Source organism: Chlamydotis macqueenii, chromosome 1 (genome assembly GCF_036417535.1).
Source record: "Chlamydotis macqueenii isolate bChlMac1 chromosome 1, bChlMac1.mat, whole genome shotgun sequence".
NCBI lineage: Eukaryota > Metazoa > Chordata > Aves > Otidiformes > Otididae > Chlamydotis > Chlamydotis macqueenii.
Window position 1 is genome coordinate 113,719,448 of NC_141556.1, and position 72,089 is coordinate 113,791,536.

A 72,089-nucleotide genomic window follows, 5' to 3' on the forward strand; every position below is an offset into this window, starting at 1 on the left:
GGTAAAAGGTCACAGCCAACGGGGAAAGGGAAAGACAAGCAAGCTTCAGATAACTCTGCATTGGAATTATGCCTAGGGAAAGATAATAATATTTATAAATACAGTCCCTAAAAATAATGGTAAAGCTTTTCTAAAAGCTTCACCATGTTGTCAAATAGGAAATACAAGAATTATTCTGTGTCAAGACCAGAAAGGCTTACTCATAGAAGCAGAGTTTTGGTACTAGCAAAGAACAGGAACATTTTATTTTCAAATTCATAAAGCAAACTTTGATCATCATACACCAGACTTAAGAAATCCTGCCACTGACCTCTGTGGTAGAGTAAAACGAAGAGAGAACAGGAAATAACTCATCAATTTTTTTAATTACTATTATGCCAAGACTTTTATAAGGGTTTGAATCTCAAAGGTGCATTCTAAGAAAGGAAAACATTTTCTTTCATTGAACAGCCCTGGGAGGTGGCTGGTTTTCTCCCTCCTGTGCCCCTCCCTGAGAGGTTTTTTTTTCTTTTTTCTTGCACATATGTGTAAAGATACAAAGTCATTAGTAAGAAGTTCACTTAATTCCTCACTCTCAGCTCACATTTGTTACAGATTTTGTTTGGCTTCCAGTTTGCCAGAAGGGAAGGGAAGAGTGTGCTCAAGCCAGGGAATGCTGCTGTCCACTGAAAAATGTGTTTGGATGGAGGAGCTCTTTTTCATGGACGGATTGTGGCTTTTGGCAGCAGAGGTGGCAGGAAGCAGTTGCCATAACTACTATACCATTAAAAAAAAAAAAGCCCTTAGAGTAAAGAGACATTTTTGAAATTATGCTTTTATTAACACTCCTGGTAGAATCAATCAGTTCAATATGATGGGTGACAGGATGCTGAATGTGGTCTCTTGGGTGTATGCTAGGGATACACTTTTAGGCTATATTCAGGCATTGGCTTGTAAGGTACATAGGGGAGGAAAATATGTAGACAGCCAGAGGAGTGAACATAATCTGCCTTGCGTGGGATTTCAGGGCTTGGCTAGAATCATACTACAGTGTTAAATAGCAGACTGAAAAAAAAAAAAAATATATATATATATATATATGTTTTTCAAAACCTTTATGGATAGGATTTACGAATTCACTGAAATGATTTAGAAACATGAGCTACATTTTAAGCCAACACTAAGGACTCTGCTTTAAGTGTAGACATAATTTAATATTTATCTGTATTCAAGTGACAGATGCTACTCAGACAAAAAGCCAAGATACAGTTGGTTAACACTGAATATTACTGGAGTAGACCCAGGGATGGTTTATACTGGGTCAAACCCAGCCAAAGGTTTTTCATCCTCAACATTACACCACACATTATTGTCACTGGCAAATTGCTTTGGCACTTTTTTTTTTGTGTGCACTGTTGGAATCAGAAGACATTTCACATTGCTAAAATAACCTCTGTCTATTGCCATATGGATACCAACATAGTTTTTTGTGGTCCTCTAGCTACTTTTCTGCAGTGCTTTGAGACATGTTCCAAATGACCAACCTATTTATTTACTCGCGGGACTTTTACTGAACTAGTCAGGTGAATTGCACTCATAGCCCTGCTTAAACATTGGTTCCCAGGCAGGCTTTATCCTTTCATTCTCACAAGTTTCTGGGGCTAGCACCCAGGAGATTGTCCCTCAACGAGCCTTTGCAACCCATGGCCATGGTGCATTGTCAGCCAGGACTCTTACTCTGGTCCCATGGAGAGGAGAAGTGCTCTTGTTCCTCTTTTGTCCAGCCATTTGCTTTCTCTTGCGTAATGACACCAATAGCCCTGGGGGTATTTGTTAATCAAGCTCAAGTCTAAATCCCTTGTCTGTGAGGCGCGTTTCCTATGGTACATCTTCCTGACCTGAGCACGTGTATCGAAGAAACTTTCCAGTCTACCTACTAACTCTTCGCTTTAAAAGCAAGGGTTATGTTAGGAAGTACATTAGGAATGACTGATTCACTCCCACCTCTTTGTGAGTTGTAATGGATATTGTAGCTACAATTGCTTCCATGCAAGAGTAGGAACCTGCTGGCATATCTAATTAAGTAAATCAACTAAGACTTTATTTCAAGCTTTAAAAAAGGTTAAAATGGTAAACCCATGTGGGCTACAATGTTCAGTTTTTTTAGTAAACAATATCCACATTCTTATAAATAATTGGGCTATGGAAGTCTTCAGCTACTGGTTCTAATGGAAATCTGTATTTATCCTTATAGAATAAAAAAGATTTGTTCCTTACATTTATCTGATAAGTTTAATCTTGTATGAAGTTATCCTAAACTGTCCAAGCTCCCTTCTTATTACTTCTTGTTCCTCGCTGTATTTAACTGAAAAGGAAGGCATTTTTTTTTACTCTATTGCTACTCCATTCTCTCATTTTGGCTGATCTGCTTTATATTTTAAAGTTTACCCCAATCTATTTCTATGAGATCCAAATTAATTCCAAAGTTTTTGGATGCTGCCTGGTTATGGCTTACATCCAGATTCAAAATAGAAGAGATACTGTTCATAGATACTGTTCCTTCTTGGAGCTTTACCTCCCCCTCTTTTTCTTTTCTAGTTGTAAATGAGAAGTAACTACGTGTCCTAATTTTTTTTTTGCCAATGTCTTTTTTTTTTCCTGATCTACTAGGTCATTATCATCCTCTTTTACATATTTCTAGAAATTCTAGCTCTGAAAAAAAAAACAGGTTATGATTTAAAGAAATATTATGATTGCGGCCAAAGGAGACGCCTCCTCGGGTAGAAGGTGCAGGCTCTGGGGAAGAGGAGCCCAAGACTGGAGTCATACTGGAAAGGGCTTCAGCAGGCTGAGGCAGGCAGAGACCTTTTGGAGGCAAAGTTGTTCCACAGTAACCTCACAACTTGTCTTAGGTTCTGGCTCTGCCTCTGATTTGCCTTAAGAAACTATTTTTGGGAAAAAAAAATAGCCAAAAATACACAATGAACTCATCCCAAAATAATAATTACTTTGATGGAGAGGGAAGTAAAACATCCTTTCTTTCTTTCTCCTCTCCTCTGAAGGAGAAGCTCTTCATATATAATACTTCAGTTTACTGTTTCATTTTAACCGGATGAAGGGCTAGCGTTTTGATGGTGATTTCCTGCATACATGAAGAGGCTGAGGTTCACACAGAGAAGTCCTGCCACTTCCCTGCTCCCTTTGAAGCGAAGCTGAAGAGCGTTACAGCGTGCCTGTACCGCCAAGAGCCTGAGTGTGTGTTTTGGCATCAGAATGCCAGACTGGTTGGTAATTTCCCCTTAAATCCTTTCATAGCTCAAATTCCTGTCAAAAGAGTCTGTATCTCCGTGGCCGCTGGTTTACCATATGGAGTCTGTCTCTGCTATCTGTGGCCACTTTGCCATTTGGATTACCCCTCAGAAGCAATGCTGTTTCATGTGCTTTTATTTGGTTGTGTGCAGCATATATTTAAAGTGAAATATTGGCGGAAACCCCTCTGGATGGCTGTCAGATCTTAGCATGCCACATAAATATCAGTGTGAAAACATTCCTCCCAGCCCACACAGAATGCATCTAACACTGTTTTTTCTGGACAAAACCAGCCCTAAGTACAGCGAGGCCTTCAGCAAAGGACCACTTCCAGTGGGCAGGGCCCTGTCTTAAATTGACCACTTTAAAGTGCTCTGAAAAGTTTCCAGTATAATTTTCGTTACCCTTTAGTTACAGACCACCTTTACTAGGTAGCTAAGCTCGTTTGCCAACCCATTGGGTAGCTGCCATGTAAGCAATTGCCCAGGTGGCCTGTCGCCAGCTTTCAACTATTTCAAGATGTGCGTTACCTGATGCTCCCAGGCACTGCAGGACCGTTGCGACGTTTGCTGTGCCGGTGACTTCCTGCTTACCAAGCAGATCTTTCCCTGTGGTACCTTCACAGCTTTATGGCTGCATGGAGTCGGTTTCCAGTGGGCCTCTGCTGGATTGCCAGTCAAGGGCAATTTGCACATTTTTTTTGCAAGATGTGCACTTTATGTGCACTAACACATGCGTACAGCCCTTCTGTGGTTACCAGCATGGCTAGGGCAGGATTTACATCAGCAAACCTCACCAGGGCCTATGGACTTCAATCATTACAGCAGATAAGCAAAATTTTCAACAGGCACGAGAACACCCAACCCTCATCAGCAGAGGGCCTAGGCACAACACCTGCCACCGCAGCAGCTCAAAGCTTAAAAAGAGTAAATGTCTCGGTGCCTCCAGAGCAAAAAATGTAAAAGCCATTTTGACTGCACTGTCTCAAAATAACACCACAAAGGTGTAAGGGAGAAAAAAGGCAACTAGCAAAGCCAGCGCTATAAAAATAATTAATTTCTGGTGCACACCTGCGTGAAGTGCTCAGATGAGCTAGAGACAGGCATGTCCTTGCTCATACGCAGGATCTGAAAGCTCAGCTGGCTTCAGCACGTGAGACAGTCTGAGAGACGATGCCAGCAGGGCTCCCACGCTGCGCTGCCGGGCTCACCCCCTGCTCTCCTCTTCTCCTGGCAGTTGCAAGGGCAAGCGACGCCTTTAGGTAAAGTTTTACTGAGACAGAGGAATAGGTGGAAGAAATAAAGTAAAGACACACCAGTGAACCAAATTACAGGTAGGCAAAAATACACGCTTATGAGCTTCCTGTGGCAAAATGCATTAAAGCTGCCAAAGATTACAGAAAGTAACACTTCTTAGCCCTCTTAGCCACCTTCTGAGGCACCCCTCTCTCTCCTATACCTCGATGCACATGCGTTCTCCAGAATTTCATCCAACTGGCCTGTCTTACTATAGTTGTTTAGCAACACTTGGAGTAGTGAGACTACAGTGGCAATGGCCACAATGGCCATTTTAAGAAACTCATCCTTAGGTTGCACGATTGCTACAAAATTTTCTTGAGCAGCTGCTAAGAAAATGTCTGTGTGCTTTCACTTAGACATACTTTTCCCAGAATAATCAAGGGAAATAAAAGAGATTGCTGCCCTGGTCCTCCAAGTATGGAAAATAATAATTTTGCCTTGGATTTTGTTAAATGATTTTTCCCACACATTTTCTCTTCGACTGTATCCTTGGGTCAAGCTTAGAATGCCGAGTGGTCAAAGTATGATTAATGTACTACTTGAAACTTCACAAAACACAGCATAAGGAGAATGAGATAACCGTGTAAGCAATGCGGAAAGACTTGAACATTTTCTAGTCTAATTATTGGATATATTTTGAGGTTTCCAAAACTTAATGTTTTTTTAAAAAAGCATCAATTTGGCTAGAGGACTGAACTTGGATCAAATCCATCTTACATCCCCACCTAAAAATGAGATTTGGGTGTACAAGTTCAGAGTCTTGGGAATAGAAGTCTCCCTCCTCACATGTAATTACGTATAGTTTCTGAAGAGGTGAAATGTCACATTATGAAGAGATGGAAAATACATTAAGAGAGAATGAGTTCATCTTCCTGATACAGAACAGTCCCTGCACAGTAATGGGATTATGACAGCACTGGACATTTGAGAAAGTCTATACTGCTGTCTCTGCTCTACTTGATTTGTATACAGATGGATTTCCATTCCCAGTAATGTCTTTCTCTGAGCTACTGCAAACTGTAAGATGGGAAATAAAAATGGAATTTTGGGAAGATGGGACCTGCCATAATTACTCGGTGACACTGCAGCTTGCTACGCAAACAAAAATACAGAGGAGGTGCTGAAGTGTCTCTGAGGTGGTAACACTTGTGGAGTTCTCTGAGACACAAAGAAGTATCTACAAGTAGAGGACAAAGTTGTGGCATAGTTCGCCTATCTGCTATTTCTACCTGCAGGTGGGCAGAGAGAGAGAAGGACTTGGTGGAGGTTTTGCTCTTCGCGTATCCTGACTGAGGATGGGATGAAAACCTGTTAGTCAATTTTTACAGAAGAGTGTAGCAGGCAACACAGTCTCCCTAAACCCTTTAGGCAGGATAAACAGTAAAACTGCCATCTAGCACAGGTTTTTCACTGCACCCTTCACTGATGTTGACCATCGTATTCCTTCTGACGGGCAGCGACCAGTCTTACAACCATCTAGCGTAAATGTATAAGCAAGGTTTCCTGAAACATCTTTATATACATATAGAATATGTAATAGTAATACTACAAATATGTAATATAGTGCATATAGGTAGACATATCCTGTACCAAGCAGTAGCAGGACAGGTCTCTTGTAATGCGATTCAAGCAGATTTTTATGTAGTGTAACAGATTATTAGACCTTGGGCTTCTCTATAGCTACAGGCAGCTCTGTAAAGCTTCCCTGCCGTTATTTGAACAAACTAGGAAGAAGAGCTATTCCTAGGCATATATAAATTGTTTCTGTAAATAAGAATCAATTTCATTTACAATTTGTAAAACAAAATAAAGCAAAAACTCCAAATTAAAAAAAAGGAGAATCCAATATTCATAAAATGCTAGAAATCAACAGATTAGACACGCACATGGGGTAAGATTTAGACAGGGTGAGTTTGCTTTCATTTTTGAAAAGAAAGCACCGTTTTCAGGACAAGAAAAACTCCAGCTTAGTGTTGTGGAATGAGAAAGGATAAGCAAGAAATAAGCATGAAAACTGAATTATAAGGCATAATAATGTGGTTCTATTACAAATGTAAATCTTGGTAATAACACATCCTAAGAGCCACACTTCAACTGGAGCGTGTATACAGCACTGTCTCACCAGCCCAGTCCCCTAATTGCTGCTTTTATCTTTCTGCACACATCACACACTGATTTAGCCGTTCTGGTAGGTTTTTTCTACTCTTAGATTGGTTTGTATGGCTCATAATGAATCTCACTCTGACTATCTAATCTGCTAATTCTGCAGGACGTTGCTTTTGGACAGATGCCATGGATTTCATGGGGGCTTTGAGGAGGCTTAGGAGATCACTGGTATATGCCATCTTTCTCGACTGTGGCAAATAGGAACTTTGTCTAAGGTTCTGGAGAGGCACCAAACTTCTGCACTTTCCTGTTTTATTTAATGACTGACAAGAACACTTTGACAGAACTCTACCCCACCGCAACTAAAGTGCAATGTTTACATATAGACAGCATATTTATGCCTTAATGTAGGGATCAGCTCAATCTCTTTTTGCTAGTCTGTCTCCAGCGGGGCACAAATGGCAAATGGTAGCCCAGAAATATACCATATAGAACAAGTATTTTGGACCTATGATAACAGTTTGTATTTATTACTTTTACTGAAATCACAGAATCAAATGTTTTAAGATTACAACTGGTAAATTATACATATGTAATAGTTTACAAAACAAAATATTGGCCTTCAATGTGTCATAGTACAGTGTAGACCTTGTACAATTCAGTTCAAATGAATCTATATTTTGCATAACATATTATTTATGATGTAAACTGGCGGACATAGTAGTGCTCTAAAAATGTTAACTCTCTTCGATTAGACACATACTAGGATGAAAAAAAGTTTTGTGATACATCTTGGTTTTTCAAAGGGTACTCTTATTTCAGCCAAGTTATCTGCAACCCACAAAGTGACACTTCCCAGAATATGCGGACATCAATCGAGTGTATAAAGAGGCACATGACATAAACTCGGCAAAACCAAGCGTTGTGCTTTCCCGTTAGTCTTCCCTACAATACCTCTCTTGTTTTATCTTATCTGATGTTAGGCAGACGACCTGGCAATAGAAATTAAATGGATTTATTGCTATACAGGAGTATTAAGCCATCTCCAACTTACTTGAATTCAGTATATTATTTCGTGTATCTGATGGGATTTTAACAATGCATATATGCTTGACTGTCAATTAGTATGTTTCATACCATAAACTACCTGAAAATTTCACAGTTCATATGACAAATTGTGTAAACCTGTTCCTATAAATTAAAAGACAAATTGTGCTGTCACTTAAAGTGGTATATGTCTGAAGCAGCTCCTGCAAAGCCAAATGTAATGTAATGAAGTTACTCTGAATTTACATAGGTATAACTAAAACCAGTGTAACTATATTGCCCTGTGAATGGGAGTAATGGAGACTCAAATACTCATTTGTTTATATATGTACATGTATGTGCTTATATATACACAAGTATACACATGTACACACACAAAAAAAATATGCATTTGCATTTAGCCACAGTTAAGTTCTACATAGGCCCGCGTCTGTGTTTCAACATGGCCTGTGCAAGGCTGATGGACGTGGAAATGATTTTAGCATCCTTACAGTGACTGTGAGCCTCTACAGGCAACTTTCAGGGCAAATGACATTGTGAATTTTGTTTTAGAGCTGTAACTTTGCATTTCTCAAGGCAGCAGGACAGTATCAAGACGTCTGGTACAGCGTGTCTGGAGATAAGTTCTTACACCACTCACCTGGAAGACTAAGAGTATGTTTGGGGCATTTTAAATTTTGTATGCTATCACTGAAAATTTGCACTTCTAATAAAATCTTGTAAACCCCAAAGCTACATTTTGTGGTGCCAACTGAGGACTTGACAATTTCTCTCATGTTAACAGTCATTACCGGTACACGTGATAAACCAGAAAACGTTACTCAAAACAAGAATGTTGAACTAGCTTTACTATACAAGCTAGCACCAGTGTACTAAAAAACTCTCTTGAAAATGTTACCAATGACAAGTACGAATGCAATGATGCATTCTGGCAACTCTCTAAAAACTAACCACTTAACAAAAAAAAAGGAATGAACCCTTCCAAACCAGCAACTTTTTTTTTCCTGAAAATTGCAGCCCATGCTCAGAGAATGTAACTTGGGCTCTTGCTATAGGCTCCATCTTCCTCAGTCACAAAGAACAGCTCAGCATGCATTACCAGCAGGAGAAACACACTCCTAAACATATTGCTGAAAAACCACAATTATGAATGTTCCATCCTTACAAATCCTGTTTAAAGCCTGCCCTAAAGATCATCAAAGTAAGTCAAGTAATTCCCTGGCATTTTGGAGTGGACTTTAAGTGAGGAATCATCACCCACTGGCCATCAAAAATTCATGTAAAGCCTTGTGCTGGCTCTGGGTCTTTGATAGTGCTTGGACCGCAGCAGACACTGGGCAGAGAAGCTGAGCTGGAATGCAACTTGTGTGAACGTTGGCACTGATAAGCAAGATAACTGTCACCAGTTTGAAATAGATTATTTGCTGTTTCTAGTACTGCCCTTACTGTGAAGTGGCTACAGAAGTCATTTGTAGGGTTAAAAAAAATGACTGAAGAAAAGTTGTAGGTTTGTCTATATTGCATTTTTTTCCTTACACTGGACCCAATACAAGTTCCCTTGAGTACGCCGGTAGTTGGACTGGACAAGTGGAAGAAAACAGATATTGTTATTTTCAAGGAAATACTGGGAACACACGCTTTGCTGGCTTTTTTTTTGCGTTTACCTTTGCATGATGTGGTGTAAAGAGCTGGAATACAATGAAGTAAAACATGGCAAAGCTTTGACTATTTTAGCCATATATACATATTTATAAATGTATATAAACGGTGGAAAGACTGAAAAACTAGCTTTTTTAATGGTTCAGTCTTCATAAACCAAATCAAACATTGTTTCAGCTATATTTTTAAGAGGCACATAGGAGTTTCTCTGTAGTGTTTCAACTCAAACATAAGAAGCTGCATGAGAGAAGACTCACTTGCCACCCTGACAACTCAGAGAAACTTCATTCACATGTAGCGGACTCTCATTTACCACAAGCCTGAACTTGCTCCCATTGAAGCAAAGGGTAGAGTCCTACCAGCTCTTACCAGCTGGTAAATCACTGAAGCATGCAGCATGAACTGCATCCATCTGTGCAATGCGAATCTGTTGTCTGACTTCTTTAGGAGCTAGTATGGGGTTGGGTTTTGTTTTTTGGTCCACAGACCTTTCTGACTTGCTAGTTGAGAGATTTTCAAAGTGAAGTGTAACAAGGAGCTTTGAGCATGAGGTGTCACAAAATTAAAAAATCTACAACTTCTCTAAGAAAAAGATGGTAGCAGAAAAAGAATATACATCTATACAGTGTGCACACATGTATACACATACACTCCTGTTCCATGCAGAAAGCTTTCTAAATTAAAACATATTAAAAAAAAAACAGTGCCATACATCATGTAAACTCACAAGGCGTACTTTCAACATAAATCTGAAGCATAAATTAAAAGAGAGTGAGAAAGAGAGAGACAGAGACGATAGCAAAACATTTTAAATATAGAATTCGCACAATTGATATTTTTGTTAAATAAGAATAAATAAATTCATTACATCCGTTCACATACCAGTTGTAAAAACAATAAATTATTTTATTTTTTTCAGTGCTGTGTTGCTTTTTTTTTTTTTTTACAATTGTGATTAATCCACAAGATTATTCCCTCTCCCCCTTGTGATAAAACTGTTTCCACAGGAGGGCAGCTAAATTTAATTTCTTGTATACAGTCAAACCAAAGATGATAGGCTTTTCCCTAATGAGAATGTCTTATTTGAAAAGCAGATGCTCTAAAAACCACTGATGCTGAGGGGTGCAACTCCACCAAAGGGCACTGGAGATGTGTCCCAAAATTTAATAATTTTAAACTCAGCAGCGAGTTTAAAACTGAGGACTGCTTCTGTCTATGCAAAGAGCAACACTCCCGAGTTTATATCCCCTAGATGCGCTATGAATCCTGCTTGGCAACACTCAGTAGCAATGTAAACAATGACGTAACAGTGTGAGTGACAAAGACACATACCTTGCACCAATTTTTCAGTTACTTGAGATAGCTATGACTGCCAAAAGCAAGGTTTGGTATTGGAATCTGATTACAAAGAACAGCTAAAAAGCAAGTGTTAACTAGAGCAGGCTGACCTAGTTTATCTTACACTTTCAGGGTTGCTTCCTTGGTCTGTCCCCTTTGCCCTCTCACCACATAAAGACAACTGCTTTTTCTCATGCTAATCTGCGTCATTACTGCACTGGTGAAAAGGGAAAAAAAGCACTATAGTGGTTTGTTCTCATATTTAATTATTTTTTTATAAATAAACTCTTTCTACGAAAAAAGATACTCTTGATCTAAGTAAGCTTCAAAATTATACCCGCGTATGGTATTACTCTTCTGGAGTCTGAACAACATCCAAAAGCTTTACTCATCCTGTTGAATATATAATAAATTATTACTATGATGCAAACACAAATACTTGCACATTCTGTCTCTATTATGATAGAACACAGGAAAAACAAATGCCACTTAATGCAGCAGCTGTATGCAGAGACAAATGTTAAGTCTATGCTGAGACATAGTAATCCTTATTTTTCCTCTCATGATGGTTTCTATTTGTTATGAACTTTTTTTGAGAGGTTCTAGAACATGTGTAATACATATATAAGTATAAAAATTAGATTACTTGAACGGAAAACAAGACACTTCAAAGTGATCTTATGTTAACACATAGAGAAGGCATAAATCTTAACTTTCCAGAACTCTGCAAATACTCAGAGCCTTGATCTCAGTTCTTACTGTGGGATCACAGATTAAGGAGGGAATTTTCGTCAAGATCCACAGTTTTGCATAGGACTACTCCTAACAAGAAGGCCGCACCATTCTTGAAAGCTGAAGCTGACTAGTAACACTTGTTGGTAATTCACTTTGACAGAGGAGGAGGCCCTGCCCCTATATTACTGTTTATTTAGAACCCGGTACAAAACCAGATACATCTCCAGGTTTCATACTTGTAGATGTAGCAACTCTGAGCTGTTTTGAAATCATCACATGCTTTCTAAGAGTTCACAGAAACATACCACAGTTGCAAAAACATGTTTGTGTCAGTCTGGAGTGTGACCTGCCCTTCTTGCTACACATACCAACAAGTTTTCTCTACTGATTTCATGACTGGGATTTTCAGAAGAGCCTGGGGTATTTCAGTGCTCAAGTACCACTGACTTAGAGCTGTGAGGCTCTGTCTGAAAATCCTCCTGCAGTCTCCTACTCTCCTGTGTGGATGAAAGTAGGAATAAAAGAAAAATGGGATTCTATTTTCATCAGCATATTATAACCATTTATTTTGGTACCTGTTATCCTAAGGCTTAATTCAAAGCCTGCTGTTATAAAAGGAAGGAATTTTAACAGGGTTGCTATCAGGCCTCCACCTGTTACCAGCATAAAGTGAAATGCCCATCCTTGGTCACAGAACTTGGAGCAGACAATAATAGGATTCAGAAGTTGCTGCCAATGAAAACTATTACCAGCTACTGCCTGTACTGTGGAAACAGTCTTATGGATATTGGGCAAGTCCTCCACATCCTGATGTGGTTTGACTGCCTAGTGACCCCTCTTCCTCCCAAACGTGGTAGATACACAAAACATGAATGCCTTCTATAGCTTTAAAAAAACCCAAAACCACACACAAAACAATCAAAAAAGACAAATAGTTACAAACTTTTGCTGGTAAGATGAATACCAGAGTTAGACATGATGGACAAAACAGTGATAAAATATTAACTGCTTGCTGTGTTTTTTTGACCTTTATAGCCTCTTCAAAAGATGTAGGTACATTACACGTTGTTAGATTCAAGGTGGAAGCCACAGAGAAAATAACAGAGAAAGCAGTTGAACACAGCCTCAGAATATCTGAGTTAGAAGACACTTGATTATCTCACCTGTAATTTTTGGTTCTCTAACTAGTTTCTACAAAATACAGTATGCCTTTGTTTTACGGAAAGAAGAAGCTAGCAGCTATTGTTCATCGACAACAAGGACCCCAAGTTGTGACACAGCTGGAACTAGTGGAAGGTTTACAAGCAAAATGTACACAAATTCCTTCTAGCAGCCAAATCCTCCTCCTGTGTGCCTCTGACATACACATGGTGAGGAGTCGCTGACGGTGCTGGTATTTGAGCAATGCACACGTGGGGATCCCTGATCTGCAAGCTGCTGCAATGCTCCTTCTGAGAATTTCTTGGTGGAAACACAGTATTTGTCATAGAATAATGATCTGCTGTCAGGAAATTCCTAGCATGAAAATGTATTTCCTTTTGTCGAAACCAAAAGGTATTACTTTTTAAAACCAGCAGCAAGCTCTTCATTTTCCAGTAAAACATCTGCGGCCCTTTCTGAAGAACGGACCGAGTCCACAAGGGCTGCAGATATACTTTGGTCAATCACTTTGCTTACGTAGTTTGCCTTTTGATTTTTTAATAGAACCAAGTGATATAAAGTGACATACCAAATGAAAGTTATTTACAAAACAGTATAAAATAAGCTACTGTGGTATTGTGGGTACATGTGACGTTTTCTAAGGACATACTGTATTAGAGGTAGGTGAAAAAGGGAAGATGATTCTGTAACCTTCAAATATCCCATGATCCTCCATTCACTAGTTTTTCTTCTTTTGCATTATTTTATTTTATATTTTTTGCAGACACAGAGGGCTTTTAACAACTTTTATGCTTAGTTTTTGGACATATTAAGATCACCCTACTGTTATTTAAAGCAGTGCACATCTTCATTTGGTCCAAATAGGCAGATTCTGCCCATAATTTGAGGCTGTATGTAAGTACATTGAAGCCTTTGCTTCTCTCTGTCTGGGCAGACCTAATACCAGTATGTCAACAATGGCTTAATCAAACCTCTTTTAAAGAAGATCACAACCACAGGTTAACACTTTTTCAACAAGCACTGTTTAAATGCTGACGGTCTCTGGGAGAGAAGACATCCCTTAGCTAATTTTCCATGCCCATCTTTGCACTGGACAGTCCTGGTGTGCCATCCTGTGTCGCATGTTCGAGAACAAGAAAGCCACGGCCCCGTAACCCAGCGGGGTTGCATGAGCTGTGGAGTCACTTTGCTGCTGCTGCTGCCACTGCTGATGACAGAGTTAGTCATTTGTCCTTGCTTCTTTGGCACAAAGAAACTGTAGCGGACATCCACTGGTTGAGTTGGATCAGTTGCAAGTATCTGCACAATAAGAACCTCTTTCGTGGCAGAGTGTCCCATTGCGTGCAAGAAATCGTCTTTGTGACTCCAGCCGCTGTAGTTCATGACAGTCCCGTTGATGTCAATGATTGTTTCTGAAGTGGAGATCATATATTTTCCATTGACAAGGTACTCACCGTTTTTCTTTTTCAGGGCCAGGTAGGCAGTGAACCTGCTCTGGTCCTTACTCTTGAACTGCCGAACTTTGATATGGGTTGCCCCTTCTGGGATTTTCACTATATCTGTGTAGCCCTTGCTGAATAAGAGATGTTAAAAAAAAAAAGAGTATTCAGTAGCTAGCATGAAATAAACCTCAAGCTCTACTGCAAAGCTTAATGAAGTCACTGGTAAGACACATCTTGCTTCATTTTAGTTCGGGCCCTGAATCCATCTGGCTTGAGGCTCATCTAAGATTAATTTAACCAGGTTCCACTGTTTGTCTATTGCATTGTTCTTTATGTTCTTGAAGAAATTTCTGCTGCACTTATTTCAAATTGCTTAATCTTTAGCTTTTGTAATGATTTAATGTGAGTCAGATACAAGAGGAATGAAAAATAACAGATAGCTTATCTATTTCAGCAAAGGGTGGGAGATATGAAATACGATGCACGCATGGCCTGCCAAGGAAAGATAATGAGATATCCATTGGTTACAGCTGTTTCTTGCTGTCTTTGCTATAATGATGATTAAGGAAACCATGAGCGGAATAACAGCTGGATAGAGGTACCTTGGGAACATTTAAAAATAATCTTGACCACTGAGAAAAAATTTGTTTACTTTGAAATTCGTAAAGCCAAAGATTAATTGTCAAGTGTCTAATAGGAGGTGCTCCCGAATGTTTAATTTGTACCATCACAGAGTCCTCTCAGTTGCTACTTACGAAGTAACATAACTCAGATTTAGAAAAAGATACCCAATTCTTCTACTGAAAGTGTCAAGCATTCAAAACCTCTAAGTGTGCTGGAATGTATCATTAGCTCAGTACGCTATTTATTTTAACCTTACTGATATACAGAAAAAATCTAAAGACTATAGATAGCTATAAGCTACCAGCTGGATTTTGGAGACAAGCATTTTCATTTCTAAACCTGTGACAAAACCATCCTACAAGTATCTCGTATCTGAAAAGTTTAGTGCTGAAACTTCTAGAAAAAAAGGAATGAGAAAAATATATTAAAAATACATGAAAGTGAAGGGATCTCCCTTGGGGTTATTGTTTAAAGAACTGACTGCTAATTTTGAGAATTTTTGTCTGCAGAAGCAGAGACTGCACAGACTACACATTAAACACTTGTGCTATTCCCTTGCTATTTCCAGCAGCTATGGGACAATCATTAAAACTCTATTGATTTAGCACCTCCATAAACCTGAAGGAATATGGTGCAGAAAACAGGCTGGGGGGACTCTGCTCTGCACAAATATTTTTACATAACTTGCGAAAATAACTCTGTTAAAACATGCTATTAATGTTACAAAATAATTTGTTCAAAACCTAAAAGGAATGCTAGAGAATTCAAGTCATCTGCACAAAGAACTTCAACACTCTACGTGCAAAAAGAAGCACTCGCAGCCTTCATTCTCCTGTTTCCCAACTTTTGACTATTTGGTGTTAATAGCCTTTTAAAAAAGTTCTTAGGAAACAAATTTCCCAGAAGATTATGGTTTGACTGCTTTAAAAAAAAAAGTACAAACAAATGTTGTTATGGCAATTGTCTGCAATGGGAAATACCAGTTTCCCCTTGTACATTTAATAGTTTCCTAGTACATTTAACATACAGGTTTGTTTCATAATGAACAGCAATATAGGATCTGCTATTTTTCAGTGGAGAAAAGATCATTTTACCACAGCCACTGCCCTTTTATATGTAAAAAATAGTTTACAGACAAGTTAAGAGTTCACTATGTTAATGAGGGGTTTATTTTAAAGTAAATTAGTCACGTAAGTGAATTGTCTTAAACAATATTTCTAGAACAAAATAAATCCTCATCACCCCAAAATTCAATCAAAATCAAGTTAGAACATACTTGTGACTTACAGATTGACTATTTCTAAATGGGACAATGTTTTGAATGCATTGACATTGAATAAATATTCTACTCTCTGACCAGTCTCATTTCAGTTAAAGGCACGATTTGAGGAGTAAGATGGTAGCTCCACCATGGTAGCTCCAGGAATAATTATAATAGAAACTCATCATTTCCAAGTATATCTATGCTACAAATCTGGCTTCACTGAAATTCATGGAGTCCTTTTAACTTTTTAACTGGAGCCTGGATTTCAGCACAAGGGTCATTACTGAATCACATGAAGTATATCTCACACTGTCTTCTTCATTTAGATATCCCAGACATTTCAACATTTACAGATTGGAAAAGATTTGGTTTATATAATTACTAGGATGGAAAGACATTCTTTTTGGCAGAGGTGTTTTGGCATCCTTAGGTGACTAATCATTGGTTTACCAGGAAGAAGATTACTTATGTTTATTTTTAGAATAAATTCACTCTCTAAGCCATTTTTGACTGCTATAGAAATAAAAGGTCATTTCAGGAATCAAATTTCAACTTCTGGTAGCTTTCAATATGCTATGTAAGAATTTGGAAGATATAAACCAAAATCAAGTTTATGTACATTTGAAAAGACAGTACACTAATGCAGTCACAGATACTAAGTAGAACTGAAAGCTTCTAAGAGTAGATCACTACAGCAGTCCTGCGAGAGCTTGGAATCTACATAAATAGTAATTAAAAATCCTCATTTTTCTATGAATCTTAAGAATTGAAGTGGGAGGGAAACAAGAGGTCAGACAAAAGGCAAATTTATTTGATTGGTATCTCAGTAAAAAGCTTACTGCTGCCCTCAGTGCGGTCAGGGAAAACCATGGGGGCAGTTCCTTTTATTTTACTTGTATTGAGTTTTATTATAGTTAAAAGCTGAACTCTGACAGAAAAATGTCATATGGATAACTGCTATAAATATTTTGACTTTAAAAAGTCCATCTGGAGATCAATATAGCACCAATGGACATGAAGGGATATAGCAAATGCCCCGTTTAAGTCAATGTTTACTTCTGACATCTCAGCTAAACATCTAAGCTTCACATATACTCAGCAGTGTGAAAAAGTATTTTTAGGGTACAATCCCTCTCAGCTACTAAGGAAGACTTCTACTGCTGTGCTCTAATGCTGTCTGCTTTTCTCCACTAACTACACAATGAATCTGTTTCACTAAATCAGGTGGGATGTCCTCATTGTAATTTAAAGTTAGATGAGAGGAAATGGGTTCTCAGCGTGTACTTGCTAACGCAGCATCATCTGGGAAATGCAGAGTTTCGGATACACCCAGATTATTCTGACCCCAGCAACTTTCTGATTCACTCCTCTCTTCCCTTTCCTCTCTCCTCCAGAAACCACAAGCCATCTGACCAGTAAAATTAGCAAGCAGCACAAGATGCGATGCCTTATTCTAGGCAAACTTCCTGTTACTGGGTGCTCATGTGTATCACTGGCACTTTGTGTCAGAAATGGACTGGATATGGTGTTTTGCCAGTTGACTATTTGCCAGTTTCAGGGTATTGTTAAGAGGCCAGCTGTAAACATCTGGAAAGTGCAATAAAGCACAGGCAATGTACTTGTTTTGCCGAATTTTCATACGAAAGTAAATTGCATTTAGAGACAGAAAGAAAGCAAGCACACAGCAGAATTACTATTTGCACAGGATACATTTACTAATAGTCAGGATCAATACCTCTTTTTGGTGAAGGTTCCCATGACTTTTGTGCAGCTGGAATTGTCTCCTCCACACACCCCGCATTTGTCATACTGGAGCTTTGAACCGATGATGCCATCACAACCAGTTCGGACGCATTTTCCCCGGACGCAGACTGAATTACTGTATGGTCGACACTCAGTACCATCAGTTACCTAGGCAATCAAATTATCGCTAGTTAAAACTACCATGGAAAAGATTTGCTTTTCTGAATCTGACTGGCAAAACCCAGTTACATATTAATGTGACCCATACAGAACAGAGCGCCTACCCTGACAGCCCAGACTGAGTTTCTCTAATAGCCCCAGCACAAAAGCTGATGAAAATCAGCAAAGGGTTGAAAGCAATGACAGATAACTCCACCGTAAGACACTGAAATGACCCTGGCTTTAATGATCATCTCACAGCTTATTAATAACAGTACTTGTAGATAGCCTTGCATTTGAGCCATCTACATCTAAATGTTACCCTCATAACATTTAGAGGCAGAGAATTGCAAGTATAAGCGCAGGAGACATTTCAGTTTGAATTGCAACTGACATAACAAACTGAGCACAAGTCACATCTATACTAACTGGCTAATTATTCTAAATTAATTGGCTCCATAAGAGTTTCTCTGGAGTTCCTTAACATAATTCAGGGTAAAACTTTTACTCATAGTACTCTTTCCCCTGCAAAAAACCCCAGAATGACAGATGACTCTCCAGGCTGAAACCACTTTATCCACTACTGAGAACAAATCAGTGCAGAGCGCACTACGAGGCCCATTAATCCACATACAGAGATGTGGAAAAACTTACCTCATTTTAGAGGCCAGTTCTGGTCCTAATATATAACCAGTGGATCAAACCATTTAATCTAATCTCACAGTTAAATCTTTGAATCATATGATTAACTTCTTTTCCCTTGTTGTAGGGAAAGATTTCTAAGATACAGGACTCTTCTAAACTGGAGCATGAAATCATGATTAAAGATGCCATTACCTTCTGAGAAAATACCACATAATAGCCGGTTCCTTTGGCTCGGCAGGTGAGCTTGCAAACGTCTCCAGGAAGTACTCCAGCGTACTTAGGGACCCATTCAACAAACGTCTTGACACCCTTTGCATCAGACTGATAGCCGTTCCTTGCTTCACACTGCTCTTGTCGAAAAGATTTGGCTGTAGAATTATTCGTATCATTAGTGACTATTTCAGACCAGGCTGCAAATATCATTATGCCCATCTATTACTTCCATTTCTTCTTTACATAATTTTTAAGTTATGTCACTTCGTCTCTTTACTTAGAACTGGTCTTCAAATCCTTCAGCTGTTTTAGCTTGAAAATATTCCCATGACATCATAAGCATTAAAGGAATAAAGTTTCCATTACGGTTCATTTTTCAGGACTGAAATTTCTTTTTTTTTCAGTACTTTTTTTCAGTACCTTTCTGTATGGTGTAAGGGTGGGGATGGGGGAAGAATTACGGTATTGTATTAATGACCATCGGCTTGCCTTGGTAAATGCATTTTGCAGAAACTACAATGGAACCTGGAGCATGAAGGCACTTTGTCACAAAGGCACTCACCATTTGCTGGACAGGGTGCGACATTGCAGGAGCGGTAGATGGCCCTCTTGCCAGTGCAGTACCGGCCGTTGTTTCTAGGAGCTGGGTTATTGCAGTGACGATAAGCAAACTGAACTCCTCCACCACAAGTGCGGGAGCACTGTCCCCAGGGTCCCCAGGACCCCCAGTTACCATGGCTTGAAGCCTGAAATACATGGAAAGTGGGACATAAGGACATCATCCACATGTGAATAAATGTGCTACATCTCAAAGACACTGATAATGTTTTCCTCAACTGAAGGCATTTTGTTGGTCATTTTAATCAGGGATAAAAGGCCTTAGGAGCCTTCTTTCTCCCAGCAGAGTTAATTTCTGCCTTTTATCTGCACATTGATGACATCTCATTTGGCACTGTGTATGTAAAGGCAATACTAGCCCTTGCTCTGTGCAGTCCACTTCAGCTTGTTTCATGGAAGACATGCATGCACCAGAAATAGTGTCCATAGTCTCATGTGCTGCTCTCTTTTTTTTTTTTTTTGCTATTCCCACCGACAGGCTCCCTTATACTAGCTCCAGGGTATTTGGCTGCCAGGATATGTTCATGAGGCTAATCTATGATTAACAGTTAATTATCTATGATGCAGCTATTGTGACACGTAGGTATTGCTCTGAATTACTGGCAAGAGATGGAGTTACCAGATACAGTTTCCAACTCTGCTAATTTGGCTCCCTAAGAAGAGTATTGCAACAGCATGAAGAAGTAGTATAGAATTCATAGAAAAGGGTGCTACAAGGGCTGTAGCTTTATTTGAACGACTCTGATAGTGCGTATGTATCTTCACAAAGCTCTACAAGTCTGTACCTCTCCTGTGGATATAACAGAAAGGGCAGGGCTACTGTCCACCCAATAAATTTAGAAGCAGATGATCTATCTGGATGACAGTTCTCAAGAGCGTGGGGACTCTTCAGATGTATAAAGTTGACAGAGGAGAGACTCTGTCACTGGAGGTAAGAGCTTTTCTGCTCCAGAAATTATATTTTGGATGAACTTCATTGATCTTTCTCTTCACTAGAGTTAGGGTTCTGGGACCTTTTGGATAATGGCTGTAAATTCAATTTACAGATTTAATTTATCTCACAGTCCATTGACAAGAAGTCAGGAAGTTATGAATAGGTCCTTGACAATCTTCCTGTATGTCCCAAAACCTGACTTACTGAATGGGCAAATCCTCCACTCTGAAGGGATGTTCTAGTTTTGCGGGAATGAAGGCGTTCATACTTCAAGAAGAAAACATGCTTCCTGGAACTCAGCAGCGTTTGTTTCTGTATCACTCACCAGTAACACTCCAATTACATGCTAAAAAACAAAGCAGCTTTCAATCTGACTTCCATAAAGTTCCTTTCACTCCCACAAAAATCAGCGCCTTTGAGGATTATGCTTTCTAGAATTCCCTAGGGTCACAGCTGGTAACTTACTGAGTAGTATTTCTTCTTGGTTTTGTCAACACATTTTCCCTGGAGGCAGATCCTCCCTTTTCCACATGGTGTTCCCTCCACAGCAGGCAGCTTCTTAGTGAGACATACCATCTGACCTTGGCGAACAACTGCACACCAGAGGCGAGAGCACACATCCATACCAGGACACACTGTGTATTCGGGTCCGAATGCCAGTTTGCACTGACGAATGGCATCATAGGTTTGTCCCGGAAGCTCCTCGGGACCCAGGATCTGCTTTCTTGGTTGGTCCAGCAAACAGTTACCTAAAAGAGCAAACCAGCCTATTATTACTCATTTCCTAGTTTCCTCTGCAGTGCTGCAAATCTGTCATTCAAGTTAGGCAGACTGATAATGACAGTGAAACTCATTCAGAGGATGCTGACGTGAATGGAAAGCCTCTCTGAGGTGTCATCAGGTTTTGGAAAAGAACATACTATGGCAATTGTGTTCTCACTGAGCAGTGCACCAGGTGTCGAGCTGCCTATTTCCAATCTGAGGGTGTAAATGAGTTTTACTCGGGTCCCTTTGGCCTTTCATCCTGGTTTCCTTTATTCAAATTGACTCTGACCATATTCCACCCTGTTTATCAGTTTATGATTTAAGGAATAATCAAGACTCATGGCAAAGTAAGCAAAGTTGTCATTTGAATTTTGAGACAGAATGTCAAAAATGATAAAGCTTCTAAAGCAATGCCAGAAAAAAATCACAAACCCCAGACTTGTAGCCAATGAGGCACTTAAAGAGAAAAAAAAAGAAAAAAAAAACTCCAGCAGATCAAAGGAAAAATATAAGCTGCATATCAAAATTAATACTGGCAGGAAATCTGGACTGGGCTTTCCTTGTAAGGAATGATACTTGGCTGCTTCTGGAATTAGTTTGAAGAGGGCTATCCATTTTATATAAAAATACATAAATAACAGAAAGAAAATAAAAAATAGCATAAATATAAAGAGCTGTATAAGTGTTTTGAGATATACTGCAGAGGTCAACATTTGTCTGACACATTAAAATGAGAATTCACCTTTAGGTTCTAGAGGATCTAGAGGATAGAATTTTTTCTACTCTTGAAATCCTCACTTGTTGACATGCAGAACTATTTATTCAATGTAACCTCTTTTACACTTCATGAAAGGGATATGTGGTCTGGGCAAGCTTCACTTATCCTTGGCCAAAATAACTTACCACAATTTACCTCACTTTGGAACCTACACCAGTATTCTTCCGTTGGATCTTGGTTAAAAAAGGCTATCTATAAAAACCTCACTATTAACACAAAATGGAATAGAATTTCAAGCTATGGCAGTGAATTTAAACAAACCAAATACCCCATCTCTCAATGGCTTGGGTTTTCCCTCCAGAACACACACTTACTGTAAATGTTCTTTTTTTCCTCTAAAGGCTAAGGCCAATCAGCCAAATCAGCCAAAAATTCTTTCTGCGTCGCTTACTACCAAAAAACTCTCTGTCTTGTTAAACCTGTTCCATTTTTCCATTGCTCAGCCTGATTTGCCCTGGTCTTATCTTTAATCTGGATTATGCTGACTTTTTAAATGCAGACAAGATGTGCCAATGCTAACCGACACGCTGAGTGCCGTGAGATAAAGATAATTAAAAGAACCCTAGCATTCAAAGTCTGCTGTAGTGTAAAATACTAGAGGTATGGTGAGGAGTGAGAAAGCACAGTTGTTGGTTTTTTTTTCTCCTGGAGTTTCTGAAAAGGAAAAAATTGGCAAAAATTGCTGTCAAAAATACACTTTGTGAATAGCAGAAGTCCTACTTCATATACCTTGTGATGAGGGAGGAAGCTAGGACAGTGTTAGGACAGTGACAGGAAGGCACCAGCATGTTAACATTCCGTCGTATACTCTACTATTGTATATATACTGCAGTTTATCAAACTCCCAAGTGGAACCATTATTCAGTATTTTAAAACATTGTGATAACACTTAATTTTGCCATGACAGACACTGTTGCCCATCACTGAGATCTACCGTCACTGGAGATAGAAATTTAGAGAAAAAGAAAAAAAAAAAAAGTCACAACCTTGCTCATACTTGTTCTGTCAATCATTTCAGTTAGCAGCCATTTGAATACCTCTCACATGTGAATAATAAACAGGTTTCACAAGCTTATATTGCAAATATAGCATCTCTCCTCTCCCAGACACAGGGGAATGAGATCCAAACTTCTCCTTAACCAATGCTGCTCTAAGGAAACACCTATAATTTCTATAAGTCCGGTGTTCCAGATGATCTCACATGGTAAATTCAAAACTGAAGATAGCAAAGGCCCCTAAGGGTTCCTCACAGGGAAAAAAAAAAAGTTTATTTACAGATAGTAGCAATGTCCACATTTAGACAGGTTGCAGTGAAGTGCAGGTGTGTTTATCACCAGCTGGTCCAACCTCCTACTTGTAATGGTGAGAAAAGACAGAACTAAGAAGTTGGAGAACGGTTTGCCCTGGCCCCCCTGGTTGTGAGGGCAGAGAGGGCTTCAATTCACTATATTACATTGCAACATACAGAGCATGTACATACTGCTATTCCCATTTTTCATCCTGAGTACTAAAGAACATCTGTGTACCCTGGGATAAAGCGACATTGTTGGCTGATGACAGTGCTAATTAAGCCATCTTATTATCTCTCCTCAATGTTATGTGCCATATATCTTGGGAAAAAAAGGCAGAATAAGATCCGTGCAGGAAGCAGATAACCGGAATATAAATTAATTAAACTAGAAATAGTCTTTGTTTCAGGTTGCACAGAGCGCCGAGCACTCTGACTAAACACAATAAATCGCAAGCAATCACACCACAGCCGAGTGGTTGGCATGACAGTGAAGGCGATTAGTACCTTAGGAGAGGGCTGGCTAAAAGCAGATGGAAATAAATGTCAGTGTCTTCTGGACACTAACAGAGCCTTTTCTTCCTAAATGTCAAATTGCCGTCTGGGGTCATCTCATGAGTGTAAAACAAATGGTGATATCATGACAATTATGTTTATAGTTCTCAGAGTGGGCCTCAGGAGACAGGGATCAGCACCTTGATCCTCCCCAGACCTCCTGGTTGACCTTGGACGAGACATTTATATTGGGATTTATTTAGCTGACTTTAACTGTATGTAATGCTGGTGTCTGCAATTCAGTCAGCTGTCAGATGTTTCCCTACGCTGGCAAATGAGTTTATGGTGTAATTCAGCACTGCTAATGCAACTGATGAGATCAGTCAAACCACTGATGCCATTGATGAGACCTCTCTGCACTACGATGGGAACTGAAATACCCAGTTTAGGACTAGCTACCTACATACTAAATACCTACATTTTATAAAACATTGCTTTCCAAATATAGAAAATAGGCACATCGGTACTTGACAAAGTGATGTTAAGGAATCAGGGAGTCAAGACTGTGATGTTTTCTGTTACAGCAGCATGGAGTGAATATCTAAATCTACATGGGAAACTTACTTAAAGCTTTAATAAGACATTGACTGTTCTTTTGTAGTAGAATACTGTTCACAGACCCAAACTTACGGACTTCCTTCACATTTCATTATGCTTAGCCATAAGGAGCAGCAGATGAAGCACTTTACTTACTTCCCCACACCAATGCTGCCATGGTCTGCTTGTCACAAAGCACAAGTCATAAACTCATGCCTGTTCAGATGGAAAGCCCAGTGCAAACTGCTTATGTTGCCTATCAGAGAACGGAAAAGTCTCCTCTTGTTCCATGCTTCCCACATAAACTTCCTGTGACTCTTGAAAATCTGGTCACAAACATCCTAAAAGAACGCCTAACATCTGAATATCTGTATTCTTTCACTGTAACTACTTTCTGCTTTCCTCATCTACATTATACATTCAGCACTGCTCAAAAATGTATCTGAATGGTTATGGTTTTCTCCTCTGCCTAGCAGCACCTGAGAGAGATAGGATTTTCTTCTTCCTATGGGAAGATTGCAGGGGAGCACATTCTTGAAAACAAAAAGGGAGGGAAAACACTGCAACTACATAAGAATATGTCTGCCCCAGCTAAGGAAAAAAATGAGCAGCCAAAAAGCAGGCACATGCTTATTCTGAAGGAAACACAGAAATATGGCACATTTGCGCTGTTTTATTACCAGCCCAAAGCAGCATCATGCTCTACTAGGAACCTGTGGTTTCTGGTACACGCAGCGTACATTACAAATGGGAATTAGGGAGTTTTGATTCATTCACTGGCTGGAAGAAGAAAATAAAACCAGAAGCAGCTCCCTTCCTAAAACAATGCCGTGTTCTTTCAGCAAAATAATTTGAAGAAAGTGCAATTTAAATCGACTTCCGTTTTTACTTCACAGATAGTATTTATGTTAAGACAAATTTTGATTTAAAATGAATAACTGAAAAATGATAAACTTAAACAGAAAAGGAAGACTGTTACTTAGAAGAGGTCTCGAAGGCCTGATCTATCAAGAAAAGAAATTCCCTAAACATTGTATATTTGAAATCACACCAATACCATCAGTAATAAAATTAATTTCCAGAGGATTATGGACCTCTATGATGAGAGGTTCAAATTTTCTGTGAATTACTTCATCACATTGATAACTCTTTGAGACTACATGCCTGAGTGATAACTACTCATGAGTATTAGAAAGGCCAATGGACCCTAACCCATGCATTAACAGACTGACAGGTCCTAAGCCCTTTACATGCAGCAAAGAATACACAACTTTGTGAAAAGTGTCAGCAGTTGAGGACTGACAAACTTCGTGTCCAGGAAAACAGCACTCATGCTGAACAAGGAGACCATAACACAGCTCTGAAGGACCTGAAGCTCCTACTAACTTTTACTGAAGAAAACTGTCAGTTATATTCTTAGACCTGTAGGACTGATCGTTACAGACCCTCTTGAGAGGTCCACCCACATTGAGACTGGGTTCAGCTCATGGATAAAGGTCCAAATTTCAAGTGTCCCCCTAGGTACAAACAAGCCAAAGGTGAGGTGGGTGGGAGAAATGTTCTCTCAGCTTTCTTTATTGTTAAAATAGCTAGCTGGATGCACAGTAAAGAGAAGCTGGGCCACAAAAAAAAAAAAGCAGAAAAAATGAGAAAAACCTTTCTACTTGCCTACAGCAGGAGAAGAACAGAAGAGGAATTATAGTTCAGAGTTCCTTGCGCTCTCTAAGAGGTCATTCATGGATGGTGAGGGAGGTCCCTTTTTTTATGCCAGTGAACTGTACTGTACCTCAGTAACTAAACTAAAAAAGGAAAGTTCTCTTCATATGTGGAAACTAACTTGGTAATACTAAGTCAATGCCAGAGCAATATGGACCATAAAACAGGCCGGTACAGATTAATGGATCTAATAAAACTGAGAGAAAAAAATGAAGTCATTCTCCGAAGGAGGAAAACAGGAGAAAATATTTCACTGAAATTAGCCAACAGAATATTTAAAAGCAAAAACCCCTTTACATTCAGCAGGTATACCATACTTTTTATCTATAAGCATTTCAGTTACCATAACAACTTGATCCATTCACTCAATTATGTCATTTTTATCTCAACATTTTGGAATTTGAATGGTTTCTTTAAGATCTGCAGTTGCTTTGGGAGCACAATGAAGACTTTAAAATTCACTAAAGAGTAAAGACTATGCTTTTTTATTACTGCTTTTGGAAAGTGAAAGTTTTTCACTTATTCTCCAAAGAGTAAATGACATATTTAACAAGTATTAGTTACATAACTTGGAAGGTAAGCTCCTGCGGCAGAAGTAATCTTTTATTATATACAGCACAGAGGAGTCTTAATTCTTGCTTACAGCCCCTCTACATAAACATAATAAATACAATGGCATTATACATGTAATAAATATAATGGCATTATAAACATAATAAATGTCACTAATGGTAACAAAAGCACATACACTCTGCTCATATCTGTAGTCTAACACTAAGTAGACCCTACTACCCATTTTAATTTCTGTGAGGAAAAAGCATTCCCTTGTGTCCTCTGTTTAAAGCACCCTCTGAGCTCATACCTGTGGCATTTGGGAAGACAAGACTAATTTCATGCTTTAGAAAAACCTCTCCAAATTATTGCCAACACATGCTCCATCAACTCTGTCTTTTCTCTTGCATTTGAACCATGCAAAGGGAGAGTGAGACTCTGACAACCTTTTAGACCTTTGCCTTGTTTTGCAGGCACTTCCAAGGTAGTCCTGAAGATGAGCAATGAAGAACAAACTGGCATAAAATGTTCTTACTAAAAAAACCAGACCACAGTAAAAACTAACATGTAGCTGACACAAGGTGTGATAATACATACCATGACCATCATCAAAAAATTCTGTTATAGTTGCTGAAGTGCATTTGGACCAGGGCTTTGAAGCATCGATGCTAGTCAGAATGGAGGACATCAGGCGCTTATCTTCCATGGAGCCAAAGTTCTCCTCACAAAATTTGGAGTCATCATGGGAAAGCCCAAGCAAGTGCCCTATAGAAACGAATCAAATAAATAAAATGATATGACTATCCATAACAGAGTTTACCAGCTGGAGCTCACAGTCAAGGTAAAACAAACCGTATAATTCATGCTCAAATTTTGAACAGCAGCTCAAAGCAGGCCACTTGAAATGTGGTATCTCTGCTTGAAGACACAACAGCTGTGAAGTTTACACCATTATATATAGCATGGAAGTAATGCCATGAGCTGATATGTCATCAAACTGTGCTAACTGAAACCTGATGAAGACTAAAGTGAATTGTACTTATTTATATTAGTCAACAATTTAGTTCTGTTTTTCCAATCATCTTCAGCAATAAAGACTAATACTTCTGTCTGTAAAGATATTCTGCAACTGTCTAGAAAGTTTCTACCAGATCTCTCTAAATGGACAAAAATGCTAGTGTTTATGGAGCAACTGAACAAACTGTATGTAAATTCTTAAAGAGCACTCCTTGCTGACGTGCGTGTACCCTCTACAATACATGAAACGATTTCAGTATAGTTTTCAAATAGCATCTTCCATGTAGAGAGCCTTGTTTTGTGGGACGCTTTTTAGTATTGTTTTAGTTAGGGTTTTGGTTTTGCTGGTTTTTGTTTTTCAATGTATATAGTATTGAGTATTTATACTCCAGAACACAAAATAATATGCACACAAAGCAGTATATGATGGAACTTGAAAAATCATTGAAAAAAATCCTTTATGTCCAGGGGAGTTCAGTCCGGTGGTAGATGAGCTCTTATAAGTGCGACAGCAACCTTTTCTGTAGATCAGTGATAGCTAGCTTGGTCCTGAGCGGGGCTAAACTAGAACACTGTCTTTTCTCTAGTCTCTGGGCACCAATAATAGATTGCAGGTAACACACTCTGTAAACATCAGGTTTAACTTCAGTTTCCATGACCACACTGGATTATTTCACAGCCAACTGACTATCCAAGAGGTAGAAGATGGAATGGGACACAAAGCTGCATGGAGCTCAAGCCTGAACTTAACACTCACAGCCTTCAACCTAGGCCAGGAGATGATTAATCAGACATCCAGGGCTAGACCAAGAGCCTTTTAACGATAAGGATAAAGACCACCCACCAAAGCCACTGCAGAGAAATAAACCTGATGCCCTCAAATAACAGCTGAAGAGACACACTGTATTATTCTGCAAAAAGTGAAAGCCTTCTATGTATCATCGGTTTCATGTTTTGATGTAACGGCTGTAAGGTGACACAGGTAGGGACACCAATGGTAGGATATCATATTCTGATATCCATAATAATAGCATGACAATAGTAATAACAATAATAATATCTACAGTACAGGCTGGAAAAGAAGAAAATCAGCAAACTTTACCTATTTGCCTTATATAAACTTGCGGTTATGTTTTTTTCATCTGCTTTGGGGGAGAAGCCATGAGGAAAGAGATGGAAGGAGCACTCACTGCTGAGCTGTATTTGAGGTTAGGAAAGTAGCTATCTGACCAGAAGGCTGTGTTAAGGCTGCAGGAGATCAGAAATCAGGGTTTCTGTCCTGTGAGAGAAGCCAAGGTATCATCTGGCAGCCTTACTCCCATGACGGGCTCCTGACCTAAGGATCAAGCTACAGGAAAAGTGGCAAGAGGACCTTGCTCTATCACTTCTAGCTGTACCTGCGATGACTGAGAACAGACAATCTGCCTTCTGCAGCTACTGAATCTGCACTGGAGGGGAGGTGGGAAGGAGAATGAAGAGGACATTTCTCTTTTTTTCCTCTCTTCCCCTGATACACACACATTTACCACATCATTCAAATAAAAGGCCCTATAATATTATGAAGAATCTGTAGTAAGAATTTATTCAAGGAACTTGATTAACACTGATGAGAGTTCATGCTCCTTTCCCTGTTACTACTGTTGCTAATTGCTATTGCAACGCTATATCACAAATGCATTGCTGCAAAAACATTATGAATCAAACTTCCATAGTGAAGGCGTGTCTAATTACTGGTGTGTTTTATATGCAAGATTTGGGGTTATTTTTTTTCTGATAGGTAAAACCACTTTCCTTTGGCAATACTTACGATGTATGGGCCAGGTAATGCTATTTGTATTCTGCACTGAGACACAACTGAGCATCAGTAGGTACACGTCAAGTTTCAACCTGATATAGCCCTATATAAATACTTGCTCTGAAGAGATGACAACATTTTTGTCTTACTTAAGCCAAATGCTGGTATTGAGCAAAATAATTCACTAGTAAGATTATTATTTCAAACAGACACATTCCCCTGACAGAGTAACAAAATAATCACTGCATCACTTTAACTGATAGAGCAAATTCTGTGGAAGTGTCACAGGCTAAGCGTCTGATGAATCAGAAGCTACTGTGCCAACGAGGACCACCTTTGACTTTGCCAAAGTCCTAGGCACTGACAACGCATGTCTTCAGGAAACGCAAAGATGATGTTGGTTTTGGCTGTGGTTCTACACAGTGTTATCACAAAGCTGAATGGCACCACGTCACACCTCATGTCTGAGAACTACGAGCGGAGCTGACAGGGTAATGAACCTCAATGCATGCCTAGTAGTAATATAACTAGAACCATTTTCTGCTGACATCAGATGACTCCTTGTGACATGTTTCACCAGCGTTCTGTTAACTTAAGCAAACATTTACCAGAGAGGTCTTCATGCCCATCCCCTAGCTTTTGTTGACAGACTCCTCTTGCAAAAAGTTAGCCCAGCAAGCCAGAGAATACCATGCTAGTTAGACCTAAGACTAACTATAGCAATCTTCTCTGAGACAACTGGTATGCTTAAAAGTTGCAGGAAGAATGCTTTTGTATTTAACGTCCCAAGACTGCGTATAGTTGTAACACTGCAAGAAATTACTTCACTGCAGCATGCTTGTGAAACAAGGTAATGAGGTTCTGTCAGTGGAAAAGGAGCTTCATTTCTAAGTCATTGGGCTTGGTACTCTACAGCTCTGGGGGAACAACAAAAGCTGCAGAATTGTTCTAAAAAGTTCAGCTGAATAACATCACATGGCACACAATGTATGTTCAGTGTAGGGTATGAATAATAGTTGGGTGCAAACCAGCAATTTGAGAAGTTAATTTTTCAGAGTGCTCAACATTTTACAGCACCATTCAGAACTAGCCAAAATTTTGTGGTAAGAAAGATTCAGGCTTGTAGTGCAGAATTAAGTTTCTTAACCTTAACACCCTCTGATACCACTCTGCAATGCTCCACCCATTTAAGATGCAACTTTGCTCTCTATATGAATCCCTTTCTTGCATAATCACATTTCACATGTTGTAACTCTGTTCATCTTACGTGACAGGCTTTCCACATGAGCACATAATAAAAGATTTAATACAGTGTAGATACATACAGGCCTGGTGAACGCTGATGCTTCTGAATGTGCAACTTGGACATCCCTGGGTTTCTCTGCTGTCTACAACTCTCTTTTAATGCAGTTTCTGTGTGTAAGTTCCTCCTTGCACCAACTTAATCAGCCCTGGCTTTAGAAAGGCCTCTTTGTCTTTCTTACGTGTGTTTTTCAGCCCTGGCTCCTCCTCCAGTGCAATCAGTAAGCAACCTCAGCTTAAACTACCTACTGTCATAGTGATGTGGTCACACCACCTTCTACTCTGAGGGATGCAATGGCTCTGCAGAAAATGTAACTGCTGAACTGTGGACTCAAATTGTTCTTCTTCCTTTCTTTTTCCTTCTTCATACAGACAAAAAAAAAATCCTTCAGATACGAAAAAGCTTGCAGCCAAATACTAAGCTCTTTATTTTGAGCAGAGAGACTGAAAATTTTTCCAAAAAAATGATTGCAAATTAGTCTCCCTCTCAGAAATGGCTGGGCAGTCTCTGTGGAGAAGTTCAGAGTAAATAAATAAAATGAAATGCTTCTCAGGCAACTACTCAGCACAGAACATTTAATCGCAAATACTCTGTCAAAGCGCAGGAAACTGAAACAGGGTCATCTTCTGGAAAGTGTCAAGCTACTGGCTTCATCTTTAATTAGAGTGCAGCATAACTTCTACAGAATGATAAATGGGGTGAACTGAGGACACACCTCATTAACAGTGTCTACTTTGTCATATCAAATCAGGCCATTGTTCTAATGCATGACGAGAACTAAGTCACTTACTTGGCTGACTTCAGCTTTTTGCGGAGAAGTTTCCCAAAGTATTTGTAAAATAATTTTAAAAAAACAATGACAAGGAAAGAAGTAGTAAGTAGCCAATAATTTCCAAAATATATAATTCTGATTATCAGTATTTGAACCTCGAAATTAGCCACCAGTGATGTTAGTGAGGGTAACAGTTGTTTACAGCATTAAATATATGGATTCTAGCTCTCCATACCAATTTGCCAGTCATACCTATTTGTCAGTTAACTTTGTATGTATGCTTACAAACACTGCAAATGCAACTTTAAAAGAATTTTATGGAACTAAAATTCCTAATTCTTATCACAACCTAAATCTCTCTCCATCCTAACTTTGCCTTTTAAGACATTCTGACCAGATTTAAAACAGGTTAAAGCATATGACAAACTTCCAATGACTCTTAAAACTATTTATGCATTTCATTAAAAATAATCAAAATTCAAAATATCACAGCAATCTCTAATCTCTAAATACTACCTAGCTAAGGTATGCTCTTTTTAGCACAGAAGTGAGAATAACAAAGTTCTCCTACACCTCTGCCCTTCGTCCTTTTGCATCCAAGAATTAAAGAAGGGACACTTCGCTTCCTACTCGAAAGTCTCCCCCTGTCCCACCCCTCACATGCATGAACACGCTGGTATTATCACATATTGCTCAGGACATTAGGGTGGTTTCTGGCACGTACTGGTGAGGTGCTTCCTTTCATAAGAACTGACGTGAAAAGGTTACAGGTGATCCTTCAAGCGATCCTGTATGTAACTATGATTCCAGAGGAAGCTTTGGGCAAAACTGAAAACTTAAGGAACACGAATCTTACAAAGAAGGCTTTTAAAAATAATGGCAATTTTAGCATCGCACCATTTTGTACTACTATGAACTTCAAACTAGGCTATTGAAAAAAGAAACAAGAAACAAGAAAAGGCTCCCAGCAGCTGTGTAAAATGATGACTGATTGAGAATGGGTTAGTAGACCATCTGATGTTTTCTACTTAATGAAGTATCTTATTGGTGTTGACAGTTCCGACTGAGTGAAAATGACATAATATAATTTTACCAGCAGGATGGTGTTTAGTTAAGTTATGCTGTAGGAATGCACAAAATGGTAAAAGAAACAGATGGCGAGGAGGCAGGGTTTACCCTCATGCAAGCAAAGAGGAGCTAGCCTTCTTTTAAATTGGTTCCTTCCCAAACAGCAAAAAGACCAACCACCTCAATGTACTGACAGCCTTTCCTCACAACCTTCCTTCTCCCCTTGAGGTGAGACAAAGTGTGACTACATCAGTAAACTGTTGAAAGCAGTATGAAAGCAACCTGCAGACTTTGGACCCTAGTATAGTGTGGAACATCATCTGCATGGGGCTCTTGGCACAGCTTAGTCTGCTTAGATCCTGAAGCAAGAAATGAAGGAGCCAACAGCAGTCATCAGCCCCCGGATCCCTGTTAACCTGCACCATCTGCGTTCCTGCTAATGGTCCTTGCACTGCACAAGCTTCCCTACCCCAACAACTACTGAAGGCCAATGCCTGTTACAGCCCAAGAGGAAATAAAATCCCCAATGAGTTTAAAAAGAATTTGTACACCTGGTGGGAACAGGGTGTATATTCCTAATATAAGGTGGGAATACTCCAAAGCAATTAGGACAAGTCAAGTAACAGAAGTTTGGCTATTTCCGACTTTTCTTCAAATATGTTGCCAGACTATCTGTAGAGCATGCAAAAAGTACTCTCATCTCATTTATTTTCACTCGTATCTCAAGCATAGGACTAAAGAAAACAAAAAAGCATCTGCAATGTACAGCGAGTAAAACCCAGCTTTTGCTAAAACACAAATTGTAGTTGCTCTTCCGGAAAAAAAAAGCTTAACAACCTTGTTTATGGACATACACAGATCTCTAGTGCTTGAACTGAACAGCATGTCAAAGTACAGCTCTTGCACTGAATCTGACCACAAGACACATGCAAAGTGACACAGCACGCTAAAAAATGCTGCAGGCATTGTAATTTGTTTTCTTAGAAAAGCTCAGATCCGATGAAACATGTGTTTTTCAGTGAGGTCATGCCTTTCACCTAATTTTCAGTGGGGATGACTGGGGTACAAAAGAAGGTCAAATGATTTGCCCAAGGTTTCCCAGTGAGTCACTGGCTCTCATGGGATCAGGATTCAGGAAGCTCTTGGCTCAACATTCCTTGGTCTAATCACCAGCCCTCTCCAACCTTCTCCACGAGCCTCTTGCTTTGTCCTTTACTAAACAAAGACTGCATGCAGTGACTCTTTTAAAATAAAACAATTTCTTTCTGCATGTACTGTTTTTCTAACTTGGGTGAGTACTTGACTCCTCGTTATGAACTGCATGCTGATATCACTCAGAAATCCTCTTGAAGTCATGGGAATTTTGCATAAAAAATGATGGACCTAAGCAATAATGACTAATTAAGTTGGGTTTTTTTTTTTGTAAAATAGAAGTGTTTTGAATTACACAAGCTTACAAAAAACATTCATAGAATATAAAACCTGCTATTGCTCTTCCTTCATACTTGAACTTTCCTTCCAATTTTCTTTGCTTTGATTGCCATCCATCACTTACGAAAGAAAAAAAGAAAAAAGAAATCACTCTTTTAACTCTCCACCCTAGAGGCAGTTTTTAATATTTCTGGCTTAAAAGAGTTCTTCAGACTGAATGAAACAATAGTCTCAAGAGCAGCTTCTTTTTAGGAGCAGACATAAAAAAAAAGCCACAATCAGACATTCATACACTAGTCTTGCAGACTTTACACAAAACAAACTTCTGCTGAAACAGCTTGTTATAACAGACTTCTGTGGGAGATCACAGATACATCATCCCCGTCAGACAGACAATTTGCAGGCAAGATTCTGGCCAGGCAGTGCGGAGTAGGCAATCAGAAACCACTATGTCCACATTGACTCAAATAATCATTAAAAAAATGTGGTCTTGGAGGTCCATGCTACATCCGCTATGCTAATTAATGGGGCATGTAGAAGATAAATATTAATTTTAATGAAAAAGTAGGAGATGGTGACACTCATTTCACATCTGTCCAACTTACAGCTCATGAAGAATATAATTCATGGTAGCTTATGGCAAATGAATGAACCCTGGGAGAGTAGATAGTGCAAGAATGTAATAATTGCATTTCCTGCTCCCTGGTTTTTTGGGTAATTCTGCCTTTGCCTCTGTACCAGAAGTACTTTCTGCACAAAAACTACATTATTATATTGGTAGTATTTACCTGCCAAGGAGGAAAGCAATCCCTGCTTTCCCCTGCAATCTGGAAGACTGGGGGTTCAGGCACACACAGCTGAAGTGGACTTCTTTTAGAATCATGGAACCATTTAGGTTGGGAAAGACCCTTAAGATCATTGAGTCCAACCATAAACCTAACACGGACAAGTCCACCACTAAACCTTGCTCCTAAATAAAAAAATCTAAATTCCATTTTGATAATGATTGTTCTGAAACATTAAGCAAAGGAGTTTCATGCTCAATTCCCTTATGGATGCAGAGATACTGATATTTCACTCTGTATATGCAGCTTTAAGGTATGATGTTTCAGGACCCATAGCAGCTTTTCAAAGCTTGTTTAACCTTATTTTTCATGAGGTTACATGTACACAAAGATCAGCACAACTCCAGAAAACCTCTGAAAACTTGGTCAACATTAGTGCTGTGTCTGAGTCACTTCCTGAAGCCTCCGGTTGAGAACTTGGCCCTCCATCTCCTCACTGCCTTGTCAGAAATTGCTTCACAGATGTTAAGAAGGCAAAGATCCCCGATCTACTCAGACTTAAAAGTATGTGGTAGACAAAGAAAAGCTCAAACATACGCAGGACCTAAAGATTCAGTTCTTCTACATCATATCCATTTCCCCCTTCTATCCTTCCACTTTTCCATATGAACTGTCTCAGTTTCACTGAAAAAGGTTTGTTTTAAGCACCATGTGTGCTGCAGGTGGAACAATTATATATTACATGTAACATTATAAATTAATCAAAGTATTGTTGGACAAGCCAAGAATTTTTACTCAAAATTTTAACCATCAACCTTTTGTACAGCTGATGTGTGTTTTTTGAAGCATCAGTTATATTTTCTGCCCTATTCTTCACCTCTTGTGAGGGCTTAGCTTTGACAGTCCATCTTTTCTCTTAATCAAAGGGGATATGTTCGTGAGGGCTTAATTCAAGAGCTTTTGCAAGCAGAAGTTTAGACAGAACTTTGAAAAAGATTCAAAGAGAGGGAATCAAGCCATCTTCCTGATGTGTGTCATCAGAGAAGACTTGGATGAGTATACTCTCTCTCTCTCTTTTCTGTTGTTTTAAGAAAGCAAATCTGCCTAATGATGATTACCTGGATATTTGCCTAAACTTCATCTGTCATGAAGGAAACATAATACGAAAGTCAGACAACCTTCACCATTTTTTCATGTGCCTAAGAGATTCTGTGCCCTTGGCAATGTATCCTCCTTGAAATGAAGGGCTAAAAAAGATTCTTACCTGTCAAGTCTAAAGCTTGTCTTTATCTGCTTTATCTTTACAGCCTTAAAATCAAAGGGCTACACGTTCATCAGTGGAAAAGAAAAGATTGTATTTAGTTACTTTTGAGTGTATACAAAATGAGCACATGTGGTAAAATATGGAATGAGAGTATTTTTTGAGTCTTCTATGGACATCAAAAACAAGACTACCATTTAAATATCATACATATTCTTGGTTTCAGTTTTTTTTTTCTGAGAAAGGGTCAGAATCATACAGTTTCGTATAAAGGTTACAAAGGTTAGACATGGTATTCACAGCCCTCTTTCTACAAAGGCCTACAACTCAAATACAGCCTCAGGCTCTGAATAAATAATTGCTATGAATAAATAGAATAAATAGATTGTTATTTTGCTGACTTTCAGTGAACCACCTGAGTAGGGACCCCAGGAGTGATACCTCACTTCTAAAATGGCGTCTTTAAATAAAATCACGCTCTCTAATAAAGCACTGCACTTTGCTGAAATTGCTCGTGATGTTTTTGTCCTCACTGGCGGCAGACGGCACAGAATGATGGCATGCTGAAAAAGATCCGGTATTAAACACGGAATTTTCTAGTTTTAGTTTCTGCATAGTTCCTTGATTTTAGGTGTTACACAGTATAACTGTGGAGGAAGTTGTGATAACTTCACATACTCATAGAAAATGAGGCTGAGAGGAGACCTTGAAAAGCCATCTTGTGCATCCCTCTGCCCTAGGGTAGGATCAGCATCCCCTAAGTCGCAGCTGTTTTAGCCAGCCAACTCCTGCAAACTTCCAGTAATGGAGATTTCACAGCCTCCCCCAGCAATTCATTCCTGCCCTGAAGTGTCCTTCTGGTTAGATGATTTTGGCTAATGTTTAAAGTAAATCTCCCTTGCTGCAATTTAAGGCCATTACCCCTTGTGCTGTCCCAGGTGGACATGGAGAGTGATTTATTCTGTAAATTTTTGCAACAATTTAAAAAATATATTTGAAGATTGCTTTTATGCCCCCCTTTGGCCTTCCCTTCTCTTAAGTCACATGTAAAAGATAAAAGAAAACTAATGAAGAGGTTTAATTAGTTCCATGTAGCAATTTTAAAGCTATATTCTAAAAATAAAATACTTGGAAAGAACATCAGTAAACCATATTACTCAGGAGGATACAAGGAGTAATAGCATGCCAGTGTGGTTGCACAACAGAGAAATAAGAACTTTGCAAAAGGTCAAATGAACATTACCACTGAGCAAAAAGGCAGCGCTTTCTCTTTATCTTGTCTTAAAAAAAAAAAGATTGATTGGAAAGCATAAAGATATATATAATTTAAGTTATTAGATCCATGTAACTCTCACTGAACTAAACTGGAGCTTTGCCTGCTTCAGTTGACTGCAGGAAAGATGCTTTTGTATTTAAGGACTAGATCAAAACTCAAGAGACAAGTTTAATCCTTGGCTTTCCTTGAGACTTCGTTTGTGATTTGGGGATACTACCTATTGATAAAATGAGCAGTAGCTCCAATTATTTTCTCTTGAACTTTTTTCATTTTTTTTTTTGTACATGACAAACCCTTTAGGGTGGTAGGCTCTACGTCCCAAAGCATGTGGGACTCCAGGACAGGAGAAGCCAAAGTTGGCAGAAACTTCTGACCGCGACTGTATTACAAAATGCCACACCAGGCTACTAAACAAGGAATTGTCATGTACTGGATATATCCCATCGCAAGACATGTTAGATGCAACTTCTAATTGATTGATTGTGTCTGTTAGTGATGTGGGATCACAGGACGCACAGACTGCCTTACAGTTCAAGTGTAAAAGCACCAAAATCTCGAACCCCGTCCAGGGTATTAGAGTGAGAACCTAGTTATTTTTGTTCCCTGGTGGTTACTTTAATAAGGGATATATGGAAAAGCAATTTGCTTGTGCTGACCTATGAAAAACATTAAATAAATTTTGAGATGTGAGCAATCATAGGTTCTTTAATGCTCTTCTCCAAATGTGTCTGAAGCAGAGAAGTGCATGAAATAAGGAAACATCATTTTTCTACAGACAATAGGCTGATGATAACTAAGAGTTGGAGAATGTCTACATAATGTGCCTAAGCTAGCTCAGATATCCCTACAAAGCTATGGGGGCATAGCTGAAGGAGTTTCTTCAAGTGAAAAAAGACATCTATATGCCACAATATGAAGCTGAACTGGTAATTTCAGGCAAGAATCCAGAAAACTATTTTTCTGACAGCAAAGCTACTGCTGTCCAAACTGATAGCAGCATGTCTCCTGCTAGAAAATAACCATATATGGATTTAGTACCAGTGTCTGGATTTCTTGACTATGATTTAAAAATAACATTTATGCTATTAGCAAGGCTTCCCTTCATTCTGAGGAGAAACGGGATTATCACGTTCAAAGTTATAAGCTTTCCTCTTGGTTTTTTGTTGCATTATCCTCATTTTCTGCATTTGACATTGGAGACAAATTATTCCTGATTTTCCTACATACAAGTAGGACAAGATTCAGATCCTACCTTGTCAATCTTTATATGTGGATCTCCATCTCTTATTGTCAACTAATCAGTTGTACTAAGAATTTGGTTGCATCTATTTCTTTCCATGCTCTTGTTTATAGCTCTTTGGAGATTTTGCCTGTTATTGCTGTTCAGTCATACTCTTTCTCTCAAAAACCATTGATCAAAATCTGTCTATTTCACCTGACAGAACTAAAATTAACATCTAACACATAACACAGTAGAAACCCCGGCAACAAAAGCAGTAGGCTTTATTCTGTAGCAGGCTGCTTTTTGGCTTCCTGTGCACATATTCAGCCTGAGCCCCTGGGCTGTGCATCATCCTGTTTGGTTGAGCTGCAATTCCATTTACTTTGGTTTCCTTCCAGAGAAAGAACATGATCCTCAAAAATGCCCTTGGTTCCTTCAGAGAGGAAACAAGAGCATTCAGATCCCCTTGAAGTCAAAGGGAGGACACAAAGATATTCTCTGGATCAAGTCCATGTTAATGATGCTGCATCTACTACACATGCACACGCAGCAGGGTTATTTAAAAAACTGCAGACGATGACTCTGATTCGCTTTGTGGCTCACCTTGCTCTTCCTACTGACAAAAAGGAGCATCTTAGGCTTAGCGCCCTTAGCGTCCCCTCTGGCTTGCAGGGCATCTCCTATGTTGCCAGGTGAATTCCATCAAATAATTAAGTCACCTTAAAATTAAAGCTACACCCTACCCACAGGACAGGGGGAATTTTAAGACTTCTGAATTGAAGGAAGAAATCTGGTTTCCAAATAAAATAAAGCAAGGTTTTCCCCAAAGTGCTTAACTAAAGGGTATCTATGCCGCACTTTTATTTTTCATCTTTTTTTGACCTTTAATTTAACATAAGTACTCAAGCAATTTTAGCTGTGTTTCCTTCTAAACTGCTCCCACTTCAGGCCACACACACAAAGATCATTCTGTGACTTGACACCCCTCCTTTCTTAAAATCTTACTGTGAGGAGAAAAAAAAAGAAAGGATATTATTTTAAACAACCTCAAACTAGAGTTTTTTTGTCCATTAGGGTATTTAATTATTCATTTCAATGCATGCCTTTTTTACATTGAAAATTATGGCTTTTACAGATTCCTGTAAACGTCTAGGTATGAAAATGGCTCTTTTTAAAAAATGTCCTTCTAGATCACTTGTGTTTACATTTTCTTTGTGTGGAATTCAAAGTAATAACATGTAGTAAATCTAGTCATCTCTATTTTTATTGATCTATGTTCTTTCATTTTTAATCTATCTAAACATGTATTAGCCGCTGATAAAATGGTAGTTTAGAGACACGTTACTCATCTCATCACACACCAGATATATCAACACTGGCATTACAAGAACATCTTGTGATGACCTTTAAAAGGTCCCTTCCAACCCAAACTACTCTATGATTCTGTGATTCTATCCCTCATCCAAACTCACCAATGCCCACTAACATTCAGCAGTAAACATCACTTCTGGGTGCAAGAAGATACAAGCAGTCCCCCTAGCAGACTGACCTTTGAGTGACAGGCTAAGTTTGACAATCTATCTACTTGTCCCAGTTCTAGACCAGGTTCATGATGGATCATAAGCTTCACAGCATCCATGTTTGATGCCACCAAACTCATCTGATGTGAAGTTGTATTTGATGTATTGCTGTACTTATCTCCCAGTGCTTTGAATTAGTGATTTCAGAGGGCTTTTTCTTTTATAATTACATTATTGTTTATTAAAATAAAATTTCTGGTTTGGGGACTCATTCTGCCACAACACTTTATGTTTTCATGCATCACACGATCCCTCTCCAGCTACTACTGATTTCATTTCTTTATGGCACCATAAGAGCAGTACAGTTAGGTTCTTTAATCGTTGAAGGGTCAGGTCACTGAGATGCCAGCTGCTTTTTCATTCTTGGTGACCTCTGCTTGCTGAGCCAGGTATATATAATGCACATAACTCTTGGGCTCTACCTGCTAGCTACTTGAAAATTGAACTACAGTAATGATATTCCCAAAACAAACTTTACTTTGGTTTGGCATAAGGCACAAGGCAATTCAGAAATTGGCGCTCTCTGGAAGTTCTCCTTTCCTTGTTATTTCCTTCCAAGAATGTTAAAAAAAAAAAAATGTTCTCCACTTTTAAATTGCTGCTCACTCACCAAAGTGAATAGCCCTCATACCGAATGTATTTCCAGTGAACACATCTCACAAAACAATAGTAAATTAAAAATAATCAAGATGGCAGCAGTGTCTCTCAAGGAATATATCATGACAGACATAATGTTCCAGAATATGAACTTTCTTCTGTCACTAATTCTATCTTAAATCCTTCTGAAGGGTATATGTAAGGCTCCTACATTAAAATGCTGTCCACTGAGGTGGAAACTGAAACAAAGTTAAACAGTTTTTTGACCAAACCTTTATTATCTAAATACTATTTAACTTATTTCAGGATTCACATTAGTACTACGTTTTACCATAAATTTTTCTATCCACTCAGAAAGATATTAGAATTGTGTTTTTTCCGCAGAAGCCTTCTGTGCAGGTAACAGATCGTCCCAAGAAAAAGCTTATAACAGCAGAGCATGCAAGTAGCTTAAAACAGCGAGTTATTTTACACTGTGCATGCACTAAATGCACGCGAATTACAGCAGATGGGCCAAATGCTTTCTCAGGAGGGACACGTATTGACATCTTTGGACAGTAGCAGTAGCCTTTGAATTTTCACTTCAACTACTGCTTAGAAGCGACACTGTCAGAAAGGAAACACCTACTGTGTGCCTTCCCTTGCCTTCTGATCCCTTATTAGTTAACCCTGAAGTGCATATGTATACAGCCTTAATCCCCAAGTGAGTATCTGGACCAGGGGAAATCTGGAATTAATTGCGAAGTATTTTGGTTACTAATGCAGCTGTTACAAGTGTTTGATTTGGCAAGCGAACAGAAAAGGCACTGCATACCAATTTCGTGAGCCACTGTAAAAGCTGCATGGAGGCCATCATCTTCAATCACCGCACAGCTGCGCTCAGGAGAGCATATGGTCCCAACGTCTGCCATTCCCAGAGTATCACATGAATGATGTCCACATAAATCCTGGCCAGGAAGGAAAAAAAAAAACCACACCATTAAAATAAATTTTTACACCCATAGGTAACAACAGGTTAAAGTCACCAGCCCTTTGCAAACAGCAGAACTTGGATAAAAACATCAATATATGCTTCCATCTAAAGATATAAATGCAGCAAAGTTAGTGGGAATATTTTCATTGCCTTTAACAGGATTTTTATACTTTCTGTAATTAATTATTGTTATTTAAATTTGTATTTCTGCCACACATACAGAGGCTCAAGCGTGCATTGAGTCGGGTGCTCAAAAGACATGCTGTAGAAAAATTTCTTCAATGACAAACAAAATAGAAGAAATATTCTCTTTATTCACTGAAGGTGAACCAAGGCACAGAGAGAAAGCTTGAGATTCCTGATCAGTCCTTGCACCAGAGATCACCTTTCTTTTCAAAAGGCAAGTCTTACACTTGCACTTAAAGAAATGAGATTGTTATACATTAAACCTCATGTCACACCTGTCAAGTAGTACCTTTATTATATCTTATGTTTAATAAAGTATTAGCCAATATACTGAGTATTTAAGCAATTCTCAGAGGTTGTTTAATGAGTCAGTGACATGACAGAGCATAAAATCTCTAGTCTTACTAGCGCAACAACCTCATCCCATGCTTCCTACTTGTAGATATGGGGTGTCTCCCAAAACCATACAGACAGCATTAGCTTTTTTCTTTCCATTCCAGGATGATAATATTAATGATAACGATAATGATAATGATGAAGGTAGCTTTGGCCAGACATAGTATTTTAATAATCAACAATAACTTTTCAGTGCTTCTACTGAAGCAGAGGGAAGAATATGAGTCTGAATGTACATATATGCCCTTTTTTTGTTTGAGAAGGAAACCATGCCATTTGGAACACTCCTAGACATTTCATTGTTATTGAATGAAGAGGTAATTTTCAAGGCATGACAGTATTATCAAATGTTATCATCAAAATGATCAAGGAGTACCATTTTTCCCTTCATTCTTATGACTCTCTTCTTCCCTTGAGATCTCCTTTTATAATGTCTTTCTTTCATGAAGCCTTTCATAATTAATCTATCTGAATAACAAATATTCTGTATGAGGCTCCAGGTTAAGAATGTTCACTGATTATGACAGTTTCAAATTTAGGGAAACTGGAAAACGCACGGGACTCAAATCCCACTGAAGTCAAAGAAAAACATACTGAATTCACAGATACTGTGACAGAGCATCTCTTTAAAAAAAAAAAAAAGTGCAATTATTTTTTCCCCCCCCAAGATGAAATAGAGACCTTTTCAAGCTAAAATTACATAGCAATAATGCATTTATGGTGCAAAAATTTCGGGATCAGTTCCGGCTTCCAGTGTCTGGGAACTCTTTTCAGTAAGTGGCTCTACTCGGTGCTACTTAATGTCAAGATTTAAATGCCGCAGTACCAATGAACAAAACAGTCCCAGAAGAAGAGAATGAACAAAGTTCAAAAGCACTTCAATTCCCAAATTTTCACAGGTATAGTCCATGTTTTAAGAAAAACTTCCATTCTCTAGCAATGCAGATAATACGCAGGGAATTTTCTCTCTAATTCCACTGGCTCCCAACCTTGGCATCCAGTTAGCTCCCCAGACTTTGCTTCTGGCTCTGCATGGGTTATTGGAAGTTATTGGACAAGGATGTCCACTTTGAAGTACTTTAAAAGAAATGCTTTTTTTTTTGTTCAGTTTTATTTAGGCAAATAAACTTCGTATCATTTTCAGCATTTCTGGACCAATGTTGGAAGAGGCCCTCTGTGAGGTCATGTTACTACAGTGTCCCTCACCTGGGGTATATTCAACAAGGAAGATGCAATACTTAAACTCCTGTCACTTTTGCTTAGGTTCATATCCATTTAGCCCTTTACGTATCAGTTCTGATTCTGGCCCTTTCAGTCTCATGTACATTTTACACAGAGTAAACTCTATGTAAATGTAACTGTAGGTGGTTTACCTACAGCAGCACGAGTAACAAAACTCAGAAAAAATGCATGTGCATAGCACCAATAAAAATACCTTTTCATGGTAATATAATCAATCTGAATAAATGAGTGTAAGCTACATAGGAAGTAAGATACCTTTATACTAGTGTAATTTGAACTGTATCCACACAAGCTGTTGAACTGAAATTCTTACACAAGTACCAAAAAGCACATAAATAAGAGTGAAAGCAGGTTCCTGGAGCAGGTCTAAATTACTCTCGGGTTGATAGTGCCAAGGATAGTAGAAAATACATCAACTCAGGCCCTGTCTTTGCATGCAGATGCTGTGTCATTTGGTCTTTTCTTGTATTTGAGCGTCATTATTACGTAGATACTTACATCAGTACTGCTCCCAGTATGGGCACAATTATATCAGCACACAGATGTCTTATGTCAGTGCATGATTTATTTCCACTGACATACAAGAAGCTATGCCAGTGATATGGCTATGAAGCTATACCAGCAGACAAAACCAGACCTCACATTGATTCGCCAGATTTGATGACACAAGTACAATTAAAAGAATATAATCTTTCTAAGCAGGCAATCTCATAAAATTCCTTACAGTTACTTCTGCTGGGATGTGTGGAGTATGGAAAATTATGACAACATCGATGGTAACCATAAGCAGCTCTTCTGACTCTTGGCTGGTTAGTAATCCCACCCTCAAAATTTCCAAAGCTATGCACAGGATTGCATTACATCACCTTTGTTAGACATCGAAAAAATAGCTATGTACATATGCAAGCACCAATGGACATAGCAAAGTTTGGTTAATTTTCGTATATTATGTGTTACTGACATTTCACCACACTGCATGCCCGGGTTTTCCTCAGAACTCATCACTCTGTCAAACCACTGTTCTTCCATTTCCATCATTTCCCAGAGTATGACACATCACCACACATCTCAGCATCCACTAGTAGCTTTTAAGGCAGTGTCCATCTGCTTAACAGTTGTCTAGACAATAAACAAAGCAGACTTTACACTTTCTTCATGAAATACCTTAACTTTAGGTCAGATGAAATGAATTTATTGAATGTCTGTATTAGTTAATGGTTGCTCCTAGGAAATCCCACAGCGTAAAGTAAGTGATTACAAAAATTGCTTAACTGTAAAATTACCTACCTCCTCCAATACCACACGGACAGCTAGAAAACAGCTGTCCTCAGATGGTGTGTGACCAATGATCCCCACAAAGGAGAAGAGACGAGAGCGACTGCTCTGTGGTCAGAATGTGGTGGACAGTGATACAGTAAAGCCCCATCACCTCCAGCCAGCTCAGTGACCACATCCTCACTGCCTCCCCAGCCATCTGAGCAAGTCCTGCAGCCGCCTACTGAATCCCAGCTGGGTAGCGGAGGAGGAGGCTTGTAAAGGATCTTGTAAACAAGGACAGGAAATATTTTCTGGTGTTAGCTTCTTTGTATGAAGCTGTTATTGGAGGGATGACTATGGGTTGTGTATCTGCTGGTAGAGCAGGGCTTGTGTTGGCTAGGCTTTGAACAGAGAGCATGCACTGAGCCTCCTGGTTTGCGTTGCAGATTCCTGTCCTCGGCAACTGCAAGAGGATGCATTTTGTAAGCTAATACTGACACTGTCAACAACTACTTAGCCAGATTAGTGAAGACTCAGCTCCACTATGTTCTCAACTCATAGTCTCATTTATTCTTCATTTCTCTTGCCTCTGCATGATTTGAACTTTAATATATTTCTATTCATAGCATCACATAGTATATACTATATGCATAATTTAAGCCTATCAAGTAGCATCTCTGAGACAATACTCTGAAAAGTTTGCTACTGGGCCAACTCACCATTCCCTAGCTACATGGTCTTTCCCAACAGCATGATTTTGAGTGACGTTATTGAGAATCATGCCTGTTTATATGGCAAAATTTCTTTTGACTTAAACCTCTTGTAGCTGTACTGGCCATGGATTATTTGTTACCAGCATCAATAGTCATGTTTTTAGTTTTCCTGGAGAGTCTTGCAAAGCAGTCTCAGACTTCTATGAAGTAAAGTTTCTGCAAGTACATGAAAAGTTTTTATTTCCCTTGAAAATATTTTTTTTTTTTTTTTAGTTTTAAAAACAGGCTCTGCTGTAATGCTGCAATCTAAAAAATCTGCGTGGGTCTTCTCAACTTTTCATACTCCAGCTAAAGCACTAAGAAAGTGGGGACTCATATGATACTTAAAATCACTTTCCAATGATTACTTCGCTCCAGTGTGTGGCTTCAATTTAAAAAGTTAATCACTTACTCCGATCTGTCTACTCATTTAATTGTCTGTCTCCAAAGAGCGGCAGAAGCTTCGAAGAATAAACGTTTCTTGATATTTCTAAAGAAGGAATGCAGAATGTGGCCCTTGATCTATATTACATTAGCTTCAAAATAGAAGAATGACTAGGAAATGACACAGGAGGCAATAGATGCTAAGACTTAAGATTTGGCAAAGGAATGACTTAGGAAAACTGAGCTGTACATCATAAGACTAGTAGTTAATTAGACAGCTTATTAAAGGCCAAGTTTTCTTGGCATTCATAAGTACATCAAGAGCAGCTGGCTGTTTGCCACATATATGTGGCATTGTTGTGAATGAAGATAACTGTTGTGGCTCTCTGCTGGAGCAGTTAATTTATTTTACCTGAAATTCTTTGATTTGTGCAGTAGGCTTAAAAACAAGAATAAACTCTTTAGTGAAACCTGGTATTAGGCCAGAGCGCAAGGACTGGATCCAGCGCAGGATTTAAGCACCAAAGTGGACAGTTTGGTGGAATGTAAGGGCAGAAAAACAGAATTGGCTCACATGTCCTCTGGTCTTCGAGTTATCTACCTCTCACAGGGCTTGCAGTTTGTGACCTTATGGGCCCCAAAGCGCTACAGTTTTACAGTCCAGAGCAGCTTAGCACTTAGCTTGTACTAAAGCTTGCTTGGGGTTGAGATGCTTAATGCCTCTCGATCTTTGCCCCTGAGGGAAGTTGAGCCTACAGACGTCTTCAGATCAGATGTATGAAAAACCAACAGGATTAGGCCTTCTATCACGCACAGCTGCACATCACCTGTTAAAGGACAGCTAACAACATTTACATCTCTGTTCACTTGCTCTTCTGCTTTCTGTACCATGGCTCATCAGTTAAAGCCTTTGCCCAATAAGACGGTGATCCAGCTTCACATTCCTTCGAGAGACGAGGATACTTATAAGCATGCTTCTTAGGAGATCGCTCTGTGGTCTATGGCCTGCACCAGACTATGGTCTACAGCGAAGGTCTGCTCGTGCCCACGCATGCAGGGAGTTGTGGCTCCTCCTGTTGTGGCCCACGTGCCAGAGGTTTCCCTAGTCCAGGCCGCAGTCAGTGCTTACAGCGCTTGGTGAAGGGACTACATTTTTGGTCCTTATTCGTCAGCCTGCTCTGTATTTTATGCTGAACAGTCCTTCGGTAAAATACAGGAACAGTCTTCTCTCTGTGCTTTGGGAACACAGGCTGCCTTGCTCTAAGCGGTGAGCTCCAGTCAGCCGCTTCAGGTCACGATTTCTCTCCTTCTCACCATATGAATCTTGAATTACTTGCTAAACAGTGACATAGCTTTGGTCAGAGGGGTGGAAAGTTTCCTTAACACCTGGAACAGCTTACAACCTACCGGTTAAGGACCTCTCCTGGGAGGTGGGCGATACAGACCTAAAATCCCTCAAGCAGAGGAAGGAATTAAATATGACTTTCCGACTTCCTGCAGCAGCGTTCCCACCACAGGCCTGTAAAGGGAGGGTGGGGTCAGGCGGTATTTGGGAGCCACACATCCACCCTCCTGTGCCCTGCTCTGCAAAGTGGGTGAAAGTTTATTAATGTCACAGCAAAGTGGAACAGCATATGTGGAGAAAAGGAAGGTTCACTCAAACAGAAAGTATTATGAGTATCGCCCAAGGAGTACATTGTGTCTTGAAGTCAAAAGAAGCAGAAGACCCAAGACAAAAGACTGCAAAAGGTATTGAAAATAAGGGCTAACTGGTGAACAAAACAATTAGGATTAGTCTATTTTACACCTTAACTGATACTATGACACTTAAACAGAGAGACTTTACCAGCCAAAATGGTGGAAGGCTGCTCTGGAGGAAGCCTGCTGTGCAAAGTCCTCTTCCTGAGGCACTGGGGGGTCTCGCTCATGGGCATGTGCCGGTTAGGGCACCAGGGAGAGGGCCTGGCCATCGCTATGAAGTGAGGAAGGACTCCCATCAGACTCTCTGAGATACTGATTTGTCCTCCCATGGTCATATTTTGAGAGGAAAGATCGAAGTCCGGTTACCGTTCGATAAAGACAGGAGTGATGGTACCTGCCATGCCCACCAAAACAAAAATTGCATCTTTTCCTCCAGTAGTTTAACTTAAAAATTGAGGTCGTCTTCCTTTCAGGTTAATATGATAAATACAGGCCTGAGTTTTGGGTATGTGAATCTCAAATGTAGAGAGCTGTCTCTCTGAATTCTAGGTAAGGTGAAATTCAAGAAAATGCAATGTATGGGTGATGTCCTGTTGGGCTAAGTGTAGCACATACATGCTACACTTCCTGGCTTCAGAAGCTACCTCCTCGCTAGAGGATATTTAGGCATGTCCTCACTCCTCCCTTGATTGGTACGCGGACCACAGGCACTCGTCATCCAAGGCCGCTCTGCAACAAAGTACTAGAAATAGAGCCTAAACTGGCTTAAGCTTTTACACCCTGAATGTACATATTAACAAACCAACCTTTTTTCGTAAAGCACATAAAGAAAACACAGCCGCATTAAGCAAATCACAGATTATTTTAAAATATTGACAAAATGCATATAAAGCTTCTGGACCCTGCATGGGGAGGGGAAGCGCAAACAAAGTTTCAGTAATGAAACCGGTGACTGATGAACAAGAAAAAAATGTGTGATTTAGCTTGCCTAACCCATAGCTCCTCTGTGGGGAACTCCACACAATCTCTGTAGATTAGCGTGAATCACGCTACTTCTCCTGCACAAATAACATCCCAGTTTGTTCTCCCCAGGGACATTAACTAAATGTATTAGATTTGCAACAAAATTGGCTACAACGTGATGAAAATGGTAGACACATCACATTATAATTTCTTTAGAGGAATAATAATAAACATTAGTGAAATATATTCTACTGACCATTGGTACAGTGACCTGTTTCAGTAATCTGGGATAATAATTGTGGGAAGATGATAACACAGAAAAGAAAAAAAGAAGAAAGAACTAGAGCCAAAGAAAGCATGTGGTCCACGCACTGAAATTGTCATCTATAGAGCCGAGATAATCCAAAGCTCGCTGTTAAATTTCAACAGCACTGTCAGATTGACAGTTAAACTAAATCACACACACAAGACCCATACAATTACTGTGTGGAAAAAGGCAGGACAGTGGCCTTTGGCTCTAGGATGAACTTTTTGTTAGAGCCAGGCACAATGGTACTATCAGGGATGATGCTAAAAAGCACTCAGGAAAGTATTTTTTCTTGCTCCTGTTGCCTGTATCTACTGTGAGAAATATCTATTTTAATTTTCACATGATTCAGAATTGGAGGGAAAGGAAAGGAAGAGAACTGGATTTCGTCCAAATAGTTCACTTGAAATTTAACTAAGGGTCACTCATGAAATAGACTCGATGAATACTAGAGGATAATTGCGGAACAGGCTAAACCTCAGAGAAGAACAGTCTGAGTTCAGATGCAGGTTGCAAGTCACATCTAATGTTTTTCTACTGTGACAAATAACCTGGCAAGTATTTTGTTGCACCCATAAAAACCTGAAGACTGAAGATAACCTGTTTCCAGCTTCCGAGAACTGTTCACAATAGAAAAAAAAAAAACTGAAACAGACTAAATTCTAAATTTGTTGTTGACTTCACTGACACTGAGAACAAAGCAAGCTAATCTCCAGGGGGAGAGGGCTTTACAAGCTTTTCCTTCTTCCCACCACACAGCCACTTCTCTAACGCTGCACGGGGTGGAGGACTCACCTGACCACCAGATGATCGAATCCTTGCATCACCATATTCCATGGAGGATGCTATGAGCAGGCACGCAGCCCAAAATTTCACAGCTGCTGTCAAGGACTCAGCCACAAAGTAGTTGAACAGCAGGGGACCCATGTATTCTCTAAGGCTGTTAAGGCCAAATTGTCTTAATGAGAGGTCTCACAGGATTTATTAGAAAATAATCACCTTTGGGTACTGACAAATCAGACCTCTGTCAGGCCTGGTACTGGCCATCGTGGGTGAAAATGACAGATGGAGACCACTCGGAAAATATACTTGTCCTGTTCAGATTTTGGGAATTTAAAATAATCACTGTGGAACCCAACTAAGTTTCTGCAATATTTAGTGATACATAATTTCTGTGCTCACTGAAGATTTTTTAATACAATCTCCTACACAGGTGGCAATAACGACCAGACACGTGACTGTGGTTTTCCTTGCAGTTACAGAGAAAACGTAGGATTCACTGCAGCTAATGGATAGATACATGGTCCTTGCCACCACTGATAAGAACTACAGAGCATTAAAACAGTTTTAACACCAGTTGTCTGTGAACTGAACTCATGTTCTTACTCATTTGCTATTTACCATGCTCTGCAGCATGATTACTTTGAAGCCCTTATCAAATGAAATACAGATTATGATCAAAAGCGAGTGGATGTTTTAATCTGGAATCAGTAAATCTCCTTCTAAAAATCTTGTTGCATGGGAAGTACTTCCTGGTATGAATGATGTTGATAATAATTTGAACCACCAGTACTAATTTTATAATAAGGGAGAGCTGCCAGCACACTCTATCTGTGTGCCACCACAATCTATCAATGGTTATTAATTTATCTATAAACAAGTAATGATAAGAGAAGAGGAGGAAGTGATGGTGCTGAATCCCGATGTGATTATTCCTTTATGAGGAATTAGAGTAAAGCTACTATCTTTTCAGAAAGCCTCTTTTCGTGTCAAAAATAACATCCCAGTAAATGCCACTCCAGAACCAAGATAATTATTATATTAGAGACCTGTATGGCAACACACATGCATAATTTAGATTCCAACTACACATACACAGTTACATACAGCTGAGGACATGTATTTGGCTGACAAACAATTCGTAAATATTATTCTGTTGATGCAGAGACACAAAGTTCAAGGTGGCCTCAGTTAGTAAACAAAGACGGAAAATGTACCTCACACATACCCCATGTCTAAAACCCAAGTCATTTAGAAGACATCTGGATGTTCAAAAATTAGCATGACGGTATTCAGAGCCCATCAAAACACGCAGCCATGGCTTGGCGTCTAGTAGCTAAGCAACGTACTTCATACATTCAAAACACAGTTGTAAAAGTTGGATCCTCCTGCCAACTGCTGCCACTCTCATTGAAAAGCTAAGCTGGAAAAAATCTCTCTTCAGTTCAAAGCTGGGCTGTTTTCTCTGGGAAACATCTCTACTGCTTTTTAATCCTTTAACCCTTTTCATGTTTACATTCCAAGAGCAGCAAACAGATTCATGTTGACATTTCAAGCGTAGGCATATAAAAATCGTGTGGACTCACACATACTCCCTGCAAAGAACATCATGAACACATGTAGCAAGAAAACTACAGTCCTGTTCTCGTTGAGTCAAACGCTGAAATGTAATGCCAAACAATGCACGTGTGCACACAGCAAATCATTAAGGCAGATTAAGTTATGCTGAACTGCACTCAGGAGCTAATCCTATAGTTAAACGTGTTAAAATGTAAACCAAGAAAATGGAAGCCTGTGCTTTTTTACTGCAAAGCATTTACATCCCTAAGTAACGGTGCAAGCAATATTTGCATCTTAAGAGTGGAAGGAGACCACGGGAACTGTGAGGTTTAGTTTAGTTTAGGTACTGCTTACATTTGAAAGAAGCAACCCTATGGATGGAAGACGCATTGCTCAGGAGTCTTTGAAAGTGGATTACTGATTAGCAGCACACTCCTGTTCTGGCAGGAGGGCATTCATGCAAAGAATTACAGATAAGCATCTGTAAAGCAAGTGCACTTTAAATGCACATCCTATCTCAATCCTAATTAATTTAGCAATCCGCGTTAATATTCACAGTCTGCCACCCTAAGAGTTTCTGAATTGTAGTAAATCCGAGGGAAATAAATGGGAACGCTGGCAGACAAAAAAAACACTCTTTAGTGGAAAGTGATGGATTCTGGCCCAGGCTTAATTAATAAGCCATTAGAAAGGATGTTTATAGCAAAAAGCAAGAGCATTCTGACCCAGCCTAGGTAGCCTGCTTTCATTCAGATTATAATGATAAAAAAACCGAAAGCTTGAGAATTGGACTGATGGGTTTGAAACTGCTAAAAAAGGCTCCTGCTGGACAAGTGATGCCTGACTGACACAGAACCTAATGTTTCAACTATTTACAGCTATAAAAGCAAGCCAGGCGCTTTTTTTCCCCCTTCTGGAGCGACTCCTTCCACAAACCATCCAAAGCATCCTTTTTGGCAAGCTCCTGTGATGCAGAAAAAGCAGGAGAACTCAAACGAACGGAAAGTCATACAGTTATTTTTTTCGTACTTGGGGAAGGGAAAAAAAGAAAACACCAAACCCAAACCACTGAAGGGATATTCTTACAGAAGAACTTCATTGCATAAACTCGGCCACATGTCTACTAGAGCAATGTCCCTTCACGACCTCTGGCAATGCAAGCAGGCAGGGAGTAAGGCACAGCTCTGCACGGGTAAGCCTGGCCGGATCCAACTCACAGTTGATCAGGACACCCACTTTTCACTTGGGGAACGAGAAAAAGACTGCATCCCCTTACCACCAGCCCAACTCACTCAACTTCTGCAGCTCTGTTTGCCTGCGGTTTGCATTCACGTCCTACCCTTGAACCACAAGCGCTGCTGGCTTCCAGTGCGGCGGACTTATTCTCGCTGGAAACACCATCTCAATACGCTCAACAAGGAAGTCGCATGTGCTTTTAAGGTGTTCTCCACCATTTTCATTAGCAGGTTTGTCTGGGGACTAACTTAGGCTAGGGAGCACTATCAGCCCTTTGGCCGGACCACCTCCTGGAGAGAGGTGTGTGAAACATCTCACTGGGAAAGATGTCCCGACTGGGAACGTCATCATCTCTCAAGCAGAGCTAAGTCAGACGGCCTCAGCCGAGACCCCAATCAGGCAAATTACCACCTCTCCACCCTGGCAGGAGTCCCAGCACCGCACGGACACAAATGGCTGTGTACCCCTAGTAGGGATGACCTTGCAGGGGAGGGGAGCACACACAAACACATACACAATTTGTTGGGTTTTCAAGCCCTCTTCCATGCCCAGTGGCTGTGCGTGTGGGTGCCGGTCCCTGAGAGGCGGTGCAACCCGACGGAAGGGCCGAAGGTGTGAGCAAGGGAGGTAACCACCGGACAAAGTAGGGCACTGTGGCTGGAGAGCTGCCAGGGCCACCTCGTCGTGGCCCAGCCACCCCATGACATGTCGTTCAAGGGGCACCAAGTCGCCATCGGTGGGGGCGATGCCTACCTCGCGGGTGAAGAGGATGGCGGCGTCATAGTGCTCGTCGTGGTCGTCGTCGAGGCGGTTGTGCTGGTGCTGCCACTTGCAGAAGTTCTTGAGGGTGGTAGCGGCGTTCCTGTTGACCTCCAGCCCCTTCTCCTTCTCTCCAAGGGCCATCACCTTCACCACGGCCAGCCGGACGTGGTTCTCCAGGCTGGCGTGGGCGTAGAGCCGGGAGGCGATGGAGGCCAAGGTGAGCAGGTAGTGCTGCAGCCCCTTCCCGTACTTGCGGACCATGGAGGCGTCGGCCACCAGCAGCAGCTCCACCTGCCGGGCCCGAGAGACGGAGCGACGCCGACGCCGCCGCCGGTCGTCCCCCCCCGCCGCCGCCGCCGCCGCCACCGCCGGCGGGCCGCGGGTCTCGCAGCTGGTGCGGGCCGGCACCGTCTCGAAGCTGAAGCGGTCCCTGCGGAAGAGGTGCGGGGCGCGGGCCGGGCCCTCCCCGTAGATCCGCGGGCCGGCCGCCTCCCCGCCCCGCCGCGCCGGCCGGACGGTGTAGCGGGAGCGGCCGACGGCGAAGAAGCCGTCGAGGCCGCCGCAGAGGTTGAAGACGGCCAGGGAGCGCGGGCTGCCGTCCACCGTGCCGCGGTAGTAGCAGCGCGGCGACCCGCCGGACCGCCGCCCCCCCACCGCCGCCGCCGCCTCGTCCCGCTCCAGGTCGAGGAGGAAACGCTGGCCCCCGGCGTAGAGGACGTAGCCCGCCTTGCCGCCCCCCGCGTAGGTCGGGTCGAGGCGCTGCACCACGCCGCTGGCCCCGGGGGGAGGGCCGGGCCGGGGCCGGGGCCGGCGCGGCGGCGGGGAGGAGGCGGTGGCGGCGGGGGGGGAGCCGGCGGCAGGTGCCGGCGGCTGGGCCGTTGCGAGGTGCAGGTCGGCGGCCAGCAGCAGGGAGAGCAGCCCGAGGAGCATGCCTGCCTCCCCCTCAGCAGCGGCCACTGTGGCGGTGGTAATTAAGAGCGGTAATAATAATAATGATGATGATGATGATGATGGTAGGAGCCGGGGAGGGAGGCGGGAAGAGCCGGCCGGCGGAGTGCAGCAGTGTAGTTAAGGGAAGAAGACGAGGGAGAAGGAGGGAAAAAAAAAAAAAAAAAAAAGAAAAAGAAAAAAAAAAAGTTCTCCCTCCCAAATTCGAGTCAAGTGTGAGTGGGAGAGAAAAAAATGTCAACAAAAGCCGCTGGCGTGTGAACTTTGTGTTTCTCTGCAGGGAAGAGCCGGCAGCACATGGAATGGGAGAGAGGCAAAAAAAAAAAAAAATCCCAAATCAGCTGCTGTTGGGGAGGCAAAGGCGAGGAGAGGAGGGGGGAGAAAAAGGAGGAGAGGAGGCTCGGAGCCGGCAAGCAGAGAAGTTTGAGCACTTCCCACTCCTCTTCCACTTCTCCGCCGGAGTCACCGGATCATCACCATCACCAGCGGCAGGGGCCGGGGCAGGTCTGCTGCGAGTCGGCACTTTCTCGGGCTCCGGTGGGCTCCCTTGCCTTCTTTTGCCCCCTTTTGTTTTGAGGAGAAGGGGAGAGAAGAAATTCAGGCACCAAAACCCGCCTCGATCGTCTCCGGTGAGATGGTTAAAAAGAAAAGAGGAAAAAAAAAAAAAGAAAAAGCCCAAGAAGCAGAAAACGTCCCGGATTTTTGTAAAAGCCCCCTCCCTGTATCTTTTCTGTTGTTGTTGTTGTTATCCCCAGTCTGTCGATGTGAACAAGAGGAGAAGGGAGAGAAATGTGAAGATGAGAGGAGGTGGAACAATGAATTTATAGCGGAATGCCATCCTGCAATGGCAATTTCAACAATTCGTCACTGCAGGCTGCCTCTTAAAGGGAGAGCTTCAAAACCACCACTCCCACACTTCCTTCTCATTTAATCAGACAGAGGGAGAAACTTGAGGGGAGGGGGAAAGGGCGGGGGGGGGGGAGGTGGGGGGTACTGCGGGGGGGAGGAGAAAAGGAGGGAGCGGGAGGGAGGGAGGCACGAGAGGGAGGAAGCCGGGGAGGGGAGAGAGACCGGGAGGAAAAAAAAAAAAAAAAAAAGAAGTGTTTGTGTATGAAAAAGTCAAGATTTCCCTGGCATCGCTTAAAGCCGCACAGTCACCCGGGGTTTGCGGTGTCACCGCCGGCCGGGGACGCTGCGGCCGCCCCTTCCCTTGTCTCCGGCCCGCGGCCCCCCCGCCCCCTTGGCCCCCCTTCCCCGTCCGGTGCTGCCGTTCCCGTTCCCGCTGCCGTGCCCGGCAGAGGAGGAGGCAGGTTCACGCCGGGCTCTCCCAGGCGAAGGGAACCATCCGGGCCTCCTCCGAGGGTGGGGAGTGGTGGTCGGGGGGAGCGGAGCGGCTGCGTCCCGGCTCGTCCTCTGCCCCAGCACCTTCCCGGGGTCGGCGGCAGCGCCAAAAACTTCCTGCCTTTGTCTGGGCAGTGTGCGCCCAGCCTGTCATTAGGTCCCGGCAAGCTGTCATCCAGTTCGGGCGGACGGAGATTGCCCCCGAGGAGGAGAGAGGGCGGGGAAGAATTAATGCTCGCCGTGACCCCTTGAGTGACTTCAGCTACTTCGATCACCCCACCCACCCACTCGCCTCATCCCCTCGTCTTCCTCCCCAAGGGGCCACCACGGAGGGCAGATGCCTGCCCTTCACTTTTTCATCCCCCCTCTCCACCTCGACGCTGCCCCGTGGGATGGGAGACTCGCTCTCTGCCGGGATGGAGGGCTGGAAGGCAGCTGGGGTCCCCGGAAGAGTCCCTTCTGCTGAGGGATCACCATTGCCAGCCCCCTTCTCTTCCACCCAGTCGAGGACGAGGGATGCGTGGGAAACAGCAGCGCTTCTTGTCCTGTGTTCCCTCCCCATGTCCCAGGATGGGTGCGAGGAACAGGTGTTCTCTGGCTGGAGGGGTCCCCGGGGGATGGGGCTCTCCAGCCTGGTCCTGAGCCTGCAAACAGCATTTCGTATCTGCCAGGGAATGGCACGTGCACCTGTCACATTTCGCAAGATCGGGACTCTGGCACTCGCCTCTGTACCTTCCACAGGCTGCTTTGAGAGTCTAGTCCTTCTGGAAAGAACAGGTTAACTCATGCCGCGAACGTTTCAAAAGTTAATATTCCCGTGTAAATGATTGCATTAACATAACCCTGAGGTTATGCTTATGAAATATTTAACACACCAAAGTTTTGCAGGTGTTCACTTTTTCTTTTTCCATTTTTCCGGAAATGGTGATACCTGCAAACAAAAGTTAATTTCTCAACCTCATGGTATTTCTTTTTCTACTTTTCAGTATTTTGTCATCACCAAAAAACCATGACTGGAATCTGTAAGCTCCAAAATTGAGAGTTCTGTATCAGGAAGGTTGCATGACATTTTTTGGGCATCAGTCCAGGACTAGTAAACATTTTAAAATTTAAACATTTTCTCAGTTACTTTAGTTATAAAGTTAAGACAGTAAAAAAAAATTAAAGGGAGGAAGAGCTAAGAAGGTGCCATATTCTGATTTTAAAAAGAACCTGTAATTTGTCTCCTGCTTTTTCCTGGATGGCTTTTGCTTTTCAGTTGAGCCTAGTGATATCTGTTCAGCACCAACAATATTTTTACTGACTTCCCCGGGACCTGATCAAGCCCGGGATTCACATCTATGCCTGGGTCCAAACTCCTGCATACCTCTGGGAGAGGTGCTAAAGATGAGATCTGGGATCAGGAATGTAGCTTGGATAACAAGCTTGGAAACTCTCATTTAAAAACTGTTAAGTTTGTCCATGAAAAGATGTATGGTACACAAGAGGCCAGTGTAATGTCGCCACGTGCTATGGCATTAATTCCAACTGCCTGGCCATGTAGCCTAGGAAAAACAGGAATGCCTAGAAGGGTTAGCGGTAATTAAATGGTGCCTCTCACCGCTCATCTCTTGTGTTGTCTTTGATTTCCCAAATGACAGGAAAATTTGACTAAGCCTCCACAATGCCCTGTTTCACTGAGCAGGGATCTGGGCTTTCCAGGAAGGTACTAATTAGCCCATGCAGATTACCCCATAGATTACGAAGTCTTCCCTATTTACATTTGAAAACTAATAACTCAGCAGTGCAAGAACGGAAAGATAGGTCAGTCATGCCTCATACAACAAGAGGAATCCTCTTCTAGTCTGAGAGCCTTGGAGTGTAGGGATAAATCACTTCGACAAATTGTCTTCTTTTTCCTCCCAGTTTTGCCCTCTTAGCCTCTTTTTACAGTTACAGCATTGCCTTTAAACAAGAAAGCCTGTGAGCATGTCCCAAGTCGTGGATGACACTAAATCCTTGTCAAACAGTTCTGACCTGGACATCTCAAGGCTGACCTTTCCCAACTGAGAGATGGAGAGCCACAAATCCTCAATTAGCTTTAAGGCACAACGCAAGTTTTGTACACTTTGGACCAAAGTCAATCCTGATGTAAAAAGACGCAGTCCTCTTGAGTCTCTGGGAGCTGCAAGCTGCTTTCGTTAAGGTTGTATTTCACCCCCTGCGTTTGCCTGTGAAACCCTTCAGGATCCTTCGAGTAACAGCCTGGGCAGCTGGGGATTCCCAATTGTATAGTATTTTAGCCACAAAAGAAATATTGCATTATAACCACTCATATGAAGGAATAGCTTGAGAGACATGGAGATACTGACAGAGTTACTAATCATTTTATGTACGTGTCCTTCAGACTGTCTTACAGAATGGTCCTGTTTTGCATCACCTCTTCTTCAATTCTCAGTCACACTACTAGGGGTAGAAAAAGATGAATCCAAGGTGTCAACAAATTAGTCCTGTATCTGCCTACAGCTCCTTGATAGTAGTCAAGGCCTAACAGAGGTGTCCTACACAACACCACCTGTTTTTAACCACTGACTTCTCTCTTTCTCTTCGGGAATTAGAAGAAAATTCTGTTCAGCTTTTATTGTTCTGGTGTTAGTGTGTCTGACATTTCTACGTAATTGTGCAGGGGAGATAGCAATTACTGTGGGAGATATTAGGTTTTTTTTCTATAAAATTATGGGAAAATCCAATCAAACTCGAGAAAATTGCCTGCTCAACAGGTTCTAAAGTAATATCAACCAAAGAACATTTGATAAACTTGTGATGGACATAGGCCTGGAGCTGGGAACTGGACCCAGGTTTGGGTAACTTCCTATCCAAGAATCTACCTTTGACAACACGCTTCCTAACATGGGACAGCTTTGTCCCTTCTGAGAATCGAAAGCCTCTGTTAAGCTTACAGGACATTTTTGATACTCATGTCAGCAAGATCAAGCTTGCCTGCAACAGGAGGCTGTTCCAATCTTTATCCCCCAGAAATCTATCAGTGATACTTTGCTCCCTCTCAAATCTACCGTGTTTTATTGGTCTTGTCAGCAGTTTTAACAATCCAAACATGATGATTATAATGTTCAAGTCTATTCATTTTAAATCTTTCCTATGTTGATGCATTAAAACCACTGAAGACATTTCTTTCTAAAGAGCTCATTATTAAATAAAATACTCATTATAAGTAATTTTGCAAAGAACTCTTAAAGATGAATATTTTTGGTTAGCGTTCTGGGAAGGACAGGATATACTGGCATTTGGAATAAGTTATACAGCCTTTGACCCCCACGCTGGGACAGCGACATAGTCAACATTGTCCCTTATTTGGACTCTGTATTTTTACGTGGCTTGAGTGTTATGAACACCCATTCAGATGGAGACCTCTGGCAGTTGTCTTGACTGACTCTAACTTACTTGTTGATATTGAAGTTGGCTTGTGGTTGATAAAGGAGCCAACATCACCATTATTGGTGTATACTTCCTGCCAGTCTTACCAGATGCATTGGGAACTGAGTGCTTCTGGAAACTGAGCTAACTTCTTCCTCCTTCTCATATTGCATGTGGCAAAGGCAGTAGCAGGAAGCCTGCTGTGGGCTGCACGTTCTCTCCTTTCCGTGGCTGGTATTTCCTCTACACACAGCTGGCACTTCTAAGGAGCCCAGTCCAAAGTTTTCTTAGGCTCTAAATTATTTATTTAAAGGTCAAGTAATGCCTGCCTCAGAAAACCCAAACAATCAAAAAAGGATTTTCACAATGAAGATGCAGGCTGATGTTCTTCAGTGCACGAGTTCCTGGACAGCATTAGTTGGGTTGTATCTTCACAAGCCACCACTGCATATGACCACCAGCAGTAACTGCTGCAATTGGCCAGTGCTAGAATAAAAATGTCTTCAGTTACAATCAAATAATGAACTTAAAGCAGTTATATTTGGTAAGAAATGTCTCTTTGGTGTTAAGCACTGTAGCTTTAAGGCGAAATGTTTTACTTGCTTCTTTATGGTCAATGACATCTTCCTCAACTACAGCCATGTGGGGGCGAAGGAGACGTCTTTGGCTTGGGGTTTATGTTTTTATAAGTGGCATGTGTAAGTAATGTATCAAGTATACAACAGTTCCAGCAGGCTGAAAATTTTACATTTGACATCAGCTTTGTTTTTCTGGAAGGGCTGAGGAGGCAGCCGTAAGGGGTATGGTGTTAAAGCTGGGCTGGGCGCTGTTTAAATAGCTGTATTGTTTTAGTGTAATGACACAAGAATATTACAAATTTGTGGGTACCATATCAAATTAAAATAGGAAACTGTCTGAGGCCTGGCTAGAAATCAAAGTGTTAGGCTCTCTGCTTATGGAGGAGGAAAAGAGATTTCTGCAGGATTAATCATATGTAAAAATATGTCACATAATAAAAGTATACCTCTTGCCCACATAGCAGGATCTGGACGAGAGCCGAGTTTACTGATCAAAAGAAGCTATGACATTGTCCAGTGAGGAGAAAAAGGAGGCACAAATGACAAATTATATTTCCTAGGTACTGACCTAGAGAATAGACCGGAATGGGATCCTGACTTTCCTACAACTGGTGCAAGAAATGAACTCATATAAACCATAACATAGATGAATAATTGTGACCATTGAACTTAGTATGAATTTTGTTTAAAAACATATGCTGGGTGGAGGCAGTGCTCTGCAGGAAGTATCAGATGTTAGCATAGTAAGTATCAGACCCTTATCCTTTTTTTTTTTTTTTTCTGAACGGCAGCAAGATAATCAGAGGAAGGGTAAGATGTTAAACTTTTCTTAAAAAAATAGCACTTGTTATAAAAATACATTTTAAGAGTGCAAGATATGCACATGATGTATTCTACAGCTGTTCTTTCAGAAGACTAGAAGACCTGAAAAACTCTAGAGTCTAGTTTCTATGAGGAGCAGCAGACATTTAATTAATCTCAGTCCTAGAATTTTACAGTCAGTATGTGGTCTCTTAACATCTCTGCTCTAGTTAGCAGAACATCTGTAGCAGAAAAACAGAACTTGAATAAATCCAAGTATTCTTGTACCACTCCAAATCTTAGCACTTTTTATCATAATTTTGTTAAATATTTTTCCAAATATTTGTGTGTTCAGCTTCTTGTTGTCCTCCCAGCTCCATTAGTGAATCTACTCTTTCAGCCAACGATGTCCCTTAAAATTTTTAATGAGCCACATCTAAACAAAAACTAATTCAATGCTGATTTTGCAGGCAGATAGCCTTCCCTCACTTTTACCCAAACCTTGTTTGTTCTTTTTTGCACATAGGCTGGGTATTGTTCTTGGATATATTCTGAAATACTGGGGCAATTGTAATAAAAGAAATGCCTCAAATGGTCTTTTTTTTTTTTTTTTTAAACTCAAGCTCTCAGTTGATGCAAGTTGGGATAGTTCCATGTGGGCAAACTGTTAGAGGCATAGCTTTATGAATTTACGCATCTATAAATGATATTCCAGTTCTGTAGGTGGAATATCTTTTTCCATGTCATCTGAGGCATAAACCAGAAAATGTACTTCCCTGGACTTCAAAGTCAAAACTGAAAGAGTGATTAAAGAGAAATTTAAAACAAACATTGACTTGCCAGATCTCACCTGGCATTAATACACACGCTGCACCACTTAAGGTATCAAATTCTGGTTGCCGTGTGCACAGATTTTTCCATCTGAATCCTGGTTGCCCTGAAACTTGGGGAGACAAAATTTTGCATGTCCTCTGATGCAGGAGCTGAGGGGAGTGCTGTCAGGTGGCACCACTGCTTGGCGCAAAACTTTGTCTGACTTCTCCCTTGAATTAGAAATCTCTGCCTTGAAAGGGAAACATGGAGAACCTGCAGTCTGCTCTCCCCACAGACGCTTCCGTTACAGTAATCTACAAGTAGGAGCATTTTGTGAGCACTTCTTTATCTCATACTTTGTCTAAGAGGACACATAAGTGTGCAAAGGATGTATCTATGGAAGCGTCACAAATGTGCTTTCAGAGTGACTCTCCCTGTTGTCTCCACTTACTGTGCTTTGGTTTGCACATTGGACATGGAGCACACAAGTGGGATTCCTTTGGGATGAAATTAAACCAGAAGATGTGCTCCCATGAGCACAGCAGGGACAGAACTGGACTAGAGCTAGACCAAATAAATCCACCTAAAGCCGTACAAAGTGGGTGTCACAGCTGGATAGCACCAACTGTTCTGCTGTTATCTTATCTCCTCCTATCCAGCCGCACTCCTTCCTGGAGCAGACAGCCATGCTGCTACTGTTGAGGAACATCAAGAGGACACAAACAGGCTACAGGGTCAGCTGAAGGCTACTCAGTATTCCTTTTCAGATGCAAATATTTCAGAAACCTCTTCAGGCTAGGATGCTGTATGATAAGACAACACATACGCAAGATAAGGAGGCAGTTTTCTGAATATATTTTACTGTCTTTTCACAGTCAAAAGCATACATTTTAATGATTAGCACATATCTCCTCTCAAAAGGGCCAGGAGGTCCATGTAACATTTAAATACTGTGTTACTCTTATTTTGAGGGCTTCAATGGGTCTCAAATGGTGGATAAGGCTTATGCTGGCCTTGGGCATAAGGTCACAATTCACCCTGAAAGAAGAGACCAAACATAAGTCTCATCACAGCTGCAATATTAATTTCTGGAATGCTCCCAGCAGGTCTTATCCAAGCCACTACAGACAGGCAGTTTGAGTTTTTCCAGTTCCTAATGATTACACAGTATCCTGGAGTCAGTTGGACAATTTCCACCAAGAGTGAAACTCTTTGTATTTAATATCCCCCTAAAATAAAAATGGTATAAGAGGAGGGCCTCAGTCCTTTTCTTCTTTTATTGCTGTTGTTGAAAAGGTTTAGCCCACAGGGATTGGAGTGCTGGGCAAAACTACAAAATATGCAGTACATCCTGTTACACCAAAGTGGGCAGATCCTCTCTCGTAACAACCAGACTGGTACAATGGAAGACTTTGTCTAGTTTTCCTGACCATACAGTGCTATAGCGTGCATGGTATTCCATTATGGTTTCCATTTCAGGAAGTTAAGTGGTGTAAATCGCTAAGTATCATGACTCCATTTTCACCATTGTTCCGGGAGGGGGGTGTTTAAAAGCAGTGGGTAGGTCTCCCTGGAGCTCTATTACATGAAACTGCAATGTACCACAGGAAATTATTTCCCTCTTTACTGGACACCCACAATATCATCAAATATGAGTCTCAAAAATCTTCAGCGGCCATGCTGCAAAGAGATTTGCAAAGAAATAAACAAATGAAGTGCCTAACAGATTTATCATATGATCAGAGCTTGTTCTTACCTTGATCTGAACTAGTCTTTTCAAAATCTATCTATCATGATCTTCAGCAGCAGAAAAATCAAAGCATGTCCACTAGACAAGAACTCTACCTCCATTATATATAACTCTACTCTTCCTATCACTCGTTACCTGCAATAGATTTACTAAGCAGTGTATAAAACACATGCACCCATGGAAGCAGCCTGCCTTTCAAGGTGTTAGAACAGGGCAAGAAACCTCTAAATCAACCCAGAATTTTGCTCTTCTATGCAGTCTGAGTTACAGAGGTTTCATCACAGCCTCAAGGCAGTTTCCCAAATTACCTATCCTCTCTCAGAACCCTTCCACTTCTCTGCTACCTCGTCTGCAATATTTTCAGATTTTTTTTTCTCTCCCAAGAGGACATTTTGAATTGTGCATGTCGTGGTCCAGATTATAACCACACCACGCAATTTTTTTCCCTCCCTGATGTTTACTGGGTTTTATATTCTCCAATATGAACTGAAAAATGTGTGTACTCAAGCCCTTGCCAATGAACAGCATCACTTTCCATGGTTCATAAAAACTCGCCCATCCTCTGTGTAGGAAAACCATTATTCTTTGCCCAGAGCAGGAGTTCACTAATTCAAAACATGGAAACCATATGGTGACATGTTTTAAAAGAAAACATAACAAAACAATGTCCCACCCATGACCTGTCCTAACAAAACCCCACCCTTTTCATCCTGGAAAACCGACCAGTGCAATCACCTGGTCTACCACAAGGTTCCAGCTGCTGTTGAGTGAGAAAGCATGAGTGTTAGCACCATGTTTGTGTTTGGCAGCTATAAGTCAGCCTGTTGTCATCCTTGCCACCTTCTTCTTTGGTCATTGACTTATGCCCAAGGCAGGGGGAAGGCAGAAGGACATTAAGGGGTAGTTTGTGCTTGAGCCTCTTCCCCTGCTGCGGCTGGGAAGCTCTCAAACCTGAGCCCCCAGGCATATGTGCAGGAGCGTGCACATAAAGTTTGGAGTCAATGTACATTTGGGCTCAAGAAGGGCCATGAGTTCACACCCAAAATACTCAGCTTGACCCATTTGACTCATTAAAACTAAGATTTTGGTATTTCCAGGGAAGGAATGACAGCCTTTCATAAGGTGTTCCAATGCTTATTAACCTTAACTGTTAAAAAGTTGCATCTGACTTCTGAATTTATTTAGCCACAGTGCCCAGACATTACACCTTGTTAAACTTTTGCCTGCTAGCCTGAAGAATCTGCTACTTCTTTTTTTCCTAGTTAGTAAAATGATAGATAATAGCCATGTAACACTAACATTTTCTTTGGGAGGCTAAAACACAATAAGGATGTTGTGCCTATGCAAAGATACGTTTTTCAGTATTTCAGTTATTCTGAGAATCCGTGTCTTAGTCTCCTTCAATTTGTTAAAATTCTCTCTAAGCTGTGGATATCGCAGCTGGACAAAGCAATGCTGCTCACGCCAGTACAAAATACACGTACAACTTGACTTGCCATAACTCTGTTGGGCAGAACAGGAACAGCACCAGGAACTCACATTAGCTGATTAACAGCAGCAGCTTCTCCCTTTGCTATTGCAGGGTCCCTACTTCTCTGGAGAGAATGTTACTTTTCTAAGGTCATGGCTTATAGTCTTTGTTTCCAGATGTACTGCTCTGCTCAATACTTATTCTTCAGGATCCTAAATTCTTCATGTCAGTGTCCAGCCCATTTTAAAGCTTAGACTGCCTCCCAAACTAATTTTATGATTTTATGTCTATTTCCAGGGCACTGATAAAAATATTAAATTGTGTTGTGCCAAGGATTGTGTTCTTGCTTGATAATGAGAGCTTCCTTACAATCACATGTTGAGGTCTATCAGCTTCCAATACAGTCAAAGTTTGCTGCATATTTTCTGCACCTAGGCAAATCCATGTCAACCATACTGAGCAACTACACTATAATAAGGCTGAATAATAGTTCTGTGTCGTATAGTCACTTCCTTCTTCTCATCCTCTGTCTGCTGGAGCATTTGACATTCAGGCCCAGGGCTGCCATCTAGAACATTGCTGTTGGGGTCCTGCAGAGTGAAGTCAGGCTTCCTGAGTGGCCCTGACAAAGACATGGCCTCACTCCAGCTCTGTTTTGTCTGCTCGTACACATTTCTGCTTACAGGGCCTAGATAGCAGCTCCCACTTGTACTTCACAGAGACATAAAAACCTCTGTCTTTTCCAATTTGCATCTTCTTAAGAGCTCTTCTTGGTAAATTCTAATTGCAGAGTTTCTTTTCCTCTTTCTTAGAACATCTGTCTACACTTTTGTGTGAACTTTAACTCATCATTCCACTCATTCATGGTCCAGTTCAGACAAATTTCTAGTGAAAAGCAATATAGCAGTCTCACTTACTGTTGGGTTTTAAGTATTAAGGGGAAAGCATTTAGCGGGTGAGGAAAATCTGCACATCCTTGACAAAAAGCCTTAATGTTATTGTGCATAAGCTGTACTTTTACTTGGGATGTAATGGCTAAGTGAGGCCCTATATTCTGTTATGTTTTTTTTTTTTTTTCAATCTATGTGTTAATTTACAGTGATATGCGCCCTTTATAAATAGCCAAAGAATTATGATGCAGCAGAGTCTTGCTCCTAGTTTGCACATGAGGAAATTAATGCCTGCACGAAACGCAAGGCAGTGGCATATCAAACTGTCTGTTCTCTGCAGTATAACCCTCATGGAGCTTTCTCCTCTCTCGTTTGGCTAAACCTGTTTTAACAAGCACCTGGAATGGTTCAGCTCAGATGTTCCTGCTGTTCCTGCTCTGTAAACCCAGAGTGACTCCTTTACATATTTCTCTTGAAGCAGTGACTCGCATGGGGCAGAGGCAAAATTCCAAAACAAAGCAAGCAGATGCTGTGGGTCCATGAAAGCCACATGAACTTGAAGCTCTGATGGCTTTCATTATGTTGTGGTGTGAGTTCACATGGCCTGATGAATTTTAGTAAGCTCTGCCATTATTTTGAATTTCAGACTTTTTCTGCAGATTTGAAGGCACTGTATGTGCATGTATATTTGCCTGCACGTGGTGGGGATTTTATTTTATTCTTTAATGTCAGAAAGCAAAACACTTTCATCCTCCAGCCTCTTTACTTACACTTTGCTGGGCTACCAGGGAAACACTAGGAGAGTTATTGGTCAATAGCTCTCATACTAAAAGTTAGTAATGTTTCCCAGTAGTAAATGTTCTGGGAAAGACATGAATGCCTTTCAAGTTCTGAATCAGATTCTTTTTTTTTTTCCTTCAACCTATTCCTCAGATCTGGGGAATTCCAAAAAGAAGGGTTTTCATACTGAAACCAAACCCATCTATATCTTTAATGGAACTGTCAAACTGCTGTTTTTACAATGTCTGATTCAGAGAACTCAGCCACCCACACTCTAACTGTAACCACAAGAGGCAACACTTCAGAGCATCCTATCTGAGAATCCATCTATACGGACATTTCAGACAGACCTGAGGCTCCTTTGCTTATGCTTCGACCTGCCTGGATGTGAGCCAGCTCTAATTTAGAAGTCCTGCAGACATGTTAGCTCAGTTCTCTGTTTGAGCTAATATCAAAGCCCTTGCAATCATCTGGATTGAGATGATGCCTTGTAGGTAAACCTCAGTCCTCAGGTGATTCAGAGTTGCGTTGCCTCCATGGATGTCAGAGGAATTTTGCCTCAGAAGAAAAACATGTAAGGGAGTACGTGTTTTTCTGCTTTCTGTTATGCATGTGGCAAAACCATTGCTCTTGCCCAAGCAATTTTTTCTGTACAACCAATGTTTAGTCTATGGCCAGTTTCAGGGAGCCTCCTTGCACCCAGCAGCCTCCTCTGTGAACATGATGCAGCTCACTAACAAGATATCCTGAAAGATATCTGTCTTTCTTTCCCTTCCTTTGCACCACTCAGGCCTGGCCAAAACCCAGTCCTCAGCTGAAGCCTGTAGGACTCCTTTCCTACTGCAAATACTTTAGAGATTAAAAAAGTAAGACTTGCATCAGAAGAAAAACAACCAGAAACCCCCTGCCTGCAGTCACGTGTTGCACCCAGAAGCAATATCGAGGGCTCTTGGCTCTTGATCTCTGCAGACAACAAGTTTGCACCTGAATCATTTGGAAGCAAAATCTTTTCAGGAAAAAGGCATCCGGTCCAAAATATAGTACGAATTCCTTTGTTTAGTTTAGCTGAATCCCATGGTTTTGCATTTTCATCCCTCAATCCTCCCTACCAGAGAAACAAATCTCCGGTAATTTGAACACATGTATGCTCTTCACTAACTCCCAACACTGGTAACTTGTTCCATATTCTCAGTACCCTTTGCATTAAATAGTTCTGCCACGTTTCCTCCTTGCTCCAAATGCAGAGAAACAGATGGGTAAACAAAGCAAAGAGTGGCTGTGTCTCTCTGCACTTGAGTTTTTGTTTGAAATCTATGCAAACTTTAGGACTAATTAGGTAATTTTAAAATAAGGGAAATTCCTGTAAAACTTTTTTTTTTTTTTTACTTCTTCAAACAAAATGAAACGTGGAAGCATTCTGGATTACAGTATGTAAACTGATGTGGAGATAAGATAGACTTTGTTTTGTTTGAGACTCAGAAAGATACTTTAAGTAAAGTTCCTTGTTGTTGGCAGCCTACTTACCTTAACAAATGCAATTTGAAGTTATCATTTACCACCTTTTTTTTTTTTTTTCCACAATGATTTCTATGGACGTAGGAGGAAAGTGGTAGTGGGAAGTCTTTCTGTGGGGGTTTTGCTGAATGATTATGAAAATTTTGTTACACTTAAAAACTGTTCTGCTGTTTTCTTCTGAAAAGCCAGACCCATAGATGACTGTGTCTGTCACATTATGTTGATATTGTCTGTACCTTTGAAAAACCCACCCAAATATGAAAGCAGAAATAATGAAACCTCTCTTTTGTAAAAGCGTGTACTCCAAAAGGTTGTTAGGTAGTGTTTTAATCTAGGGCTGAGACAACTGGTATTTTACTGACTCAGGCGACGGTGCTTAATGATTGTTAACAGTATCTAGTGACTGTGAATGTTCAACCTGTATTTGCTTTGCTTTTTGTTTTGCCTCTGACTGCCTCCACTAAAGGTAGCAAGAAAATCCTTCCAAAAGGCTGGGAGATCTTTTTGCAAAACCTTTGCAAAAAGGCTGGGAGACCTCTGTGACCTTTCAGTGCGTTTGTTACACTCTGCCCTTTCCAGCTCTCCTGCCTCCAGCTGATATTTCTTACAGTGAAAGTGGTGGAACACTGGACCAGGTTGCCCAGAGATGTGGTAGATGCCCCATCCCTGGAAACATTCAGGTTGGACGAGGCTCTGAGCAACCTGATCTGGTTGGAGATGTCCCTGCTTCTTGCAGGAGGATTGGATTAGATGACCTTTGGAGGTCCCTTCCAATCCAAACCATTCTATGATTCTAAAATGTCACTAACGGGTGCTGCCTCTGGATTCCCATTGCTCTCCATGGCAGGCGTGCAGTGTTCCCTGCTTGGGCAGCATGGGCAGTGAGGCCTCCCACTGTCCTGGTTTTGTGAGTCGGCCAGTTCTTTCCACCTCTGTCTGATGGCCAAGAGGCTGTTTGCTTCCAGCAGTGTCCCTCAGGGAAGGACGTGTTTGACTTTTTGCTCTACCTGAAAGCCCTTCACTGTCACAGACTTGCAGAGGGAACATGCATGAGATGGCACCTATTTCTTGCTGGAAAGCACAAGACCAATTGCTGAAAAATAAATTCACAAAATAAGGAAGCTGCCTTCAGCTTAATGGCTACAGGTTATTTGTTTTTCTGAAGGTCTGGGGTATTTTCTTGTTGTTTAGCATGACAACTATAAAAGTTTCTCAATTAAAAATACAGATTTGCTACCTGGAAAGGCTAAATTCTGCTTCCAAAGATTTAAGAGATCGCAGCTCTTGATCAGAGGTGTTCTGGAAACCAGGCAACCCTCCAAGCTGAAGGCCCACAGCAAAGTTGTCTTGAAGTATCCAGTGCCTCTTGTATATACATAAAAATCTGTAGACATTCTGTTTTTAGCGCTGTGCTTTGTAAATAAGCATTTTCAAAAGCTAGCTTTTTGTACCCTGCCACTGCTATGCTTTTTTATTGCCAATTTCTCCACTCCTCTGGCCACCAAGTAGTCACAGCAGGAAGCTACACAGGTTCAGTAGATAAATATCAAATCAGGCTAATAGCAGGTGAAATTCTTCATAAAGGGACTTACACCAGGCCAGGAGCGTGGATGACATCTATTTCTGCAAGGTCTTCTTTATCGTAGGGTTTGGGGTTCTCACAGTGATTTGCTCTGTGGCACTGAAGCACAGGGGCGTTCATCTTTTGCTTCTTTCCAAGACAAGTGGCTGAGAAAAGCTTTTTATTGTAACATCAGGTGCTGTGGCCAGGTGAGCCCAGCTGTTTTCATTTTAACAGGAACAGAAAGTCACCTCCATGAGTAGTGAAGAACAGATATATCAGACTGACCTGGGAACACAGTGACCCCCATTATAATAAATTGTTTCCTCCGATACCTACTGATGACCTGTAGAAGAGGGGAAGACTGGGCTGCGGTCCCGGACGTGGCAGGCGGGAGAGGCGGGAAGGCTATGCCTGAGGCTGGGGCTGGCGAGGAGCTGCCTTGGCCTCTCCATCTCCTCCAGTCACCCCGCTCGCTGCGCAGACCCTGCTGCACCCCAGCTGTGGATGCCAGGAAGGGGGCAACATTGATGCCTCTAAGGATGTGCTGGCTCCCTCATTAACCACTGGTCGAATCCTCCTGTTACTTCATACTGCTCAGGGCCGTGTCCTTCACTTCTTTTTAACCGTGTTTGGAGTCAGGTTTTCAGCCCTTTGGCTTGCAGATTCACAGGTGACCAAAGCACACACAGAGAAGTGAGCAGGCACACTAGTGTCATGTCAGCTGGACGTCCTGGTACGCTGAGGGGCCTGGAACTGAGACAAGTGAGGAATCTTTCAGAGCTCAGATTTTCTTTTCTTTTGTTTTAGTTCTTGGACTTATTCAGAATGTGTTGTATATGGCAGACCCTTATCCAAGCTCTATAAGCATACAAACTTGCAATGAGAGGGAGTCTACAAATTACAAATAATCTACCAATTACTTATATGAGCACTTTTGGGAAATGGCAGCAAAACCTTCTCTGCAGGTTCTTATAACTCACATTCCAGATAAGTGCCTGAGGCCGTTCTGGAAATTCTAAATGGCATTGAAAGTCACTGAGAAATGGCCATGGACTTTTCTAGAACCCCAAATAATTTAGGAATACGTTTATTAATCCCTTGGAATGGTATGCTTTGGAGAATCCCAGCAATGTGGATTTATCATTTGTGGAAAACGTGTGAAAAGGCAAGCCTTTTTAGTTCATAGAATCATAGAATGATTTGAGTTGGAAGGGTCCTTTAAAGGTCGTCTAGTCCAATGCCCCTGCAAGGAGCAGGGACATTTCCAACAGGATCAGGTTGCTCAGAGCCCTGTCCAACCTGGCCTTGAATGTTTCCAGGGATGGGGCATCCACCATCTTTCTGGGCAACCTGTTCCAGTGTTCTACCACCCTCACTGTGAAAAAATTTTTCCTAATATCTAATCTAAATCTACCTCCCTCTATTTTGAAACTGTTACCCCTTGTCCTGTCACATCAGGCCCTGCTGAAGAATTTTTCCCCATCTTTCCTGTAGGCCCCCTTGAGGTACTGGAAGACCGCTATAAGCTCTCCCTGGAGCCTTCTCTTCTCCAGGCTGAGCAGGCCCAACTCTCTCAGCCTGTCCTCATAGGAGATGTGTTCCAGCCATTTGATCATCTTCGTGGCCCTCCTCTGGACTAGCTCCAACTGGTCCATGTCCTTCTTATGTTGGGGGCTCCAGAGCTGGATGCAGCACTCCAGGTGGGGTCTCACCAGGGCAGAGTAGAGGGGGAGAATCACCTCCCTCCACCTGCTGGCTACGCTTCTCTTGATGCAGCCCAGGATGCGGCTGGCATTCTGGGCTGCAGGGGCACATTGCCAGCTCATGTTGAGCTTCTCATCCACCAGCACTCCCAAGTCCTTCTCTTCAGGGCTGCTCTTGATATATTCTCCGCTCAGCCTATATTTGTACTTGGGATTGCCCAGACCCACATGCAGGACCTGGAAGACTTTGTCTTCTTCTCTTGCATCTATATCTCAATGTGTTCTCAAATCTTGGAACAAAAGAATTCTTTGGTACCCAACCAATTCAATAATGTTTTTCTTACATATGAAATTACATATCTGAAAGCATGTGCCTCTTGAATCTATTAATATTATTACTACGATACTGAAAAGCTTTTATTTCATGCATTTGATATTAGGACTATGCTGTCAGATCTGCAGCTTTGCCTAATAACAGTACTTGAAAAAGCGAGATTTCACTAAGCATTAATTTTACATGACACAATTTTATTTTTATCATTCTGTTTGCCTAAACAAAAGCAAACTTGACTTGCATAATTTTTCCTTTACTGATGTTGGTTGTACAAATATTTACTGACTCACCTAAGCCAGAGTTTCAACTAAAACAGTTTTTATCCAGCTAAATCAGGTCATTTAAACCATTATATACTATTAAAAAGAAGAATTTTAACATACTTCAAAACATAAGTTATACTTTTTGTGAAAGGGAGGTTAATTTGCTACATTCAGTCTTGAACTATGCTTTATGTTATAATGTAGTAAATAAATTAATTTTGCTACCTATCAACTCAAACCCAGTTGAAATGACATCAGTATATATGATCAGCCTGTTCAGAACCTCATTCTGCTGTTTTTGTTCAGAGTAAAAGGATGAGTAAAATGTCTCTAAAGGGTGTTTTATCTAGGCTGACATTGCAAAATGACCGTTGTGGGTTTTTTTTTCATTGGTTTGTTTGTTTTGCTGGAGGTGTGGACTTGTATCCAGGTTCCCAAATAATACAAAATACAGTCTCATCAGTGAAGAGATGCACAGCGTACAGCGGTCTTTGTTTGAAGAACAAGCAACCAGGGAAACTGGAGGAGATCCATCGTACAGGAGGCACCCATTGTGCAGGTCGCCTGAGAGGCCATGGGCATAATGTAAGCTCTATTTGTAAAGATTTTTTTCTCCTGTTCCCTCATTGTAGCTCTGGTTTAAAAAATAAAATAAAAAGGTATAATGCCATTAGTCACAGCTTTGTTAGAAGGAAGGCAGCACTAAATCTTTCTTCTTTCTAGGCCCTGCTTTATATTTTGGTGATGTGAAAGATGAGATCTGAATGCAAATGGACCCTTTGTCTATTCTGACCTTCTTCTCTCTTTTTTTTTTTTTTTCTCTAAATTTGTAGTTTAAACATAGCAGTGATTG

The 72,089-nt window shown here is 41.0% G+C and overlaps 1 protein-coding gene across 1 annotated transcript; it reads right to left on the minus strand.

Moving 5' to 3' along the window:
• Positions 1 to 10,277: 10,277 nt before the first annotated feature.
• On the minus strand, positions 10,278 to 54,038 carry ADAMTS5 (ADAM metallopeptidase with thrombospondin type 1 motif 5). Its single transcript, XM_010119947.2, has 8 exons — positions 53,063 to 54,038; positions 41,387 to 41,519; positions 27,063 to 27,230; positions 20,740 to 21,023; positions 19,285 to 19,468; positions 18,702 to 18,877; positions 17,698 to 17,873; positions 10,278 to 14,205 (listed from the first exon to the last, which is right to left on the minus strand). Exons 1-8 carry the CDS (start codon positions 53,999 to 54,001, stop codon positions 13,632 to 13,634), a joined length of 2,634 nt encoding a protein of 877 aa, XP_010118249.2. The 5' UTR covers positions 54,002 to 54,038; the 3' UTR covers positions 10,278 to 13,631.
• Between the last annotated feature and the right edge of the window lie 18,051 nt (positions 54,039 to 72,089).

Coding starts and splice junctions, on each gene's coding strand:
- ADAMTS5 (XM_010119947.2), bottom strand. CDS start 54,001: ATGCTCCTCGGGCTGCTCTCCCTGCTGCTGGCCGCCGACCTGCACCTC. Junction 41,520..53,062: donor CCATCCTCTTCACCCGCGAG/GTAGGCATCGCC, acceptor CTTCCTGGCCAG/GATTTATGTGGACATCATTC. Junction 19,469..20,739: donor CCAAGAAGAAATACTACTCA/GTAAGTTACCAG, acceptor CATGTATTTCAG/GCTTCAAGCCATGGTAACTG.